This window comes from Netta rufina (assembly GCF_964035555.1).
Source record: "Netta rufina genome assembly, chromosome: 24".
NCBI classification, from domain to species: Eukaryota; Metazoa; Chordata; class Aves; order Anseriformes; family Anatidae; genus Netta; species Netta rufina.
Window position 1 is genome coordinate 319559 of NC_140148.1, and position 71309 is coordinate 390867.

A 71309-nucleotide genomic window follows, 5' to 3' on the forward strand; every position below is an offset into this window, starting at 1 on the left:
TTCCAGATTCAAGAGCAATGAGTATGGAACAGTGCAGGCAACAAAAGGGTATGTTTTCTAAATGCAACCTGTGCTGCCAAAGAAAGAGAGAGAGAGACCAACAAACAGGCCGAAGGAAGCACATTCTTGAATTCATGCCCCTGCTTAAATCTGCTTAAAATATTTGCCTCGAATTCCAAAGACACTGTGAGTCTCTGTGTAAACAGCAAATTGAGCCAACTGTGTCAGGACACTTTTACCTGGATAAAACATATCAACTATTGGCTATTTTCAGTTTTAGAACAAATATACCAGAGAGTGGCCTTACAATAAACTTAGCATACTGTTCTGACTCTAAAACATGCTGTTGTTTTTTATGTCCATGAACGGCTGATTTTAATAGGTCAGGGATAAGAAGGCATGAATCTCATTCCTCTCATGCTTGTAGCTAGCAATTATCTGTTCCATATTATTGTATTTATGTTAATGTGCACAACTGCACATGGATTTGCATGTGTACCCCCCCTCTGTGGGTATATGTGTGTATTCCTATGTGTACATATAGAGAGATGAGTGATAAATACAGATGTAAATAGACATATAAAGATGTAACCACATGTACTTACTGAGCATGTGCGTAGTTATACAACCTTGTTGTTATGCTCTGAGAAAAAAAGGGGCTAACAAACAACAACCAGGAAAACTATCCCCAAAAATCAGCTCAACATTTTTGCACTAAAACATCTGATGAGCTTTCTTAGGCTGCACACAGGACAAAATCTGCTCAAAGCATCTGTTCACCCTGTTCTGCAGGACCCTATTCATGTCATGTGCCTTTCAGGCCCCAAGATGGATTCATAGGCTGGGTACTATTATTGTGTGTTTTCTCCTAACCTTTCAGGTCAGCTTCCAATAGACAGCTGGAAACGGCCTGTCACGTGGCCTTGGGGTGCCAATGTTCTGCCATAGGGGTGTCAAGACCCTGGTAGCCAGAAAAATCATTTTGAGGAATCCCAGAGATGCAGAAGACAACATACTACGACAGCTCCACGCTCTTTGGGGGCTACTCCTATGGGAGCACCAACGGGTTCGGCTACGAGGGTCCACAACAGCCCTTCCAGCCAGGCTCTCATGTGGAGGGCGACTACCAGAGGTCTGCCTGTTCCCTCCAGTCCCTTGGCAACACAACCCCTCACGCAAAAAGTAAAGACCTGAATGGGAGCTGCATGCGTCCAAGTTTGCCCCAGGAGCACCATCCACCTCCAACTGTCTCGCCGCCCCCAAACCCTGCCACCAATAGCACCAGTAACAACAGCAATAACCAGTCAGGGAGCAGTAAAAGTGCCCCCAGCAAAGCCAACCTCAGTGCAAATGCCAGTCTCACCAAGCAGATTTTCCCCTGGATGAAAGAATCGAGGCAAAACTCCAAACAGAAAAACACTTCCCCTAGCACAGGTACACTGTTCTCCTCTTCTAACCATCCACTTTCCTAACTTGTGAGGTAACAGAGCCACTGTCCAGAGGGGTCTTTTTTGGAGGAAGGATGGGGGGGAAGGATCCAGCAAGGATCCAGGTGCTGGGCATGATCCCAAGGCCACTAGCCACACACACCGGCTGGGCCAAGCAGGCTTGGCCCATCCTGCAGTGCTGACCAAACCCTCGGTTTCTTCTGAACATAACCAGGGCACCCCGGGGAAGTGCAGCCAGGCGGCTGTACACAGCCAATGTCTGGCCATGCAGATGCAGACACCCAGTGATGTGCACCTCTGATCAATCTAGAGATGAGAAAGCCAAGTGCTTGTTTTCTTCCTTCCTCTCTGCCTCCAGACACAGCAGTAAACACGGTGCTCTCTGACTGTGTGTGCCTGTAGGGAGCGTATGCATAAATACAAGGATATTTCTGCATGCATACACACATGCATCTCTAATGCAATCGCAGATAAAAAATCAGTATGAAAATAGCACTGTTGTGACAAATGAAAAAGCTCTGCAGCATGCACTTCACTACAGTAGTATTGTTTATCTAGTACATACATGCTTATATTACAAAAACATAGGTACAAATGCAATTTGGTGTTAAACAATGTGCGCGTAAATATTTCTGTTACACAAATATGAGCCGCACACAAGATGTGTATGTGTGTGTATTAACACCTTAATAAACAAAGTACCTCCCAACACTGACCCATGTTAATATTAATTGGCTTTGCAGTGAGTGGCCCCCTGCCAAATATTATTTTCTCAAAATTATCTGTTGAAAATAATCGACTCCTAAATAAATGGCCCTGGAATCCTTTTCTACATGACATGATCAAATTTTCATAAACCAGGGGCAGCTTTGGAGAACAGAACTCTTAATAAATGACATGATTATGGAGTGCAGGCTAATGCAAGGGGGTGAGGGAAGGGGGGGGTCGAACTCTTGTGCCTGTTCCAGGATTTATTAAGAAACGATGCATTCAATTTCTGCATGTAAGTAATTATCTTTTATTTCATTTCGCGGCCAGCAGAAACCTGCAGTGGCGAGAAAAGCCCTCCAGGCTCCTCGGCCTCAAAGAGAGCCCGCACAGCTTACACCAGTGCTCAGCTGGTGGAGCTGGAGAAGGAATTCCACTTCAACCGCTACCTGTGCAGACCCCGCCGTGTGGAGATGGCCAACCTGTTGAACCTCAGTGAGAGGCAGATCAAGATCTGGTTCCAGAACAGAAGGATGAAGTATAAGAAAGATCAGAAGTCAAAAGGCATGGGGTCTTCTTCTGGAGGGCCTTCCCCCACCAGCAGCCCGCCCCAGCCAATGCAATCCTCTGCCGGATTTATGAATGCCTTGCACACCATGAGCAGTAACTACGATGCCCCTTCACCGCCTTCCTTCAATAAGCCCCACCAAAATGCCTATGCCATGCCAACTAACTACCAAAACCCCATCAAAGGCTGCCCTTCCCAACAGAAGTACACCAACACGGCCCCTGAGTACGACCCCCATGTGTTACAAGGGAATGGGGTGGCCTACGGGACTCCCAGTATGCAGGGAAGTCCCGTCTATGTTGGAGGTAACTATGTGGATTCTATGCCCACCTCTGGCCCGTCCCTCTACGGCCTCAATCACCTGCCACATCCCCAGGCAGCCAGCATGGACTACAGCGGGCCTCCGCAGATGCCTCCGAGCCAGCACCACGGACCATGCGAGACCCACCCCACCTACACAGACCTTTCCACGCACCACGCATCTTCTCAGGGCAGAATCCAAGAGGCGCCCAAGCTGACCCACCTGTGATAGGGAGCAGGGACAGGCTCGAGCCAACTGGATGGGACCCAGACACGGGACAGAGAGGAGGCGAAGAGGGCAGGACTGGCTTCAGAAGCATTTGTGTCGAGCTATTTATTTAATTTTTTTTATTTCGTTGGTTTTTTTTCTTTCATTCTTAGGTTTTTGTGCTTACCATTATTATTTCTGGGTTCCTTTAGGCACAATTTCCAATCATTTCAGTATTTACTGACAAAAGCAGCTTTCTCTCTGAAGAGATATACCTCCCGTGGGTCAACACAAATGCTTCTGAAGCTGTTTTCGGGTAGATTTGTGGGAATCTAGCAGATTTTTTAGCAGCAACATCCTTAATTTTCAAACTACCGATTACCAATGGTAATCCTTGGACAGTGGACAGCAGAATAGCCAGCCAGCCAAATCTTAAACAGTTGGTGTCTCTGCATCTACAGAAACCTACACACCTGTCCATATAGGCAATCAAAAGAGATTCCCAAGAAAACTACCCTCCTCTTCAACTTCTTCTCTAGAAAAATGTTGTGCTTTCCTTTCCAGCCTTCAGAGGAAGGGCATCCTTTTTTGATGAGTAACTTCCCACAAATCCCCACATAAACTGCAAATATACACACCTGCCAACATGTAGAATTCACACTCTTCCCCTCTTACCCCACCTCCCCTCTCAAAAATAATTAAAAAAAAAAAAATAGAATAAGGGAGGTCTAAGAATTGCAAAAGGTTCAGGAAACAAGTTTCTGAAATGCCTAAAAACCCACCCACACTAACAGCAGTCCAAAGAGAGGAAGAAAGAGTTGACAGGTCTGAATATTTTTCCACCTTTGCCACTGATGATGTGAAGTTTCCATTTTTCCATTTGATGACACCGTTGGTTGACTTTTTTTTTTTTTTTCGGGGGGGTGGGGAGGGAGTGGGGGGATGTTTCTTAGGGTTCATTGACAGAAAAGCAATCTTAAGACTTAGAAGTCCTATGCTTCTTTACTCCTCTTCTCCTGACCTTACGTGAAAACAGGGTATATTTGAACAAATGGAATGTCCTCCAATAGAAGCAGAAGTGAATGGATCTCTAGTATTTGCTAATGCTTTCTTGTCTGGACATCTTTGTTGCACTTAGAGTTTACATATAATGGGTATAAAAACAATTTTGAAGGGCGTCCGTCCAACTCAGTCGAGATGTCCTTCAATAGGTGTGTGTTCTGGTGAACATTCATATATATTTATTGGTTATAGCCAGTTTAAAATATTTTCCTTTTTGTATTATTTATCCCCAATATTATGTATTTATATGAGGAAAAAAAAAAGAATCAAATTGTACTTTTTTAGTATTTACTTGTTATAAAGGACATTGTGTTTCCTCGTCATTGTACAACAAGCTTATTTTAGTTATTGTAATTTAGAAAGACCAGTAGTTTTATGTTACCTTCGTACTTATGAATAATGTAATTAGTTCTACTGGAGGCATGAGAGCAGAACCAGCCTGTAATTGTATAGTCCCGGTTAGAAGAGCTAGAGCTGACCCCTCCCTCCCACCTCGCCCTCCTCTCCGGAGTTTTCTTTGTTCTTACAGTAGTTATTTTATTTCCTTGCTTAAGGGTCGTCTGTTGAGCAATTCTTGAATAAACTTTCTGTTATCAATTTTATCTCGTCCCATCAGTCGGATTTAAAAGCAGAGAAAGAAAAAACGAAAAAGAAAAAAAAAAATAGAAGGAGAAGAACGGGCAGAAGAGGGAGCGGGGGGGGGGAGAGGAGCGAGCGAGGTCCCGGAGGGGCCGGGGCCGGGGCCGGGGCCGGGGCCGCTCCCGCCCCGGGCCTGCTCCCGCCCGCGGCACAAAGGGGTCACGTGGCGCGGGGCCGCGCTGCCATTGGGCCGCCGCGAGCACAAAGGCGGGCGGCGCACAAAGGGCGCGGGCCGCGCGCGGGGAGTTCCGAGGCGCTGCGCGGGCACGGCCGCGGGCACGCGCCCTCCCCTTGGGGTTGGGGCAGGTGGAGGTGGAGGTGCTGCCGCTGCCGGGCGGGGTGGGCTTTGGGAGGTCCCGGGGAACACCGGCAGCACCACGCCACCGGGACCGGGCCTGCCGCGTGCCCGGCCGGCGGAGAAGCGGCGCCGGGTCCCAGGGTAACAACCACAACGACGGCACGGGGCGGCACGGAGCCCCGGGGCCGCTTTTCCTCCCGGCGCTGCCGCTGGGCTGTGCCGACCCGTGCAGGGAGCGACCCTCCCTTCGGGGAGGCTGTCACGTAAAAGCACAAAAGCGTGCGCGCTGCGCTGGGGATCGGGGCAAATAAAGGGAGCTTGGCCTGGGCTGCGGCTCGGGGGAGGCTTCTTTCCCCTGTCGCTGAATGCGGTGCTCTCAGTGCCACGTCCCGGTCGCCATTTGCTGGGTTTGTGGCAGGGATTCCCGGGAACTGGTTAAAAATCGGCACGGAGAAGCCAGTACCGAGCACGCAGCGCGGCACAGCTCGTGCTGCCGTCAGAGGGGTTCTCGCCTGCCCCCGGCCCTGTAACTCCTCGCAGCCTCCGGCCCGATCTGTGTCCCCCCGTTGCGGGCGCAGACACGGCTTTGTCTTAAACGGGTGCGTTTCCGAACCGCTCGCTACCCGTGCGGATTCCTTGCTGCTGGGCGATGCCTCTCCCCTTGAGTACGGGGATTTATTTTTGTTCCTGTTGCCTCCGCATGGTGCGTGGGAAAAAAAAATAAAAAAATTGCTCTTTCCCGGTTGTATTTTGTTTCGTTTTGTTTTGTTTCGGCACTTCAGTGTCAGTAAAAGCAGTGAATCCCGTTGGGGCAGCATCCCTTTTACACCCCAAACTCCTCTGCTGCACCCCAGCCCCCCGGTGAACCACACCGCGCGTCCCTCGGAGAGCAACGAGGAACCAGGAGCCTAAAGACAAAGCCTGAAACCGTCAAAACGCCACTTCAGTCCAAAAAAAGCAAGAAATGATCGGAAACCAAACTATGAATTAGGACATAAGTCTCTATCTGACAGGATTTATGTTTATTTCGATGACCACGTACACGGATAATAAATCTTTAGGGAAATTCTACCAAACTCTAAAGCCCTCAATCGAAGTGCGTTTTGTAATTTTAGTTTTAGTTTTTATTATTATTTTAATTTTTATTTGTCATTTTGCTAAACTGTGGTTGGGTGTCTAGTTCAGCTTTAGATTTATTATGTGTTTCTCTAAAACCCGTGCCACCCACACGGATGCTTTAACTGACAAAAGTTTCTAGGCTTCTCCCTGTGTGAATGCAGCCTGCCAATCCTCCTCTGCTGCAAAATGGGAGAAATGGAGCTTTACCAAACAAACGAAAACCCAGCCAGATTTCCATTTTGCAGCAGGCAACTTTTTTTTTTTTTTCCTAGAATTTTTTATTTTTTACACTTCCCAAATTCTGGGCCCTGGATTAAACTTTTCGACTCTTTCTTGCTTGAAGTAACTCCTTAGCAAAAGCCAAAGTTCTTTGCTGAGTGAGTTAGGCTGAGCTGTCAAATTCTTTTGAGAAAAAGATTGATCGTTTCTCTCTTTTTTTCGGTTTGTGTGGACCTGGCCACTTTAAAATAAAAAAAAAAAAAAAAAAAAAAAGGAAGAAGAAAAAAAAAGAAGAAGAAGAAAAAAGAAAATCATCCTGGGAAATTACTTTTCATTTTATTTATTTTGTAAACTCTGGAAGTGGATCTGTTCATTGGCAGGGAGAAACGGGGAGAAAAAGGATGGGAAGGCAGAAATGCGATTTCAAAGGTATCTGTGACCTTAAAAACACATTTGGCTTTTAAGGAAAGCGTAAAGGGTGCGTTGAGTGTCGCTTTGGAAGCAGGATTGCGCTGTTTCTTTAAAAGTAGTTTAACGAGGTAAATCTGGCCGATCTACCTGGACTTGACGTAAACGATTACTTGATTTCCTAAGCGCCTCATACCCAGGCTCAGCCACAAACCTGCGGACCGGACCGTCCCACAACGCATCCGCACGGCGGGCCCGTACCCGCGGCGGTGCCGAGGGCCCTGCTCGCCTGCGGTTCGGGGCCTTCTCCCCGGCTGCGGGAGGGCACCTCGGGTAGGCAAAGGCCCTTTTCCCACGCCCGCCTCCCCCGGGGGGAACCAAATGTCCCGAGCCCAGAGACGGTGTCCCCGCGGAGCCGCCCGGCACCGGCAGCACCGGGAAGTGCGGGTAGCACCGGGCAGTGCAGGCAGTGCGGGCAGTGCGGGCAGAGCGGGCAGTGCAGGCAGTGCGGGCAGTGCAGGCAGTGCGGGCAGAGCGGGCAGTGCAGGCAGAGCGGGCAGTGCAGGCAGTGCAGGCAGAGCGGGCAGTGCAGGCAGTGCGGGCAGTGCGGGCAGTGCGGGCAGTGCGGGCAGTGCAGGCAGAGCGGGCAGTGCAGGCAGTGCGGGCAGTGCGGGCAGTGCGGGCAGTGCGGGCAGAGCGGGCAGTGCAGGCAGTGCGGGCAGCAGCTCCTTGCCTGCTGGCCCCGCGGAGCCTCCCGCAGCCCACCGAGGAGGGATGGCGGGGATGCTTTTCTGGGGATCTTCTCTCGCCTTTTTTTTTAATCAATTAAAGAAAATAATGCGTTCTGTTTGCCACCAGACCCCGCCTGCCATTGGCCGCGGATGGCCACGTGACCACGAATTGGCTGCAATTTCGCCCCAGTCTCGAGTTTAATAGAGCAAGGTCCCCATACGCCTGTATTATCAGCAATATAACAATTATAAAAAGCCCGAGAACCATCATCATCACTGCCATAAAAACTGAGGCCCTCAGATTTCTTCCTCTCTTCCCCTCCTCCTTCCTCCCCCCCTCCCGCTTTTTAAAGCCTGGGCCCTGGAAAAGCCATGAATTTTGAATTTGAGAGGGAGATCGGGTTTATAAATAGCCAGCCTTCGCTCGCAGAGTGCCTGACGTCTCTTCCCGCTGTCCTGGAGACATTTCAAACTTCATCAATCAAGAACTCGACATTAATTCCTCCTCCTTTTGAGCAAACCGTCGTCAGCCTGAATCCTTGTTCCAGCAGCCAAGGAAGACCGAGGAGCCAAAAAAGAGCATCTCATGGCCTGCTCCAGCCCCAGCCTCCGGCACAGCCCGGCCCCTTGGCAGCGGAATTCCCCTGGATGAAGGAGAAGAAATCGTCCAAGAAAGCAACCCAGGCTCCATCCTCGTCTTCCTCCTCTTCCCCCCCATCATCTTCCTCGTTGCCGATCCCTGCCGCAGGATCTCCCGCAGGTTCGTATAATAAGGGGATGAGGGGGTGTTTGCTGAAATCGGAGAGGATTCGAATGATGAACAGTCCCCGCCGTCCCACCAGCAGCTTTGCCCTGGCTCCCCAGCAGACTTTGCCTCCCCGAAACTGTGTCACGCAATAAAATGCACCGCAGCAATGTACACCGCCGAGGGGACGGGTATTTATCCCCCCCGCAAATAAAAGAGAAATTGCTGCAACTTCTGCGAAAGCAAAGAGATTTCCGGGGGAGTCGGGCTTTTTATGAGCTACAGCGGGGAGACTTGGCAGCTGAGTCACAGCTCCATTTTCTTGACTTTCCCTCCCAGCCTTGATTTTCCTTACAACCTAGAGGGAAAAAAAAAAAAAAAAAAAAAAAAAAAGAACGGAGGGAGGAAAGAAAGACGGGTGGGTAACTCTGAGGCTGCTGCGAGCAAGATGAGGAGGCAGAAAGACGGAGAGCAGGGCTCCCCAACAACCAGCACAGTGGGGAGAGACAGCTCACCATCGCAAAACTGATACACCCCCAAATCCTCCAACCCCCAGGCAAACTAACATCTCTCCAAGGCGTCCCTTGGCCAGGGAGCTCAGTAACCCTGGCCAGGGACCCTCCTTCCCCCGGGACAAAATGTGTAAGTGTAATTAACTGTTTATGTATTTTCCTAGCACCGTTCAGGTAAAAAAAAATGTTCAGGCAGAAAGGCAGACACCACATTGGCCAGATAACACAGGAATCGAAGCCCACAGCATCAGTCCCTAACCTACTGGCGGGGAAAAAAAAAAAAAAAAAAAGGGTCGAAATTCCCCATGTTTGCGTGTCTGCGAAGGGGGCAGAGAAGAAAGGTCTCTAAAGGGAGAGGCCAGGGAGCAAAATCCTTTCTCCTCCTTGGGGGCAAGGGTACCGGAGAGCGATTTCCAACCTTCTTCCACAGTGGGAAGAGCTTAATTAAACATTTATCTTCTCTCGCAGCGGCTCCCCAACCCTCCCCCCACCCCCGCTCGGTAGTGCGGGGCACGGTCTGCCCTGCCCGCTGCAAGGAGGGGACGGATCCAGACCCTCCATCCGCGCACCGGCCCCCCTCCCTCTTTTGCAACGTGCGGTTTTGTGTGTTTAAGACACCCAGGGGCTCGCAGACACCAGCGGCTCCAGGAGGCTCCGGACGGCGTACACCAACACGCAGCTCCTGGAGCTGGAGAAGGAATTCCACTTCAACAAATACCTCTGCAGGCCCCGCCGGGTGGAGATCGCGGCTCTGCTCGACCTGACCGAGCGGCAAGTCAAGGTCTGGTTCCAGAACCGCCGCATGAAGCACAAGCGGCAGACGCGGCACAAAGAGCCCCCCGACGGGGACGCCCTCTGCCCCGGCCCGGACGAGGGCAGCGACCCCCTGGACGAGGCCGAGGACGGCCCCACGATGGGGCCCAGCCGCGGCCAGGCGCGCCCCGAGCCGCCCGGGGGCCCCCGGAGTCCGGCGCAGCCCCGCGCCGCCGCCTCCCGCCCGCAGCGCGCCCGCCCCGGCGGCCGGGACTCGCCTTCGCTGCCGGAGCTGGGCATCTTCTCGGCAGAGCCCTGCCTGCAGCTCTCCCCCGACCTGCAGGACTCCCTCGGGAGCCCCGTCCACTTCTCCGAGGAAGACCTGGACTTCTTTGCAAGCGCACTTTGCGCTGCAGAGCTGCAGCAGCTGAATTTCCAGTAGCGGGCCCGCTCCCCGCCTGCCGCTGCTGCCCCGCCAGGCCGAGGCGCCCCCGGCCCCGCCGCCAGCTGCCCCCGGCTGCGGGGAGGGGGGGGGCGCCCCCGAAAACGCCCCCGAGCCACCATTCGTTCAATCACCCCCCCCCGCGCCCCAAACTCTTTCTTCCGAGACTCGCGTTGCAGGACCCGAATCACAGTCGCAGTATTTATTTTACAAGGCTCACATAAAAGAGTAGGGGTTTTATTATTATTTTGTAATTAAAGCCAGGTTCTTAATTACAGGCTTATTTCTTATTTATTTTAAAGACGGCGCCCGATTGTTCTCACGCACATCAGACATGTCAGGCCTCGAGAGAAAACATTTGTAAATCCTTCAAGTGACTTTCTCAGGAATCAGAATGAGACTTTTAGATTTCCTAATAAAATGATAATGATAATAATAATAATAAAACAGAGGAATTTTCTTTCCTCTTTTTAAGTTTTAGATGTAGACTATTTATTAAAATCTTTTAATAGTAAATGACAAATTATTTATTGTACATTATTTTCATAGAGTAAATAAATGCCTTTACAAAACTAAGAAACGTGGGTTGCTACATATTTCATTCGAAATTGTTCTCTCTCTTTTTTTTTTTTTTTTTTTCCTAAACCAGTCTCCTTCCTCTTCCCTGATTTGCAGCAATCTGGTGTCTTTATAGTCTGTTCATGTGCACTGAGAGAGAGGACAAAAGAAATTGCTCCCAACTAATACTGCAAAAGGCTTCGTGAGTCAGAAATATTTGCCCTGTTCCGTTCTGTCTGCGTTTCCTTTGAGCTTGTTTTTTACTGTTATTATTATTATTATTTTTAATAAATCGAAGCCCGGTATTTGTTTCCCATGCTAACACTCGCTGGTGTGTTTTTGTGACTCCCTCCCGTAAACACGGCTCGGGCCGAGGGGAAGGCAGCACAAAGGCAGCGCCGCGGAGCCCCCGCACATTCCGCTCCCGTGCTGGGGGCGGGGGCGCAGCCCCCTGCAGCCGTTCGCGCAGCCAGGCCCGGAGCGGTCAGCGCTGCCCCTTGCCGTGAGCCCACTCCTCCGTCTCTCATCGCTTTCAGCAGGAAATAGAAACGTGCCACATCGCAGTTATAAGTATTTTAAATGTTCCCGACTACCAAAAAAAAAAGGCGGAAAAAAGGGGGATTTCGAGTAAGTGCAAAACATGGGTAGTGTGAGCCATCATTTTGGCCAACAAAAAAAAATACTACAGAGGGCAGAGGGGGAAGAGATTAGCCTGAAAGAGGCATTCTTTTTTTCATCCTCCGTCTTTTCAGCAGCAAAACCCAGAAAACCTCCGGCCTCGTAAATCTGCGGTCTCCTTCCGCAGCAGTTTGCGCAGCTCTGTCTCGGCTCGCGGATCTCTTCACGAACGCGGTCTAGCAACGTGCGATTTTAAACACAAACCTCACATATCAGGGAGGGAGGGCGCGAGGCGGAGGGGGTGGGGAGGCTTATGAATGGAAGGGGGTCAGCGCAGGAATCAATCGCGGTGACACCCAAAATAAATCACATTACGTCTTTGCTAAGTCACCGGTGGTTCCTCGGGCACGGCAGAACCCCGGCGGGGGGCGTCTGCGCGCGGGGCGAGCCCGGGGGCGCCGCGGGCAGGGGCCGAGGGGGGCGCGGGGAGCAGCCGAGCGGCCCCTACCCGCGGCGCTGCCCCGGCCCCGGCCCCAGGGCCAGAGGAGGGCCGGCGAAGGGCGGCCCGCGGCGGCCGGGGGCAGCGAGCCGCGCCCGGAGGGGCCCGGCCCCGTGGGGCTCCCCGGGGCCGTGGTCTCCGTCCCGCGGGGCCGTTCCGGCGCTCCGGCGGCTGGGCGGAGCCGCCCCCCCGCGGGCCAGGGCCTGGGAACGCGCTCGCTCGTTCTGTGCTTTCGTGTTGGGGGCGTCGGAGCCGGGCTCGCTTTCTGCTTCGGGCAGTAAAAGGAAATAAAACGAAAGAAAGCAAGCCCTCGACAGATGTTCTCGAAATTGCTGTGCGAAGATCTGGGTTATCGCTCCCCGCCGGAACAAAGGCAGGCTGGTTTTACGGCTACCTTTTCACTCGGAATGACACCGCTGGCCTCCCTCCCAATCAAGCGAGCAGACGTTTCAGACCTGCTAGCAGCTCGCTCCGGGAAGGAGTCAGTCTATACTGAAAATGGACGTGGATGGCAGTTACGGTTCGCAGGTGAACGTTACCAAAAGCACCCTCCCGTTGACGAAAGGAAGCGGCCGGTGCGCGGCCCGCGGGGGCTGCAGCCCCCGGCCGGGAGTCGCCCCCCGCTACGCTGCCCCCTCTCCCGACTCCTTCGCTCTGGAAGTCCTCGAGCCAGGCGGGGGAGGCTGGGGGGTGGGGGTGGGGGAGGGAAAGCCCAGGCCCAGCCCAAGTCCCACAGAAGGCTATTCATTATCTTTAAGTTTATTTAATATCTCCAGCTTCTGGAACATACTCAGCGGCAGCGTTGGCGCTGCCAGACGCTGTCTATCAAAGCGCCATTTGTTCCAGTGCTTTACAGATCCCCCCTCGCCCCCCCCCCCCGCCCCGCAGCACTCCGGAGAACGGGCTTGTTGCGGGGCGGCCGGAGCCGGCGTTCGGTGGCGGGGGGGCGCGCAGCCCCCGCGCTCGGCGCTGCCTCGGCCCGGGCCGGGGCCGCTCCCGTGCCCCGCCGGGCTCACGCGTGTGCTCGTCCCGTGCGCCTGGGGCGGGGGGGGGGGGGTTCTCGTTCACCCGAAGCCGCGTAGATCGGCCTCTCTTGGCGAATGGAACTCGCAGCGGATCTCCACGGCACAGCCGCCCTTTCCGCGTGGAAGGGAGGAGGGGAAGCGAGAGGCGGAGGGGGACGCACACTCCTTCCTCCTCGGTGTCCCCCATGCGGCGCGGCCCACGCAGGAGCAGACCCGGGGTGGGGCGGGAGCGGAGGGCTCCACCGACGTACACCCTGACACCTTATCAATACAAATCTCTAACAAGGGCCCTTCTGCAGGTCGTAATGACTTCTCAAAGTTGCTGCAGGTCTAGAAAGCATGCCAGTCACAGCCACAGATCAATTCTACACCCACGGAAAGTGACTTAATAAATGGAACCTCGCCAGTTATTATCCTTGCTAACAGCAGGCCCTTTCTTATTTGTCCTAATTAGCAAGACTGAAATGTCGGAGGAAAGAAGGGGAATATTCAATAAAATCTAAATTATTGAATGACTGTAAGATTTCGCCATCAGTTCAGCCATTCTTTACCTTCTTCAAAATGTCAAACAAATGGGGAATGCATATTTGCAACCCTGCCCTTCTGTTCTGTGCAACTGGAGGGCATACATTAAGCATATTAAGCGTATTCAGCTCTTGATCGTTGTCAAAACAGTGCAATTGCCTCACGATTATTAACCTAGAAATATGCAAATGAGATACACTCGCACGTGTTGTAGGGATGCTAAAGTAATATTTATCTTGTGCTGGTCTAGTCTGGGGATGTGTTTGCTAAAGAGCTACTCGAAGCCCTGAAGATGTTGAACTAACCCATTAGAGCCATGGGAAGGCCCAGGGCGGAAAACCTTCTGTGAAGGAAACGCGGGCGAGACCGAGTGGCAGGCCCCGAGCCTTTGATGTGAGAGGTGGGAAGCGTTTACTTCTCCCGGGGAATCACCCCGACCGCCCTCCGGAGCTGCCGGTGCCAGACTTCGGCTTTCCGGGAACTACTCTGTTTTCTCAGCTGAGTCGTAGCATTTGTCCCGCATTGAATGCATCCCTGTCCTGACTGGCAGGAGCTTGAGAAACTTTCCTAAGGCTCCATCACCGTCAAAGCAAGGAGCTGGGACAGGGCACCTTCCTCTGCTCACCCTCCTGGCACCTCCCGCCTCCAACTTTGCCGGTTACTCTTTCCCTTCTAAGGGGGAAATGAGTGTTGGATTCAGAGAAACTACCTTAGGAAACGCTGCTGTTAACCCAGGTGAACCTAGGTCTCAAAGCCAGGGGGATACTATTTAGAATCGTGCCGGCTGACATCACTAATGCTGACCTACCAATACCGGCAATACCGATGAAGATGTGAATAAAGCCAAGCACGTCGGGTCTAGGTGGAGCTAGCCCACTTCTGGTCCGCCGGGTGCTGATAACTGCAGGGACCGGAGTGAACCCGAAGAGCTTGGGGCTCCCCGGTTCAGTTCCGGCCCTGCACCCCTCAGTGGGGCTGCCGCCCCGGGCAGGGCGCCCCTGTGCGCAGGAGGGACACAGACATCTCCTCCCCGAGGCTTAAGCGAACCTCGGTGGCCAGACGAGTGGACTGGATCACAGGCACCTCTGCCCTGGGGATCACGGAGGCACAGCCGATGCGAATCACAGGCAATAAGGACAGGTTCCCCGAAGCCAGCGGGAGGAGTTTGATCTTTCGATGCACGAGGAGGTGGGATTTGAAGCGGTTGTGCCACGCTCAGAAAAAGAAATACAGAAACAGTTCTTTCTCACCCAAATATTCCACTCAAAATGTCACTCAAGAGGCCGAGAACAGAAACCAAGTCTCTCTGACCGGCTAAGAGGGTTTCTATCCGCCCCCGGGGGATGGTGACGGCCCGTCCAGAGATCTGCACGAACTGACTCCAAGCCAAGCCGCCAAATGCCCGGCGGCTCTTGGGGCGCAGCAGATTCCCGAGAAGGGACATCGCGCTCCAGCCGCCCCCGGGGCCTGGCCCGGCCTTCTGCCGGCCCCCGAGCGCGGCAGATAAGAAGCGTTGTATCTTATCTGAAGTGTCTCGTATTCATTCTGCAGCACGGAGATAGCCCCGTGCTTGTAACTCATGCAAGGGATTCCTTTCAGCATTTCTTTGGAATCCCAAACTTTGAAGCATTTTCCCATATTATTATTTTCTCTCTTCAGTTTTTAGACTCAAATATACTCAGGCTTAGTAGGCTATGATTTAACCATGCCACATGGTTACCGAGACTGTAAATTTCTGACAATTTCTAAGGACAAGTCCTTTTCGGTGATAACGAAGCCCGCAGCCAAACACGCATCCCGAGCGTCATCGCTGCTTCTTATAAATCACCCCACGAGGAGCCAGAACTGACATTTCTTACGCACAACACAAACTTTCTCCGCAGAGAGTTATCTTAAACTCCAAAATGAAGCATCTGTAGACTCTGTGTGCTCTGGAGCCTTTGGAAATGCTCCATTTCTTCTGTGTCGCCTGCACAGAAAACTCCCAAGTCTGCCCCGGGTAAAGATTTCTTACAAGAAAGAAACGCCTTCAGAAGGGCCTTATCCTTCGTGTCAGGCAAGTTGTCTCAGCAAGCAAAGCTGCTCTTCGGGTGAAATCTCCCTTTGGTCTCTCCCCAGGCTGCTGCAGTCCCGAGTGTCACGGGGCTTGCTTTACGCCGCTAAAAGAAAGACATTGCACTCAATAAAAGCTTTGTTTTAATAAGATGCCTTCATCGGTTTGGAACAAAAGGCGTGGTTTTCTCGAGGGGGCCCAAAGCCTCGTCCTCGTTAACAGTGCAAGCGCGCGGGTGTGCTTCCAAGAGGGGCAGCAAGCCCACGAGCTGCCCTACGTTTTGTTCACCACGGCCCTCTGCTTCGCGGGGGGCGGAGGGGCCAAGGGCACTCGGGGCGTTTGGGCACGAGAAGCCTCCTGCCACCGACAGCTTCGCGGGAAAAGTGATGTTATTCTCGGTTCTTATCTGCTTATCGGGCTGGGTGTGGGTGGCAATGGCTCCCGAGGCGTGCCAGGCCCCGGGCTGGAAGGAGGCCGAGGAGGGAGCTCCCCTTGTGCTCCCTCCTTTCCTCCTCCACTGACCGACCGCTCTCTTGGGCAACGCAGTTTCTTTTTCCAGGAATCAAAGACCTGAAACCTCCCCACTGGCCCTCTCCGCTCACTCATCTCGAGATATTTTGTTTTAATCCCGTCGGTTTGGGGGGTGGGGTGGGGCAGAAGAATTACTGTCTTCCTTAGCACGTGAGTGAAAATCAAGCAATAGATATGACTAAAGGCTAATTAACTATTTTCGTGGTGTGAGGGAGGAGGCAAAGCTCTGGTAATTTGAGAACCTCCACTTACACATTTTCTTCGGATGTTTTGACCACCTCCCTTCTCTCAGCTTTCCATAAGGGGTTTTAACGGAATAAATGTTTAAATAATAGCATTATGCTCGCCAGGCGACTGCTTGTTACCAATAGTCTGGTATTTCTTTCACCTGCAGTATCGAAACTGGTTCTCACACCTTCTCCGCAAAGAGAACGAAAACCAAGCATAACGACAGCAGTGACCTGATAGCGGTTCCAGCGCTAGGAGGGAAATTTGGAAAAGCGGTTCCCCGGCGATTCCCAGTGTGCTCGCGTGCTCATTGCTGCTGCGGCTTTCGAAAATGCCGCGCAGCAGCCACAGGCCGTGCATTCTGGGGAAGAGCACGTTGCTCCGGGGGAGGAAGGCGGCGCCGGGGCAGCGCGGGCCGAAGCGGAGCCCCCCGAGCCGGGCAACGCAGCGCAGCGCACCCCGCCCGCCGCCCGCTTCCCGGTTCCGCTGCAGCCGGCGGCTGCCGCTGCCCCGCCGAAGGCCGGGAGGCGGCTCGGCCCCCGGCCGGGGAGCCCGGCACCTGCCGCCCCGAAGTCTGCCCGGTCTTGCGCTACCCGGGCTCCGCGAGCAGATGGCGAATGCCCGAGCGGGAGGGCGACGTCCCCTTGCTGGGAGGAAATTGGCTCCAGCCCCCCATGCTCTGAGCGCGACAACTGCCTCCACGGAGGGGAAGAAAACCCTTAGCCGAAGTGGTTTCACCTCTATGCACCCCCGTCTCAGCTCTACCTTCGCCTTCACACGCCCACCTCCTCGGTAGCTTCTTTTCCCGAAGAAGCCATGGCTTGGAGTGGCTTCCAGGGGTCCAAGGACCACATTTTATTCCTGCTTGGGTCGGGATCTCTGCTCTGTTCCAGGGCCAAAATTTTGATCCCGTCCCATACGATTATTCCGTCCACCAAAGAAGCTGTGTTACCCCCCCAGAACTGCCTCAGGTCTGAGTGGAGCTTAATAGCAAAACTTTTTCTTCCATAACTCCGCAGAAGTGAGCTATCTCGGAGCTAATTTTGCAGTTCCAGAAGACAGCTGTATTTTAATGACATAAAGCACCCCCTTAATGTAACAGTGGAGTGAGATCATGGTGCAAAATTATCAGACAATACGAAACAAATAGTTCAAGGATGAAATAAACATCTATCCTTTTTTTTTTTTTTTTTTTTTTCATTTTACATCCATAAATCATCTATTGTAAGTACCGTTTAAATATAATACATTCAATTTAAGCGCGAACACAATACAATACAAAAAGCACTCCTGGAATCAAATTAGAAACCGATTTCTTTTGCAAGGGAAATTACGTGAGAGTTGCTTTGAATCTCTATAATCACTTTCTGTGTTTTCTGTTTTATGCAAAAAAAAAGAGGTATCCAGTTTCAGAGAACATTTGTATCGTAAAGTATTTTCTTCTTGAGTATCTCAGCATCAGCAAAGTCTGCAGAATACACGAATAAGTAGTAACACGGCACTGGAAATAGTTTCTCTTTATTATTTTTATTGAAGGACGAGAGACGTAGTTGACTAAATATCACGTCTTCTCTCGAGGGCATTTGAACATGGGAGGAGGGCTGATGCTATTGCCGTTTCTTAACAAATGTTACCCCAACGGGTTGCATCAGCCAAACCTCTGAACTAAAGAACGTGCTTACGCCTTTCAAAGTGAACTTTTGGCCTGATTAAAAAAAAAAAAAAAGTGCCCTCCTGGTTCTTCCTAGAGGCTGAATAAGTAGTAAATATCCTGACAAGTAACAAATGACTGTGGGCGTCATATTGTTGGGTGCTCTTGTCTCCCTTCTGCTAACAAGTAAATAAATGTTGCCTACCTATGTTTCCATTCTCTGAGCAGTGAGTGGCCGGACTGAAGTCAGTGTCTTTCCACCTACTCATCACAGGGACTCTGCTAGAGGAAAGCTCCGGTCTTACAGCAGACTCAGGAAAAGACCAAACCAGGTCTGCCGTAGAACAGCAGAGCCTGAAGTTCCAGAACTGGTTAAAGCCCTTAAAAACATATCATATTTTCAGAAGTAAATGTAGGGATAGGTAGGTACACGGACAAATGGATGGATAAAAAGATGGGCAGGATGGTTACACCGACACAGATAATTTTTGGTTCCATTCCTCCAATTGCTAAGCTGGGCATGGTTTCTCTCCAACAAAAGACATTCTGTCTTCGTAACTTTATTTCATCGTCTCATTAGAATACTGATTTAATTACATTGCTTTTACCCACACTGGCCCTAGACACAAAGCCCGCGTGGCAAAATTAAAGCACATGGAGCGTAGTTTTTGTAGGAGCTTTTAGCCCAGAAAACTCCAAACACGTTCAAGCCATTTTCTAGGTAAAGTTTCGCAACGAAGAAATGAGCATCCTTTTGTACTTGGGGCGGTGGAGGGGAGAAGTAGTCAGACCTCCCTACCTCTTTTTCCATCTTTCTTTCTCTCAGATGGAGTTAGGGTCGGGAAAAGCCTTTTTAAGTTGGGTAAGGGGAAGTGCTGTTGAAATTGGCTAATCGAATAACTCGGGGGCCTTTTTAGCACTTAAAACAGTCGCAGATAATGCTAATTCTTCCCCCAGCCCCCCTCCCCTTCTCCTCCAGCTCCCCGCACCCCACTTCCCTCCTCTCTTTTAAAGTCTTTGAGGAAAGATTTTGACGCATTCGTGTTGTTATCAGATTGATGGGCAGGGTTTGATTGAAACCCCTTTGTTATGCAAATGTCAGGCCCTTGATGGATGAGCTCAGATATGTGACAAACTTCAGGAGCCCCTCGCTCATTGGGCTGGGGGCGAGCCACGTGGCCGCCTCCCCCTGCCCCCACCCCGGCCCCGCCGAAGGCTCCGGGGTTCGAGGACCAGCGATGCATGGAAGGAAGTTTTACAGCTTTGACATACTATCTAAAGGTTGTAGGGCAGGCGGAATCCCCCCAAAACAGGCTGACCCTCCTCCATCAGTGGCAGATGGACAATACTAGGATGAACTCCTTCTTAGAGTATGCAATTTGTAACCGCGGGACGGGCGCCTACCACCACTTAGAGCAAAGCTCCCCGTCCTTCCCCTCGTGCTCAGGTAGCCCCGCCACTGACACTTTTCACGGAGACGGCCGCTTCGGCGCGGGGGGGAGCGCGGCCGCGGCCGCCCAGCTGCCGCAGCAGGGTCCCGGCTTCGCCCCCGCCCCGGCCGGCCGCGCCGTGCCCTTCGCGGGCGCTGCCCCGGCCGCCGGGTACCCGGCCGCGACCTGCGGCGCCGGCTACGGGCCGCCCCCGCTCTACCTCGGCGCGCAGGAGCCCGATGCCGGGTACCTGCCGGCGGCCGGGTACGCGGCCAGCGCCGGGCCGCACCTCGGCTCGATCGCGGAGGGCTACGGCGGGGCGGCGGCCGGGCACTACCCGCAGCACCTTTACGGGCAGGAGCAGCCCGGCTTCTTGGCCGGCCTCTACGGCAGCCTGTCGCCCGCTCCGAGCGAGGACAAAGACCCCGCGTGCCCCTCCGAGCCGTGTCCCAGCGCCGGCACCACGCAGACCTTCGACTGGATGAAAGTGAAGAGGAACCCGCCCAAGACAGGTGAGGCTGGGGCGCGCAGAGCGGGCGGGGAGGTGCCCCCGGGGCCGGGGCAGGCGGGGGGCAGCGCCGCGCCCCGGGGAGGGCTTCTCTGCCTTCCCGGGGTCTCTGCCTTCCCCGGGTCTCGTACTCAAGGCACCGGGGCTCACCCTTTGGAGGAACACGGGCCCGATTTTTTAAGCACCAGTCCAGCGCTGCAGAAAAGCCAGCCAGAGATCTTGCAGACACACCTGATGGAGGGACCCTGAGCGCACCTTCCCGCAGGCCCAATGCAGTTCAAGCCCAGCTCGGAATAGGAAACGCTCCGGGTTTCCTGCTTCTTCCACAGACGTGGCTCCCATGTCCCCCATTGTTCAACTTCCTTCTCTAAAATATCCCTTAAATCGCAATCTTCCCTTCACCCCCACCACGATCAAGCGGGCCCTCCTGTCTCCTTCCACTCCTTCCCATGCACGTTAAGTTTCAGGGCAGTTTGTGGGAAACTGGGGTGACGGGGTGCCAGCGAAGGGAGCAGCACTGCAGTCTCTCCCCTCAGGTTATAACCCCGCGCCGGGAAGCCAGGGGACAGCTCGGGCTCCGTGAGCAAGCACGACGCTCCGGGGGGCGGGGGCCAAACGCCCAGGAGAGGGGTAGCAGGGCAGAGCCCGCTCGATCGGGCTTCCGCAGGGCCTCCAGCCCCGGCCAGGGACTGCTTTGGCTGCTCCTGCCCTGTTGGCTTTTGCTCGTTACAGCCAAAGTGTCGGAGTACGGGCTGCTGGGCCAGCCCAACACCATCCGCACCAACTTCACCACCAAGCAGCTGACGGAGCTGGAGAAGGAGTTTCACTTTAACAAGTACCTCACCCGGGCCCGGAGGGTGGAGATCGCCGCTACCCTTGAGCTCAACGAAACCCAGGTCAAGATCTGGTTCCAGAACAGGCGGATGAAGCAGAAGAAGAGGGAAAAGGAGGGTCTCGCCCCAGCTGCTGCCTCCAGGTCAGCGAAGGAAGCGAGTGAAGCCTCGGATCAGTCCAACTGCACCTCACCTGAGGCCTCCCCCAGCTCGGTGTCCTCCTGAGCCGCCCCGCAGGGGCAGGGAAGCCTGCCCGGGGCGGCTGCTCCCGCAGCCCGAGTAGACACACGCACGAACACGCACGTCCCGGCCGCACACACGCGCGGAGGCAAGGCCGTGCTTCCTTCCGAGCAGCTCCCTTGGCTCCAGCCGTCTCCATGCGTGTGATACTAATTCTCCACCTTGCCTTTCTCTCTTAATTTATAGACCCTCCGTAAAACGTTGGACTCCAAAGGAGCAGCCGTGTCCTCGTTTGTCCTTAGCAATAGGCGTTTGTCTCAGGGACGTTTCTCCCTCTCCCTTCTCCCTCCCCAATAGGAACTGCACTTTCAACTACAGAAACTTTAAAACGAATTTAGTTCTCTCCCGTTTTAAAAGTGTGCACAAGGACTTTTGTCTGCAGGAATACTACTTTTAATGCATTTTTCCTCCCAGAGAGATTGTAAAAAAAGTTTGGGGTGTTTTGTTTTGTTTCCCTTTTATTTACTCTGTGTATCTTGGAAAGAGATCTGATGGGCCCAAGACGCTAGAGGCCTGTGGGAAGACCCAAACAAACACAAAGCAAAAATGCAACTCCTTTGGTACCATTTTGCACTAGTGCTGCTTTACGTGGTTTTCTACGCGCTCCTGGTTATAGCTGGTACTAATCCTGGGAGAGGGAGGGCTGTTACTAATCCTGGGGGAGCGCTGTGTTATCAGCGTAAACGAGATGAGGCGAAGGCAGACCTCGGGGTACTTTGGACAAGGGTCACCGTGCTGCAAAGCGTGAGCGCACGGGAACACGGCTGCGGGGGAGCGCGGAGCTTGGCATCCCCGGACGCTGATGCACTGCCTACTATTTATTCGTCTCGAAAGCCTGAAGTCCTGGAGCGAAGCTGCACGGCTCCTTGCACCCCCACCCTCTTAGGCTTATCGGAGTCCGATAAAAACATTTTTTAACCATGGCTGATTGATTCCCTTTCCCAGCAGAAACTTTACAGTAGGACGAACTGAAAACAGTGGCGACTTTTGTTAGAGTTTGTTTTAAAGAGAAAAAGGTCATCGTGAAAAACAAGTGGTTTCTTAATCGGAACCTTCTGTTTTGCCTCCACTCCCTTCCCCATGCTTTGTATGTCGAAATGAAACTACCTCAGTCCAATAAAGTTTACTTTTTCCACACTCACGTCCTCTCGGCCCTAAGCGAAATGGAAATTTCTCCCGTCCAGGGAAGTGCGCGACACGGGGAGGGGAGCCCGGGCTCAGAGGGAGGAGGAGGAAGGAAAAGGTCTCCGTCCGCTGCTAGAGTTCCCAGGCAAAGTACCCGATCCTGCTTCCTGCGGGGCCGTTCCAACACCCCCCCACCCCTGCCTTGGCACCGGCAGCTGCAGGGTCGGGACCGGCTTTCGCCTCTGCAACGGGGGAGTTCAAAGCAAGTCTCCCAGACGGGACCGGGTAGAAACGTGGAGTTACTTTACAACGCGAAGTGCAAGGGGGCCTGATGAGAACAGCAAATCCTCCTCCTCAGTGTAAGCAACCCGGCAAGGAAGCAGTTCTGCACTACCGAAGCAGTGACATTAACTGGAACCAAGTTGGGGTCTGGGGGTGGGGGAAAGGCGAGTTTCCCAATTATACGGAACGGTTCTGTAAGGTGGGCCCAACACAAAAACGGAACGAAGCGTCGATTTAGTTTTATCTCCTCAGCTTCCGAAGGCGGCCCCTGGAAGGAGAGCGGGTGTCTTCCAGAGTGTGAGCAGCGCACAAGGCCAGGGCGCGGAGAGACCGGGACCCGCGGCCACGGCGGGGGCAGAGCCCTTCCGCTGCCGGGGGGGCCGCGGGCCCGGATATAGCTCTGACCTTTTTACCTCGAAACGCCTCTGGGATTTCTAAACAAGTAAACAGAGAGGCTGCCAGGAGAAACTATTGTTCTAGCTTCGTCCCATTTGCAAACCTTTTTGGTGGGGGCGTTCGCGGGGCCAGGAACCGCGAAGTACCTGCCCGGCCCCGCGGCTCCGACGGCGGGGAGCACCGCTCCTGCCCGGCACGGCAGCCCTGCCCCGTGCAACGTCCGCCGGGCTCGGGGGACGTCTCGAGCGTCCAGTTAGCTCGGGGACAACAAAAAGGCGTGCGTGTGTGCGGGGGAAGGTGAAAAGAGGAGTTTGTTACACTAGCTGTTTGCAAAACATCAGGAGAGGGGAACGCGAATAACAAAGAGCAGGCAGCCAGGCTGCGCAGCGCGCCGGGCATCAGCCAGCTGGGTTTAACCTGTTCGCTGGCCCAAGGCGATCGAAGGTTCTGCTGAATCTGCATGATCTAAACTGTCTCACGGGAACGGGGGGCTGCGCTTCAGACAGCTCGTGGGTTTCCATCGGGGAGGTTTTCGTCCCCTGTTGTCTCTGGACCCGGGAAGGGGCCGCGGCTCCTCTCGCCCCCCGACGAGCAGCGCTGCGCCGGGCCGGGCCGGGCGGGGCCAGCGCTCGGGGAAGAGCCGGGCAAAGAAAAAGGCCGGGACAAGCCGGGGGTTACTGAAGCGCTGCTGTGTCGGGCACAACAAAGGCTCCCGGCTCCCATTTGAAACTCAAAGGGAGTCTCCGGAAGAGCCCGCAAAGACGGTGCCGATGCGCCCTTACATATGTAACCCCCCGGGCGCCCCCCTCACCCCGTCCCCTCGCTGCCAGCCGGGCTCCTCTCACCGCGCTCACCTCCCGCAGCCACGGACCTCTCCCCGCTCTCTCCCTCCAGGTTTCTCACGCTCCCTTTTGTCTCAGGAGCCCTAAACGCGCCTCTGTGAAGCAGGAGCCGGCTGAACGGCCCCGCAGGACAACTGCGGCAGGGGGTCCCGCGGCCGGTACCGGACGCTCCCGCAGGGCAGCGAGGGCCACGCGTGTCGGCCCCACGCCCCGGGAGACGGGGAAGGTGCGGCCCGCACCTTCCCCCGCAGCCGTCGGCCCGGGCTGCACGGGCAGAGCTGCCTGCAGAACTCTGCCGGGTTCAGCCCTAGCACCACCACTGGATTATATGGCAAACACGAGGCCTGCACGCACTCCTTTATTTTATATAAATGATACACAACGACGGGGCTATTCCCTTGTCTCCACGTGCGTCTGTCCGTGATTCCCTAGCATTGCATTTTTTTATGGGCAGGAAAATTAGCCAAGACCCCTCTACGCTCACAGGCAAAGCCGCCTCCTAATGGAGATAAATGCCTTTAATATCCCAGAGGAAGGGGAAAATCCCGGTTAAAGAGAAGCAACCCTGTACATTTTTAATGGCGGTCGCTGTGCTGGAGCTGTTGTCCCCCTGCAGGAGGAGGGGATGGGGAAGAGACGCCCTCGGCACTCCCGGTGATTTGGCCTTGCACGGCAGACACTTCAGGGCCATCTGTTCCTTACCCCTTGGTGTGAAATGTTTCTCCTAAGGCATTTGTTCTCACAACGTGAGGCCCTTTTGATCTCAGAAAAGGACATTCTATTAAATAATAATAATAATACCTGAAGACTTCCTTACTTTCAACTCCACTTTGCTGGCTTTACACTTAAGGTGTGAAGCTTTCCCGGGGGTCTCTGTCCGGGGAACAAAACCTTCCCTCTGTGATTGTACTCTGGCTATTGCTGACCCCTGAAAGTCTTTGATGCCTTGAAGTGATGGGCAACAGGGGTCGAAGCCTTCCGGGTTTCTCCAAATTTGTTTCACACAACAAAATCAATAAGGAGCTATCCCCCTCCCCGGATCTCAGAAAATGAGAGCAGGGTGAGGAAAAGATGTTTTTGTCACACTGTGGGTGAGTCAGAACCAAAACACTGCTTGATACGTCTTCTGAGAGCAGCACCAAAGCAGCAAGTTGTCCACACACCTGCCAGCATGGTAACATGGCCAAGGGAGCCGCTACACCCTAGATCACGGAAACTGAGAGGGATTTTCATGTCTGATACGTTTTCTCACCATTTTTGACGCAAGCACATTTTTAGGTGTCACTAAAACCCGCGGAGAACTGGGAAGGAGACACACAGCCCTGGGAAGTGCTGGGTGAATGCAGCTGCCCTTGCTCCCTGCTGGGCAAGGGGCTTGCCCCCGGGCATGTCCCCTGCCACACAGCCCCAGCAGCACCACTGGGTTCAATCGTGGGAGCTGGGCATACGTCAGTTTATCTGGATTGTGTATGTTTACAGACAGTGTATGTCATTTGCCTCCATATCAAATATACAGCATGTTTATTTTTGAGGGTTCAGTCTGCATAGGTCATCTGGGCTTAAATTGGGGGACCTCTGATCTGTTGCTTCATGTCGGACCCCAGCTGTAAACCCTCCCACACGCTCTGCTCATTACACTAAAAGGGCCACTCCACGGTGCAGCCCCCTTTCTTCTTTCTTTTCCCCTCTGCCCCCCAGCTATTATTTTCCACCAACACAGATATTTCAGTGCCAATCAGCTTCAGGGCTGCATTACCCTCTTAGGCAGGTGAAATGAGGTCTGGGGCAAAGGGCTGGGGTGGAAGAAACAATTGCAGAAGTAAGTGTACAGAATGTTTCCTTGCTCTTCAGAGGGCTCACCTATCCTTTCAGTTTACACTGGTCTGACAGCTCCATTTCAATCCCAGCCTTCACATGGATTTGTTCAATATTTACTCAGGCTGATGGGTTTGCTCAGAACTTGCCTCTGTCAGCCTTGCTCTGTCGGGTTCCCTTCCCCTCGGGCCCAGGTTCACACAAAGTTCAGCCTGAAATGAATTCACCCAAAGATGGGCCCAGCTTGGCCTGAGGACCAGAGATGGGGTCAAGCTTGGGTCTCTGTGTCCCAGCCAGCCCTTGCGAAGGCAGTGCTCAGCACTCCCAGCCAGGAGGCTGCTTTGAAAAATTGTTTGGGGTTAAAAAAGAAAAAGCTCCAGGCCAGGGAGGACACACCAAGAAAGGCAGGAGCTGCTTTTCAGTGCAGAGAGCACAGGTCAGCCCTTCCAGGAGGGTGGATAGTTCACGGACATTAACTCTAACCAGGGGGCCTGTGTGACAGGGAAGGTACAATCCTGCAAATGCAGTACAACCATGAAAACTGCCACAGGGAGAAAGTTGCCTATATATGTGCATGTATACATATATACAAGTGTGTATGCACTCCCTATTTTATAAACATATACATTGCTTTCATTTAAGTACAAACCACATATATATGATATAAATCTATTATATATATATATGTGAGTAAACCTGGTGTCAAGGGATTCAATCTTAAAATGAAGAGCAAATCAAACTGATGCAAAATAGAAAAGAGCGTATCTGGAGAACAGCAACTGCAAGGCCCCAGAGACACGATTTGGGAAAGGCATGAAGCTGTTTGTGAATTCTCAGAAGGGTGCTTTGGGACCAAGCCTGGGAGAGGCACCTGGCACTTATGGGGCCAGGTTTGGTGAGGGGACACTCACTGCTCTGGGGCAGGGTGAGAGCCGGCGCTTCGCAGCACTGAGCCTGCCCTGGGATGCACCAGGTCGGGCCACTTTCAGAGGCAGGGAAATTGACCTGGGTTGCAAAAAGGGCTTATAGCAAAACCTGCATGAGTTCCCATTAAGAAGATAGAACAGCAAGGTAAATCCAAAGCATCTCCAAATGAAATACCATCTGGGTTGATATCCAGGGCAGCACCATGGTGGACCCTGTGAGGTGATGGAAGGAACACGAAGTGTCCGGGGACAGTCCCAGAGACTCAAGACATCTCAGGGACACGGCAGGATCCGAACCTGCCCCTGTCTGGGGCACTGGGTGTCTCTGGGCACCTGCCAGCTGCCTGAAGGATTGGCAAAAAGCCCCATGCGAGTCTCCAGAGGGTCAGACTGTGGGGAAGGAGCCCCTTCCATGGAGCTGAGAGGTCCCAGCAAGGGCAGCACTTGTCCTCAGAGACTACCTGTACATTGGGGCATTCACAGATGTGACTTAGGGTAAGAGAGACAGAAACCTTTCTGCCTCATCTCTTTTCCTGCCCCACACTCTGAACAGATGCTAGAGGCAGGAACCAAATTCTCCAACAGCACCAGCTTAGGCTTTGCTCATTATGAATATAATGATTACTTATAAATTCACCTGTATGGATGCTCCATGAGTCGACTTCTTCCCACGTCAGTTCTTAGACGGAGGCATTAAAAACTGAAAACTGGAAAGAGAAAGCACATGATAAATTCCTATCCAGCAGACAAGGACTTATGTTTGAGGATCTAAAGCCTAAAGCTCTGTGGAATATTTGCACCTTTGTAATACCTGGCTGAGTGTCTCTGATAAAAAGGGAGAATTTGAGGTCTGTATTGTGAATTTACAGCCCTTTAACACACAACTGCCAAATTGTCGTGTGTGAGGTGTCTCTTAAAATCAGACACGAGAAGGAGCCACTTCCTTCTTGTGTCCTTAAAGATAATCCGATGAGATTTAACGGATTTGTTAATGGCTATAAAATTCTGGAGGTTATCACAGTCTCTGCTGATTAAACAACCCGGCAAAGTGTCACAATACAAGTGTTTTAAGCTGCAGAAAAAAAGAAGGGGGGGGGGGTTGAAATCTCACACACTTCTCCTGGTCTTTCCCCCGCGAGTAGGTTCAGTGGAAATATTGCCTGTTGGAAATCTTACCTCAGTCTATCTTTATTTAATTTCTTCCTTCACTCATCAACTCTGCCTGAATCATTTTCTTTGCATTTTCTTCTTCCAGCCCAGCAGCGGGTGCTGGGAGATCCCAGTGGTTTTTGTCCACGTCTTCAATCTTTTTTCTTGAGACAGCAATACATGGAGCTACACGTGGGAAGACAGCAAGAAAACAGCGTTACCAGAAAGAAAACAATGTACCACTTATTTGAAATAGAGAAGCTGGCACTAAAAAAAAAAAAAAAAAAGAAAAAAAAAATGACATTAAAACAAGTTGTTTCTCGTCTAAAAACAAAGTCTCTCTAACTTTTGCTAAGAGTTCAAAAAGTCCAAGTTCTTGCCAAGCTAAAAGATCAAACCCACCACCAAAAAGCCTTTCCTAAACAATTTCCGTAATTTAAGAGAGAAGATTTTCCCTCAAACAACAAAGTGGCTTTTAACCTCGTTTATAATTATTAATACGTCTCAGAGAGAGGAAGGAAATAATAGTTATTATTTTTTAGTTACTACTACAAAATATTTATTTGTGTGAGTTACTCTGACCATGACACATCTGAAAATACTGGCATTGCTGTCATGAAAGGGAACAGTACCCGAAATCCGGTTCCCGATTTCAATCCCTTTTGCCGTAATTAGCGTGTTAATAGTCACCGATTTGCCGCGTGTTTCGCCACACCACAGAGCTCGGAAACGCCGAGCCTAACCCGTTTATTACGGAAAAGGATACGAGAAAAATGTTTTCTTAATGGCACTTTAATTGCATTTCCTACGTAAGGATTCGAGATGGTTCATACTTAAACGCCGGTTGACAGAGAGAAGAAAATACAGCTCCTTCCAGCAGCCGGAGACCTACGGACCTCGTACTTCAGAGGTACCGCTGAGTCTGCGTGACGGAGCACCCAGTCCCGCAAACCCGAGGGGTTTTTGCGCCACGCCGGAGCCCGGAGCCCGTCGGAGAGCGCCGGGGCCGCAGGGGCCGGGCCGCGGCGGTGGAAGGAGCGGGCGGCGGCTGCCCCCGGCCCCGGCCCCGGCCCCGCCGGTGCCCGCTTTGGCACCGCTTCGAAGGACGGACCATTTCCGAGCCGGACAGCCCCCGGTGAAGATGATGGGTTTGCTGCCTTCCCGAGTTTTGGTTCCCAGCCACTCTTCCCGTTAATGTGTTATCCTGTGCGAGCCGGATGGCACAAAAATCCCTATTGCCATGCAATAAACGTCGCCCTAAATTATTCTCCTATAAAAGATCAAACGTCCTGGCACCATTTGTCTCCCACAATTATTTTTTTTGGGGGTATTTCTAACGAAGAAGCTTATTAGACTCACTCCCTGCTTTCCCTTTTTCTCTCCGTGAAGGCTCTCTTTATAATTAATGGACTTGGCAAAGCTTTCCTGCAGTTTGTAGGAATATGCTAGCAAACGAAAGCATCTTGCTGATAGATGAGGAGCTGGGCTTTAAATCAGTCCCTACTGATACAAATTATTTTAATATGCCCCCCTTATGATTTGTTTCGATTTTATGAAGTAGTGAGCTATGTTGTAAGACTTGATTATGGAGGCTGGTTGCCTACAAAGTTATAAAGTCTTCTAGGGGAGCGTTTCTGAAAGGCTTGTTACAAATTCAGTGCATTCATAACTGTGTTGCCAAGGTTGTGCATATCAAGGAAAAGTAAATCTTTTTTTCCTTGACCCACACCCTGCCTCTCCTCCATGCTGAAGAGGAAAATGATAGTGCCATGGAAATCAGCAGACGCTCTCTGTGCATTTAGTATTGTTTCTGCTGCTCTATCAACAAACTAAACCAAATAAAACCCCCACAAATAACAAAATCTAAACACAGAATATTTTCTTCCCCCTTCCTCCCTCTTCTCCCTCTCCCTTTCCCCTCCCCCCCCCCCCGATAACAAGGCAGAATAAGGTAGGGAAGACTGAAATAAGGTTTGGTACTGTGCACACTATTTCCCAGGAGGGTGAGGCTCTTGCTCTGCTGGGTGCTGGGTGGCAGAGAGGCTTTCTGCTTCATGCAGCTCATAGATGAAGATACCATGGGCTGTCTGAATTGGCTTCTGCTGCCCCTTGCTGCACTCCAGCAGCAGGGATGGCTGGGAGGGAACTGGTAGTCCTCAGGTATGCTGGACCAAGCCCGTTCACCTGTTCCTGAGAACTTGGCAGTCTGGAGCCCACCGATCCCCAGCTTCCTGTGAGCACGCTGGTACTGGAAGTGAACGTGCAGCGAGTTTTGTCGGCAGAATGGGTTGTGGGAGCACTCCCTAGGGACAGTTTGAGTGAACTTCGTTTGAACAGCTGATGAAGGTAGTCTGAGGTCAGCTGGCAGATGCTGGAGCAGACAGAGCCTGAGAGCAGGACTGTTCAGCTTTCAGGCAATGCCAGACTCATACAGGTCACAGACACCCTTCTGCAGCTTTTCTGTAAGATGCAGAAGAGGGTACTTGTTAAGGACCTGCATTTCTGCAATGTCTTTGACCCACCGTGTAAGTTTTGTCCAGTCATACATGAAATACACCAAGAATAACATTTTAACTGTCCTGTGCTTTTCTGTCATCGTCAGCACTGGACATAAATCAATCGTGCTGTCTCGGCTCTGAAAGGTATGACTGGAACGTCATCTGGCTTCCTCAGCTGCCTCAGTGCCAAGGCCTCGGTACCCTGCTGTGCTGGACTGTATTCCAGGCGAAGCACAGTATATCAACTGCCTTCAGTGGCCATTGTTTCTCAGTGAGGAGAAACATTCATGGAAGCCCAAGATGAGGATGCTTGTCACTGAATTAATGCTTTAGATGCATGCAATGTATCTGTTCAGTGCCTGAGTGCCTTTTGGTCTCTGTCTCTGCAAGATCAGAGTACTTCAGGTCGCTATCAGAATCACTTAAACAGCTTAACAGGTTTTTTTTATTATTATTATTATATATATATTTTTTTCCTGAAGACCTGTGTAAAAGTTTACAACTCAGTTCATACAACTGGGCTTGTACCAGCTACTTGAACATACTAAGTTAATGCAGTGGTCAGAGGTCAACAGCATCAAGCTGAAACTGGTGACATTTCTGCCAGTAAATTCAGAGCTGTGCATCACCCTGCAGTTTCTCCCTTCTTGTTCAATAAATTGAGAGCTTGTGAAAGGTGCTGTTGGTGGGCCTGGGAGAATGAGTCCTTGAGTCTAATCATAGTTTGGGAGTGGCAGGTGAAATTTCATCCCGCCAAGGTTCCTTCCCTTCCTGATCTTGAGGCATGGGAATCCAGTGTCAGTAATTCACTTCATCTCCAGTTTGTGGTAGAGAGTATCAGTTCCAATGCGATTTGCTTGCTTATTTTTTTTTTTACTGCAAAAACACAGTTCTGCTTGGCCTTAGATCTGCTGAACTCATTTCATACACCATCAGAGAAAGTTTCTTTTCAGTAGCTACCAGTTCAGGCCAAAGTCAAGCAGCACCATGAGCTTTCTCTGCTCTCCTGCTCCCAGACAGACCAACATTGGTAGATTTCTACTTTTTAGCTAAATCTTCTTCTACAGTGTGGCCACATTACTGCATAAAGGGGGGTGGGGGCATTCCAACAACATTTGCTCACAAGCTTATTTAAAACATCTTATATACAGAGTCTTTTTGTCTGTCCAGTTCCTACAGGAAAGAACAGACAGAGATGGTTGCAAAACTCCTAATATTACTGCAGAAGGAGTTTAATAAAACATAACAGCACACATGCAAAGGCTCCCACTAAGATAAAAATTCTCCTTGATCTGCTGATAGGAAGGAATCTATGAGAGTGGCAGATCAAAGGGACAACAAAGGCCAAACCTTTAAATAACAAAAGCCGTACATGTCTTCTCATCTCCCTCAAAGTTGTCTCCTTCCTATGCGCTTTGGGCCAAAAAGTTTCCTATGGTAATTAATTTCCAGAAACTCAATGTTTCAAGTAGCACAATAACCAAGGAACTCAGGGGAAAGGAGGAGGGTTGTTTTTCATAACGTTTCTTGGAGACTCCACATCTTTCAATTTCTTATCAGTTTTGAAATACAAGGCATGAAGTCTTTAGCACCATTGGGACCAAAAGGTTATCAGCATGTAAATACCTGAGCTGGAAAGACATGTTTGAGAAAGAACAGATAACATTTTAAACATACTTATAGCCCACATCCTTTCCAATTTTTAACCCAATTTCACCTGAACTTTCACAAGTAAAGGTGTGCTTCTAATAACCCAGCAGATAAAAAAAGGATTTATCTCAAATCAAGAGCTATAGAACCAGCACTGTGGCCACCTCTATTATTTACTTTTTGTTAGAAAGTGACAGCCAGCTCTTTCTTTTAATAAAGAGTTTTAAACATGCATCTGAGAACGTGAACTGCTGGGCCAGTGGTAACAGAGCAACCTGTGTAACATATCTGTGACAAACGAGGAAATTGAGATGGAAGGCATGACTGGGGCTTTCTCCTTCCCGCACAAGGGCAAAATCAGAAAGAAAATTCAGGATTTCTTATTCTTGGAAGTAACCACTATACAATGTTAGTTCTTAGCTTGAAGACCACAGTTCTTTCTATCTGGAAAGGAAACACATCTGCCTCAAAGCCATCACTTCCTGTCAAAATAGGTAAGTGAAAGCTAAAATAGCTAAAGGGTATATTCAAATGATGTAGAGAAAGAAACCAGCTCCAACAGTATTTCCTTCTGATGTGTGGGAAATGCCTTGATATTAAAAACTGGAAGGGGCAGGGCTTGTTTTGTAAGGCAAAAAGCAAGAGAAAGCTGCAGCTCTGACTTCAGTGCCGGGTAGGCCCCGTAGGGTCCCGGAGCAGGCTGCAGGCCCTGCTGCTCAGTGGGCTCAGAGCTCGCAGGACGAAAGCACCGCCAGGAACGCCTCTCGAGTCAAGAACTGAATGACCTAAAACACCAGCGAACCTCTTCTTTGCACTGCTGTCTCTAGCTGCCTCAGACAGCAGTGGCAGGACTCTGTTCATTGTGGATGCTTATAACAAAATCACCCCCTTCCTAATTACTGGAGCTGTACTGAGTCCAGAGACCGCCTGTCTCTTCCCAGAGGTCAGATGAATCACCCCCAAGATTTCCCTGACCAGATCTCTGCTGCCTGTAGAGAGCTTCTGTACAACCAGCTTAGATGAAGATTGCTACAAACGAGGTGGTGTTTTCCCCTTGGAAGCTGGGGTGCCCTGATCGTTGGTGTAAATTGGCACCACCCGATCAACTGCAGACTTAAACAAGGAAAGAGCATGGTCTCTAGTGGACGACCCAAAAAGCATGACTGTATCAAAACTGTTTTAACTTCCAGTGGGGTGGTGAAAGGGTATCGAACAGTCACAGATACAGGAGAAATGAGACTGACTTAAATTCACTTTTTCCTCCATGCACAAGTGCAGAAACTGATACCCAGACAAAGCAAATTAAACCCTGGTACTACTCCATGAGCCTTCTGACTGCGTTATGATTTGCACAAGTTTTTTACAAAGACAGAGCAGAGATGATCTGGGAGGTCACACGCTGCTGGTGTTATGTAGAGTGATGCAAAAGCAGTCCCCATAGCCAATTCCAGCCCCCACTTTTTTTTTTTTTTTTTTCCCCACTGTCAGCTTCATGGTATGCCTCATAAATCTCTGTTTAAAAAAAAAGATCACATATTAGTGTTTTATCTCTGGTATGTGCTACCCCATGTTTTCCCCACTCACAGCATATTAGCATCACACAGGTGGGGAGAAAGCAAAATAAACATTATCAAACAAGGGCATCAAATATTTAGTGTAGAGGTTTCTGAGTATTTCAGGATGACTAGGACTGTTTAGATATCAGATGTTCTCCTGCCAGGTCAAATGAACCATTGCTGAGTAATGGCTAAGTTCCCCTGGCCACCTTTGGCCAACAGTGCATTATCACCCCTGCCCTTTAACTTTCTGTCCAGGGCAAGAATCACTTTCTTAATCCAGAATCTCTGCCTAAAGCTGTTTCAGCTGAGACAGGGGATTGTTTACACAAGGTGTAGGCTCCCTCCTCTCCACCTGGTTTCTGTCTGGGCCACACTGTTAGGGATGAGGGCAATACATCATTTATCTTGGCCTCATTTCACAGGCAGGTCCTGCTGTCATTGTGCTGTCGGTGTCTGGACGTGCAGCATCCTGATAACCGTGCTCTGCTCTCCGGTGGGTGAGCAGCCGCCCAGCAGATGATCTGTGCTTTGCCTGATACCCCCCGGTGTACAGAGTGCTGCAGGACATGGGATCCAGCTGGCAGGGGCTAACAGGAGTTTATGCAAGAGGGTCAAGTGGTTCTTGTGTTTGAGGGACCAACAGATACTAAATAGGGGTATTTTTTTTCCACCCATCCTAGTATAGGAGAAAGGCTAGAGAGAACGATGTAAAATTGTCCACACCTTGAGGCTGATGGAAACCCTGCTGCAACCCCAATGCAAGGTGTCCTTTGCTTTTTTTTTCAGGGGTCTAGGGTTTAAAAAGCAGACGTCTGAGCATATGGGTCAACTTTTTAATGTGGACATTTAAAGTAATTGCTGTTAGAAGCAGCCCAAGTAAGAAATACCACACATATTTAATAATGCAGAAAAGGAGGGAAAGAGAAAGAAAATATTCAGATACAGAGTTTTGTGCTGTTGATAAACCTTCATGCTGAAGGGTATAAATTAACCTCTAACTAATGGGTGTCATGGAGAAAGCTTCCTTGTGTGTAGGTGACTTGGCAATTGCATTCATGGAGGTTTCTTGCACCTTCATCTACAGCAGCTGGTGGGAGTCTCAAACTGGAGGAAACAGTGGTCTAATCCAGTTCCACTTTTATGACACTGCAAATCCTGTATAGCACTTCAAGCAAAATGTTTGCTTGATGTTATGCTCTGTTGCAAGAAACCTAGAAAATGGTGGTGGAAAAGCTCAGTTTAAACCAGAGGGTTGTCTGTGGGGTACAGAAGGATTTTGCAGCCACCCAGCAGGGTGCAGGCCTCAGATGGATCTATTTCAAATTATTGGGAGTTTGTTTTATGTAGTGTGGGCAGTGGAATTAACATACAGGGGGTAATTATCCAAATATATGGATTTGGACATGGGTAGAAATGGGGTGGAAGGGATATCATCTTTTTACATTATTATTTTCAGTAATAAACAATCAGTTCACTTTAATACTCAATCCCTCTGCTGACTTTTCCTCTCTGAACAGCATTTTTGCCTGTGCAATGCTCATTCACTATTGTGAAAACAGAAACATAGAACACGCATTTCAAATGGAAAGGAGAAGGCAACAGAGAACTAAGCTCAACAACTTTAAAACAGGCTATTTTAAATCACATATGCCTGCTGCTCTCATCATATCGATCTCCCTTTCCTCAACAAGTGCTCTCGGCTGTTGAGAAGCCAGCTGAGGCTTTGAAATCTGGGAGTAACTAATACAGCGTGTCACTTCACAGCATTTCACAGAGAGAGAAATGACAAATCAGGAAAGCAAGCCCACACTGCTTAGTTTTGGAAAAAAAAAAAAGGGGGGGGGGGAAACAAAACTGTGTGAGAAGGATGACAAACATGTTCACCTTTCAATCCCAAAAATGCAGGCTCAGTTTGTTCATAAAGATGGATGTTACAGTTCCAACCAGCTGCTGTGTCACTTCACAAAGCATGGAAATGGTTGGGCACAGCCTGGCAGGCTTCAGCTGTATGGAGGGGCAGAACAGAATTTGGTAGGGTTAAGAGGGCTGGAAAGGGCAAGGGCTGCATCGGGGAAGAGCTACTGGTGTGAGGAAGGATTGCTGATAGCCATCAGACTTGGCTTTAGACACAGCTAGGGATAGAAGAGTTCAGAAGAAAATGCCATTTCCACTGGCAGATCTGGGGCTGTGAGATGCCTAGAGTGCCAAGGGCTGCTGCAGGTTCAGCTGCATCCACCCTGGCAGCTGCAGAAAAAACAAGAGAGCCATCGGAGCAGCAGTCATGACTGAAGGGCTGCATGGACTTCTCACATGGCTACAGGCAAAGGACCAAGTATTTTGACAGCTAGAAAGGTGGAGTTTAGTAGGGATTAAATCTTCTAATTTCTGCTTTTAGTGTGAGCTCATTTCTCCAAGTCAGAATCATAATTTAAAAGACAAAAACAAAGAAAAATCATTTAGCCACAGGGCTGTTTGGTGCACCTGCTACTGGATCTCTACTGTCTGCTTAGTCCTGCTGTGGTACAGTGAAAGAGGGAAACGCAAAAGGGTGATCATATATTGCTTTACAATTTTAAATTGCTGCCTTTCGTAATAATAACTGGTGATTTTTACACAGCAAGCAGAAATAGCAAATTGACCAGCAGATTTCACCAGAGGGACTTGTCTCTCCTAACTTTAGATGCTTACAATGCGGATGTTTTCTACCAGTCGTCTGGGCTCCATTTATAGCTGGTGGAGACAAAAAGGCATTTTGCATGCAGAGTTAAATTAAAATCTGTCTCGGAAGGAGACAAGCTGCACCTTAAAAGTGCTTGTTTCCCCTGAGTAATTATAAACAAAACAAAAAGAGGCATAAACCCAGACATCTGCCACACCCATGATGCCTCACCTATAGTAGTAGTCATATTCTTCCCTGTATGGAGTTAACAGTTGGCCTAAGGCAATATTTTACAAGTTGCTATGAAGTTTTAAATATTTTTTTATTTTTTTCCTGAAAGAAATCATGGGTGGAAAAGGAGATCTTCTTTTAGATTTGAGATGGTTCCCCTTGCAACGCCAAAGCTTTTGTAAGGAGAAGCAGCATCTCCCAGAAATGGCCAGCTTCAGAGTTTGGGTGAATGCCTCTGAAAATCTACCCCTTTCCACACTAAGACAACAGCATGCTGACAACACTGCCAATTTGTTTTCTGAGCACCCGATTTTGCAGACAAGATGCAGATAAACAGCAACAGCCTCTCTTAATGAACACAGCAGCATCTCCAGATAAACTGTCACCACATAGTTGTGTCCAGCTCCAGTATCACCAGAGGAGGAAATGCCTTAAAGGCTGTGAAAACACATTCCTCTCTTACCCTTCTCTTCCCAAAGTCAGAATCCAAGGAAGTCATTCCCTATGAGCTTTTTTTTTTTTTTTTTTTTTTTCCTGCAAAGAAGTAGAGATTGAGGAGATTGCTTCCACCAAATGTACCTGTGTGCTGTTAGGATACACAATGGCCTCAGTCATTCCAGTTTCTGGAAGTATAGGTTGGCTCTAATACTGTCCAAGTGGTTTACAGTTCCTGGTTTATCACTCTCTCCTGGACTGCAGATTGCATATGTAAGGGTGTTATGCTGCACCTAGATGCTGTCACGGTGCACATTAGCTATCAGGATAATCAGAAAGAATTTGACATTTGTAACAGACTTACAGAGATACGTTAAGATTAGGGGTTTTGGGCTACAGTCAAGAAAGCTGAGTTAACTACGTTTATAATCCTCATCTGGCTGGGGAGACTAGCAGTCTGATTTTCATTCCTGCTCAGGTCCCTTTACATAAATTGCTTTCACAAGCATTTCAGAAGCACTTTTTTTCCAAGCCAGAGAATTGTAAAGGGAGTTTCATGTAAATGAGAATCAGGCCATCAGGATGAACATTATCCATGTCTGCAAATGTTTGCAAAGCTTCAGTCCCCCTTTAACATCTGCTAAGGAGAAAAAATTCGTGAGTCTCAGCAGTTAAGGGTTTGGGGGGTTTTTAAAAGCCACATCAAGGTCCTGTTAAGCTTTGTGGTGACTGTTAAGCTTATTGCCAATGAGTGCATTTCTTTGGACAACATCACAAGGAAATGTGAAATGGAGCAGAGATTAAAGCATGGGTGGATTTTGAAAAATGTAGCGACTGGTTTAATGCAACCAGGTGGAGACTGTCCAGTGCTCAGAGCTTTCTAGGCCCCTTTGTTAAACACTTCAGTCTTTCCACTTCTTACTTGAAAATAAACTTTTCCCCATTATTCTTTGTGGTTTACAAGAGGTTGGTGGAGCAGGGCCAATTTTAACGAGCTCAGAATCCAGTTAATTCAAGTGCAGTTTTCTCAGCAATATTGGGGCACACACTGAAGATTCACACAGTTTTATAGCCTCTGAAGATGTGTTGAAAAGCTATCTGTACTTCTGTTATTCCTTTATCACCACTTTACGTGATTTCCTACTCATTTTGTTTCTTCCTTTTGTCTCTGTTGCATTTATGTTGGTCTGCAGCCAGAGTTCCTTGCTCCTCTATTCAGTGTTAAGTCCAGGAAAACACACTTGAAAGAGGACGAACAAGCCCCGCAGCCACAGGAGGTTTACCACCCATCTGGAATGAAATCTAGGGTCTACTCCAGCAGGATCTGCCACAGCAGATTGCTCACTCCCCCTCCCTGCCTCCACCCAAAAGGTTCCTTGGACTCATCCTGGCCCCTGCCCACAGATCTGTGATGCTCTTGACCGGCAAGTGGAGATAAGGGGGACAGGGTTACACCACTAACGCTGCAGCCAACAGTCCCATTACCTGATTGTGTAGCACATACCCATATGTAATCTTTCACCCCAACTCCCCAGGCCATCCTGGAGACCTTGCTTTCACTGGACAGCTGCCAAGTGTTGCCTGCTTCATCATTTGTGGCATTTAATGCCACCTGCCATGTGCTACCATGTGAACCCACGGTGGCGATGGGAAGGGGTCCATGGGAGGAGGTAAGAAGGCCCTTAAGGCAGGACTCTATTCAAGCTGTCTTTTGTGACTACTGTATGAAAAAAACACTCTTCCCTGTTCCAACAGCTAGGACTAGTGCCCTTACTGTTGTGTCCCGCTGACTGGGTATCAGTATCACCCGCTGGGGTGGAATCCATGTTTCAGTTAACCACACTCAGATGCACATGTCAAGCAGGGTTAGACTGACTACGTGATCATCGTCTGCTGTAAGAATAGTGCTTAGTCTGTAAATCAGTTCCAAAATGAGAGAACAACTCAATTTTTTCAGAGTGCACAGACCTACAATCTGGGATCCTAAAATTCAACTACCACAGATTTTGCCAATACTTTTCTGAGAATCCAAAGGCCTCGGTCACAGGGCACCCCACCCTTTTAGACAGACAAAATGTGATTTCAGGCTTGACAAGAGGTTGGAGGACAGTCCAGAGCCTTTCTAAGCGTGTGTGGTGTTTGAGTTCAAATGGTGTTCACTTCTACCCACAGAGACTGCATGGCTGTCAACAACCTCTTGGCAGGAATCCTGCCTTACCCTGGAGAAAGGAGATGCTGAGTCCTTGGCACAGACAGTCCTGTGAGCTGTGCAGGAATCAAAGCAACTCTGCCAGAGAAAAAGAACACCAGTAAATCTCCGGATGTGTTGAGTGAGACAGCGAAAAGTGGCATAAAATGTAACAAGAAAAATGTCGTGGCAGCTGAGGATGTGTCAGTCAGCCTGCCGAGCACCTCTGTCCTTTGCAAATTCTCAGCGAGAATGCCTTCTAAGAGCTTTGAATTCAGAAAATGCAATGAGCTAGGATTTCAAACACCTCGAGCCTTTCAAGGACGAAGTCATTTCCACTCCCCAAATGCACATATTCCTCATCAGAGTCATTTCTCTGGAAGATTTTTTCCTTCGGATATACCATCTTCCCGAAGTTGGGAGGAAAAAAAAAAAAAAAAAAAAAAAGAACAGCAAAGAAAAAAAGCAGGAGACATTTCAGAGGTGAAACTGGCCAGCTGGCAGTTGATTTATGAAGTGCTGAAAAGCATCTTCGGAGCTGTCATTTATCTTAAAGCTCTGAGCCTAAATAAACAAAGAGCCCCCCTTCCTAAATATAGTTACAGTAGAAATAACCCCAAAGCCTAATAGCTGGCATCTGAAACCGCACCCTTCAGACATCCGGCCCACAGATGCACCCTAGTGGATCAATGCTTCCAGCCCTTCCTGGATCCAGCTCACCTGGCCCTTATCTCCCTTACCTTCTGAAAGGGAACCAAATCAAAACTAACAGGGAAAACAAATCGAAAGCGACAGAGCCATCTCAGTTGTGCTGAGGGACTGCAGATCCACAGGCTGCTGCAAAGAAAACTTGCCCTGTTAGGAGCATTAGATTCTACCCAAACAGCAAAGGTGCTCCCCATGACTTTGTTTTTAATATTGATTGATCCTGCTTTTTTTTTTTTTTTTTTTTTCTTAGGTTTTGCTGCATTTGTTTTTACTTTACCAGCCAAAGGGATCTTCTACTCCTGTTCCAGCTAAGAAAAGAAATGCTTCTCTAGTGCTGATTATCCTATAGTTAGTTAGTTAGTTAGTTAGTTAGTTTTCAATCACACTGAAGTCTATACAGAGGGAGTAGAAATCCGCAGTAGAAGAAGCTCTACCTACTGTTTAGAAATGGATAGGGTATGGAAACATCATGGCAGCTGGCTCCTCAGAAGCATAAAGCTCCTGCTTTTGAACCTCAGCATCAGTCTACAGAGACACACAGAGCAGAAACCAGCATTTTAAAATTCCTCTGGGGGCCTGATTTTCCTCTTGCTCTTGTTGTAGCAAGAGCTCACTGCAGGAACTGGACTCTCAGCCATTGCAAATAGTCAGAACTTCACTGAAGGAAACAAAATTACCCCAGCTTGTACCAGCTGAAGACATGCCAGGATACAAATATGTCATTGTAAAAAAAGTGTGGGAAAAAACTCTAGCATGTCTACACTGTTCATCCCTCTATCTCCTCTACTGTCATTTTGCTTATATTCCCTGCCAGACTGTTAACATTGGAAAGTCTTTTTTCACATGGCACTGTTCACAAATTAATGTTTATTTAACTATTTTCATCAGTAAATACCACATTATACAGAGATAAAATGCATCAGAAGGCAAGCTAAAAACCAGTCCTGTTCTCCTCTGGTAGATTTCATGATATTTGAATTTTTGTGACTTTGTAATTTCAAATCTAGGGCCAGGTGAAGTTACTCCTGTCTGACAAGTTGAACTGGAAAAAAAACAAACACAAAAAACAGTTCTGCCGAGTCCCACCTCAGTGCTCTATCCACTAGGCTGCACCATCAGCACAGCTTCTTGCTAAAACATTAAGGTGAGAAATATTAAAAGCACTTAAAAAGACAAAATCAGACTTTTTTTTTTTAAGAGACCACCTCTCCCTGAGTGTCTCAAGCAAACCCTTTTGATTTGGATTGCTGAGTTGGCAGAGGACTCGAACACCGGTTGAATGCAGTTGACTGTGTTTGGAGAACCGACATGAAGGAAAGAGGCTGGAAACTACGTGTGATCAGAAAGGCTTTGCATCATTAGAACAAGTGTCCAGAAGAGCAAAAAGGGGAAGGCATGTGAACTGGTCATGAACTCTCCTTGTCAAGAGCAGTGTAAATCCAATCAACATCAGGCTATTTCTTATTCACACCCTTATGAACATCCCAATCCACCCGTCAGGAACGGTCCCCAGAGCATATTGTCAAAAGCCAACACTGGGGATACTTGCAGCAGTGAGGCCAAGAATTAAAGAGGACATAGCGATTATATTCTCTGTCTGGATAAGGAGAAACTGTTTCAGGAGTTCAGCCACAACCGCAAAGATGCTTACAGAGAGGTCCAGCTCCCAGGAGCAAGTGCTAGGAGAAAGGCATCCTCTCATTTCTTTTACTAGGGTCACTGTCAAGCAGCAGTTCTGGTGCTACCAGGAGTGACTCCAGGCTGACAGTTCTTGCAAGTGAAATACGTGCACTGTTAGATTAGACCTTTTTAAGATAGAAACATTGTTCTTACTGGTGGAGAGGCCGTAGCACCACTTTCATAGCATTGGATGATGGATAAAAGATCCAAGATCACTCGAATGCCATGGCTATAGTATACCACTGTCTGTATAATGCAAACAGACCCGGGATTCCCTCTGACACACTGGATAAATTGCAGTTACCTCCCATCTTCTTCAGGGGCAGAAAATAATGCATTAGCAAGCCTACATTCTGAGTAAAATATTTGACAGTATCACTTCAATCTCTTAAAGCAGCTGCATATTTCTGTGTTCCTGCTCAGTTTGAACACATTCTTACCCTTGTCTCTCAGATCTGCTTTCAGGGAGAGCAAGAGCAGTCTTTTCTCCCCAGCATCCCACCTTGTAATCTAAGTTTCTCCAAACTGCATGAGATTAAACACTTTGGTCTATCAGCATTGCTAAGACCCTCCGTACCTTTGATCAATTTATAGCTCTTCTTTGTACCTTCTCCAGAATTTGTAAATCAGATAACTCCTCATATCTAACAGATAAGTGAGTGAGTCCAGATGCACCAGACTCACTAAGAAAGCACAGGAGATAATGTTAGGGATTCCACATGCATGAAATCTGGATCCTTGTCTAGTGGAAGATATCAGTGTTTTGGGACTTGTTAATTGTTTTTTTTTTTTTTCTTTTTTCTTTTTTCTTTTTTAAAATACCATCCTATATCAGATTATTTTTGACCAGAAGCCACAAATGCATATCTAATGGAAAAATGAAGGGGAAGGGAGAAAAGAGACAGATATGAGAACAAGGAATGGAAGGCATTTCAGGGAGATAGGATAAATTGAAGCTGTCAGTCTTCTGAGAGGGATTTATTGCACAACTTGCTTCAGAATACATGGAGCTCTGTCAATATTGAATTGCACCTGCTCGCTATGGGTGTAAAAACAGGAAACAGAAGAGAGAAAGAAAGGAAAAAAGACAGAAAAATAAAATGAAAGAAAAAGAAGGAAAAGAATAAATAAAAAGAAAAGGATAAAAGGCAAAAAAGTTCTATTCTGCAAAGTCACTCTGGACTTTTTTGATAGCTTCAGTCTGTCACTGTTTTTGCACCAATTCAGCCTACCTATTACTGCAAACAAAAAGAGAAGGAACTGCATCTCTGCATCTCTTCACCCAGAAGAAACAGAAGGAGGGAATTATCCTGGGCTCAATTGAAACTGCAGCCAGCAGAAATTTGTGTCTGTTTTTTCCTCCAGCTGCGAGCCATCTGTAGTTATCCCTTTTTTTCTTTTCTTTTTTTTTTTTCTTTCCTTTTTTTCCCCCTGTAATAAATTGATAGCTCCAAAGGGTGAGAACACTGCAAGGCAGAGAAACAGATTGCCAGGTTGCCACCAAGAAGTGGTTCAAATGGATCAAATGAGGAAGGAGGAAGCTGGCTACTTCCCACAGCCCTCGCTACAAGCCACATGGCAGTGAGGCAGTGACATGCCTCACTGGGAGCAATACGAGCTGTGGGGAGGGGGACAGAAAAAGAGACACGTTTGAAAGTTTCTGCGAGTCCGGAGCCAACAGACTCCAGAAAACGTGTGTACGCACAGGGTAGGAAGATGGGGCTGCAGGATAAACATCTGCCTACTGGAAGGCTTTATGTGTTCCTCAAGGCATCTAGTTCTGGTTCCTGAAACAAACGGGACCAAATTCAGCCTAGCCACCTGAGTACTCCAGTGTTCCCACGAGGCCCTGCGGGCCTGTCTCTTGTCTCTTGACAGTAACAGGCAGAACTGGTGGAAATGAAGAATTTGCACTGGTGTGAACATAATCATTAATGAGTGAGCAATGGATTTCAAAGTAATTGGATGGAATGATCAAATCATAGCACAAGTGATAGAACGACAGAATATTCCGAGTTGGAAGGGACCCATCAGGACCATTAAGTCCAACTCCTGGACCCACACAGGACCACCCAAAAATCAGACTTTATGTCTGAGAGCAGTGTCCAAACACTTCTTGAACTCTGGCAGGCTCGGTGCTGTGCCCACTGCTCTGGGGAGCCCATCCCAGTGCCCGACCACCTCTGGGTGCAGAACCTTTCCCTAACCCCCAGCCTGACCCTCCCCTGTCCCAGCTCCATGCTGTCCCCTCGGGTCCTGTCGCTGTCCCCAGAGAGCAGAGCTCAGCGCCTGCCCCTCGTGAGGGAGCTGCAGGCCGCCTTGAGGCCTCCCCTCAGCCTCCTCTTCTACAGGCTGAACAAATCAAGGGACCTCAGCTGTTCCTTGCACATCTTCCTCTCTAGACCCTTCACCATCTCCGTAGCCCTCCTCTGGGCACTCTCTAGTAGTTTAATGCCCTTCTTATACTGTGGTGCCCAAACTTGCACACAACACTCAAAGTGAGGCTGCACCAGCGCAGAGCAGAGCAGGACGATCCCTTCCCTCGACCGGCTGTAGTGCCGCGCTTGATGCACCCCAGGGTATGGTTGGCCCTTTGGGCTGCCAGGGCATGCTGCTGGCTCATATTCAACTTGCCACTCCAGAGCAGATTCTGTGTTCCACAGGGTCTGTTGTACTGCCAGCTCAGCGCAGCTGTGGGCCCTCCTCAGGGCTGGCTATGCCTGCTAGCTGTAGCTTAAATCCTCAGGGTCGTGCTGGCAGGCTGCCGAAACCTGGGCTCTAAAGCTTATGCGAAGGGAAAACTTCAGCTTAGCATGCATCCACGTTCTTATTCTCGTAGTGCAAAGGAGTTGGATACAGATGAGGCCAACTGTCCCACAGCCCAATCCATCAGCAGATAGTCTAAGGTCAGCTATTTCTAAATACACCACAGATCTCTGAGTCTGAGTGAAAGCTGGCCTAACAGATGGCTGTGTGGACAGAAAATGTGCCACATCTGCTCTCAAGCCCACCCTTCGTTTCCCAGAAGAGATGAAGCCACTTCTGCTTCACCTGATCACCAGATACCTTGTAAAGATGCTGAGGCTGCAAGTCCTCCGTTGCATTCCACCTCACGTTGCCATAGTCCTTTGTGTAAGATGTCGGCAGCATTTTACATCTGCATCACATGGGTGCAAACTAGAACACTAGGCTACTAGAGATCAGGTCCTGCAGTTTTGTTTTGGTACCTGGAGGCTACAGAGTAGTGCAGAGGAGTGCAACACTGATCCAAGTGTGGCTACCCTCAGATACAGGCACTTCTTTCAAGGAAATGCAAAGCGTTTCTGAACCTGAAACTCCAGCAGCCTCCCTTTAGATCAAATGATTGCTGAGTATTTCCAGGAGGCTGACTCAGTAACTTTGTGAAATCACTAATGCCAAGTGCCCCTGTGTTGACAGGCAGAGGAATAGCAGCTTATGGTCTTCCTCGTTCACCAAAAGAAACGTTATCTCTGATCCTACAGTCACCCTGAGCAAATGCAAGGCCTTTCTGGGGGAGATGTGTGTGTTGTGTTAATTGCATATTTTGCTGAGATGAAAGGTCTCAGCATCTCTCAGTAACTTCCTCTCCTTCCTTTTGTTCTCTAGAAGCCTCATTTTTTCCCTCCTAATATTTATTCATGAGGATTTTTGCTTTCAGAAGCTTCAGAGCAGCTGCTCCTGGTCTGATGGAATTCACTCAGCAGCAGAGATGTCTTTTCATCTGTTCAGCGCAGCAAGCTTCACCATCGACAAGCATCTGCTTCTCTGGACAGGACTCCAGCTTCAGCACCATTAATATGCATTTTATGGAGTGCAGTGGAACACATGTGCAGTCTGCAGGCTAGAGATTCTGCATAGTTTTGCACATATGCACACCTGCATGCAAAGAGCATCTTCTTGAGCCGAGGTCCTGGTCTTCACAAGAGGGACATGGATTCATGAACTGCAGTGACATGTGGATACGGCATACATCTGATTACATCCGAATGTCTGTATTTGGATTCTTGACATCTTTGGTGTATGTATGAAGCAGGCAAGTTTATCTTTGGGATAGCTCCAAAGTTCAGATTTTCAAAGTCGGTAGCCTGGTTGTGAGTTGCATTCTGATGACTCCGTCCCAGAAAGTGTAAGCAGGCTTCAGTCTTATCTTGGCAAAGAAAAAAGCGCTTAACCTACAGTTTCCTGTCAGAAACATTTCCCACAAGAAGGGACTGGAAGTTCTGCTGCCATTACGTTGTTAGTAATGCAGTAACATAGCAGAAGTTTTCACTTTCTATACTGTCACGCTCATTTCAGCACACACCACTGTACGTTGTGAAGTGCAGCTATTTTGTGCACACAGAGCATCTTGTTTCCCAGGCACATCTGGCAGCTGGAAAATGAACCACCTGCTGTGCAAAGGTGCCAGCTACATGGAGGGAAAGGGGTCGTGCACGCCAAAGAGCAGTGAGTGCATGTGTAAACCAGAGGAGGGATTCAGGTTCACTATGAGCCATCTACTAGCTCACCATTTTCTGGAGATTTTACACACACCTCCTTAGCTCAGGTAGGCAGCACTGCTGCCATTTCCTCACACGTTTGACCACCTAATTGGAAGCATCAAAAGATAGGAAATTCAGAGTTAGCAAACAAAAAAAAATCTGAATCCCCTCTACCCTCCCCTTGTCATCTTTGCTCACACACAGCAGGTAACAGTATTTCCATTAGAAAAGTGAATTTTCCAGGCACAAAAGAGGGTGGTGGATGAGGCTGAAATTCCATTAATACTGGTAGCCAGGAATGCTCAATCCAGTGTAATATATGACCTATGTGAAACAAATGTTTCTTTCAACAGGTGTCCAAATATTCTGAGAGGTCTTTTACTTCATTTTAAGAATCTCAGCTCAAAACATATCACGGAAGGCAAGGGAAGGGAAGGGAAGGGAAGGGAAGGGAAGGGAAGGGAAGGGAAGGGAAGGGAAGGGAAGGGAAGGGAAGGGAAGGGAAGGGAAGGGAAGGGAAGGGAAGGGAAGGGAAGGGAAGGGAAGGGAAGGGAAGGGAAGGGAAGGGAAGGGAAGGGAAGGGAAGGGAAGGGAAATGTATGGAGCAGGTTCTCCTCTAGGGCAGAGCTAATCTCACAGAGATTAGTAAAACTAGTGCAATTGCTTCATTTTCCTTTTATTTTCACCAATAGCTTCAGGAGTGGAACCTCTAGTGAATATCTAGAGTAGGATGACTAAAATCAGCTACATCTTTCAGAAATGTAGCCCCCTATTGCATTTAGGATTCAGTTTCCTCACTGATACTAAGAGGAAATAAAACTTGTCCCTCCTCAGGGAAGTTTTGGAGCTTCTCAGGTGAGTCACACTGTGGAAGTCTCAATCACTGCTACTTAATTACTTCATTAGAGGTTTTCAGTGGAGTCAGGAGGATCAGCATGAGGGATCCCCAGATCCCTGCCAGTGTGGAGATGTCCCCTAGGGAATCCAGCGCTCTGCATCAACTACTTCCAGAAGGAAATCTGTGGAGCTGCAGAGCTTGCGCTGGGGTAATGGCCAGAGCCTCTGCCTCGCCTGCCAGGCCTTCCATCTGGATGTGTCAGAGAGCACCGGGGAGCCACGGAGCCAGAGACAGATGCAGTGAGGAGGGAGCAATGTTTCACCCGTCTGTCAACATGTCATTAGGCTCTCATGAGGGAACATAGAGCAGAGGGGTGTGGGGAGGAGGGGGGAGATGGCGAAGGGGGAGAGACAGAAAGAGAAAGAGAAAGAGGGGCAGAGAAAATGACAGAGTATTGGAGAGATGGAGAGGTTGGTGCCAATGCCATGTAAATCACTGCCAAGGGGAGAGCTCCATCAAACACAAGGCCAGTACTATAAATCAGTCCGTAATTAGGTGCAAAGAGAAAGCTTTAACATCCTCATCAAATTGATTAATACATCTCGTGGCTCAGGACAGATGTAGATGGTGTTTATGAACAACTGCAAAGCAGCCAAGGCTGTGTCTGGGGCAGGAGGAAAAGGGGTTGGGGGGACCAGTAACGGATCTGCAAACAGGAGCTCTCCAGCTCCCCTCCAGGGCATGGGCTGAGGGTCTCTCCTGCCCCTCTGCTCATCGTCCTGCAGGTTTGCAGAAATTAAGTAGTTAATGTTAGTACAGCATGACAACAGTGGAATGCCTTTATTTTAGGGGCTGATCCCAAACAGTCAGTGCTAATGAGCATCTTACCGCTGATTCTGGTGCAATTTGGTTAAAATGGATAATAAGAACAGTTACAGGTAGTCTTGGGCGAAGGCAATAACAAGCCAGCTATGAGAAAGCAGAGAGATGGAGGAACAGAAGTTGTGAGGGCCAAAGCCCACTGGCACTCAACTCAGCAAATCTGCCACTGATTTCAGTGGGTCAGAGGCTCAGCTGAGGCTGCACGTCCCAGACAGGATCAGCAACAGAAAGAGCAGACAAGGGTGGGAAGGGTGTTCCCAGCACCATGATCCTGATGGCAGTGGTGGCCGTGAGGCAAAGCAAAGCTAGAAATGAAGAGTTCTAAGCCTCCCTTGCAGCTGTTCATCCAACGCGCTCCACACACTACCAGAGATTTTCTAGTTTCTCCGAAGTGATCTGGTTTTGGTACTTGCAAATGTACCAAAAATGTTTCAAGCAAAATGAGCTTGAAAGTCCTCAAAAATCTGGGACGGTGAATGTAACATGAATTCTATACCGTTATTCTCACTGTTGATGTATTTTGAATCCCAGTCTGTGGGTAGTTATGGCTTGTTAATGCTCATATTAATTCCGTATTATTTTATGTAGCATGTATGTGACCTTATCCTATCTGACATTTCACAGACACATGGTCCCTGCCTCAAAGTGCTTACAATCAAAGGATAATAAAGATAGCAGCTGGATATAGATAGATGGCAGAACCTAAGAAAATTGTGTGGCAATGCTGGGCAGCAGGGTAAGGCCACACTGCCACTGCACTTGCTGCTTTGATGTTGTCAAATGAACATGCAGAGTGCACAGGTAAGGTGATCAAATGTGCATGGCGCAAACCATTTATCACACAGCTCTGCAGCTTAGCTGTTACTCGTCATTTCTAGGTGTGTGTGCAGCATGCATCCATGGCGAAGCCAGCATGGGGCAGGATACAACTCTGTGGAGGGAATGCTGCAACAGAATCTGAAATCTGAAGCTTTTCACTCCGTTTTGCTGCAATAAGTGCAGTAATGTCTACCTCTTACACAGTGGTTTTGGTCTCTTTGGCCACAAGGGCCTTCATAAAGGAGGTCAGCATCACTCCCATCTTTTCAACAAATGGAGAAACTGAGGCAATAAAGAGAGAAAGTGATTTAACAGCCCAGTATCATCCAGTAAGTCAGGGACAGAAGCTGGAGTAGATCCCAGCTTACTGGACCCCATGCTCAGTGTTTTCCCATTCCCCTTTCTCCACAGACTACTCTGGCCGGCATTCAGAGACTGTTCCGGGGTGCTTAGAGAGCCCTCAGTTTTTACTTTGACTTGACTGCAGGGATCCCTTTCTCGTGCTGGGGAAGTCTGGCAAAAAGTCTGGGATTTGCAAGTGAGGTGTCTATGCTGGAGTGACAAGATACTTAACCCCTCAGCCCTTTGGAATTACAGATGTGATGTGGTGTGCATGTGTCAGCAAATAATTCAGAGGTGAAGGGGTTATAAGAACTACAGCTCCTCCAGATCCCTCCCTTTGAGAAGATGCAGGTTGGCTTGATTCCTGTTACCAAACACTGCTTGCCTTAAGCCCCACATAGGGACTGTTTTCTACAATATACTCAAAAACTAGGAAAGACAGAAAGGAAGGAAGGAAGGAAGGAAGGAAGGAAGGAAGGAAGGAAGGAAGGAAGGAAGGAAGGAAGGAAGGAAGGAAGGAAGGAAGGAAGGAAGGAAGGAAGGAAGGAAGGAAGGAAGGAAGGAAGGAAGGAAGAGGGAAAGAAAGAGAGAAAGAAAGAAGAAAAAGAGCTCGTTCTATAGAAACAGCACAAGCCTTATTTACTGGCAAGAAACACACAAGAAAAGAACTCTTTATTAAGAAATTTTAAACACCGCTGGTTCTGATGACCTTTAACCTTCCTGTATTAATCCTGGCAGACAAAGCCCTGGCCCATGTGTCATTATGGCAGAAGCGCAGGGCCCCAGTAGAGATACTCTTAAAGCCACTCCCTGTGTGTGTCAGTGAACAGACCACAGGCTCTGGGGATCCCAGCTACAGCCACCCAGCCCCAAGGAACAGGGCACCAAGGTGATTTTGTCATGCTCTGTTTGCCATGGAGGAGAATTTAAGAGGAAAATAACAGTCTTGTCAATTATTCCCCCTCGCATCACAACATACAAAATACTAAAAGCATGCCTATGAAGAGAGGTAGTAAAAGCATTTGGCTCTTGCAAGTATAATCCTTGGATTAAGAGGATGGTGCTCCATTCCAAGATCACTTGCTTGTACTATGCTTTTCTGCTGTAATGATAAGTTCTCAAAACACAAGAAAGACTAAACAAGAGGATATCTTTTTAAACTGCAGAATCTCTCCCATTCACTGATGATCCCTGTCCAGGCCAAAGGAAAAACATGTAATACTTAGCTAGAGCAGTCACTCTTGCTGTGGAAAATAAATGCTTTGAATGAAAAAAAAAATCAATGGAAATTAGCAAAGCTGAGGGTAAAAAAATCCATTCCCTGCCAGTGCAATATTTGAAGTAAATTTTTTTTCTTCACAATTTAATGTCATATAATTACAGATACCAGTTTCCATTTTCGAACTGATTCTTTCATTCCACTTATTGAAGCTTCTTAAAGCTGAATCTGCTCTTTTTGTAGTCAGTGGTAGAAGGCTTTTAATTTTGCAAGGACAGAATCTGGCCACACTGTAAACTCCATGGCTAGAGATGTTTGTTCCTCCTGTATCGTACAGTACTTGTCATAACAGAGCTCAACTTCTAAATGGAGTTCTTAGGTACTATGGCGACACATCCAAATGGCTGTACTTCTTTTTTTTCTTTTACCATTTAACAGATGTTTTAACAGATTTGCTAAAAAGAAGAAAGGGAGGGACTTTCCATCTCTCATCTATGCATCCTACAGAGCACCAGGTCAGGACACCTGGTGGCCAGCTCTTCAGCTGGTGTAAAACAGCATTGCTTCACTGCCTTTACCAGAGCTTCAGTACATCATCTGAACTGAGGATCTCAAGGCCGTACCTGCTCTGAGTGCACTGTGTAAGGGAGCCTGCCAATGATCCAGCAGCACAAATCAGCCTGATAAGACCCAAAATGTGAATAGCAAAGTCCTGTTTCATGCAGACACAACCCCTGAGGAATATAAGAGTTTAAACATTCAAAAGCCGAGTGAAAGGATTTCTTTGGAGAGCGAAGTCCAGTGAGCAAGGGCCCCACTGTGGATTGTGCCTCAGCTGGAGTGACAGCACAACAGACACGCAACTTTGTGTATCCTTCGGCCCTGTCAGGGGGAAGTTATTGATGAGTAAGAGCCATTCTTTAAGGTCTCCACTCCAGCCCCTTCCTCTGGCTCAGGCCCCATTGTGGGTCCAGCCCAGGGAGCAGTTTACAAACCTTAAGTGGAAAAAAAGCCTGTTTGTACTGCAGGGAGAAGCCATTCCCTGTGGCTCTGCTGGAGGAAGGCAAATGTACACCACACACAAGCCAGAGACATGACCTCCAAGAACAAAGTATGTATGTTCAGTGATGCAACAGTTGTGGTATCTGTACATATTTACGTGATCAAAACAGAAGGCTTCATTCTACAAAGTGCTCCTTGTCTTCAGTGTTAGTCTGCCACCCCAGCTCACCCCCCACTCCTGAATTCAACTGCTAGATATTTTTATTAATAATTCAGGCAGTGTAACAGAGCATTATGTGCAGATGATTTCAAGATGGAGAAGGGGGACAGAGCTGCAAGCCATTCAGAAAGCAGGGTTTGAATTCAGAAAGAGCAATAATCTGAAAGGATTTACATGTAGGACAATAAATGCTAATTTCCACATTTTAGAAGGAATAATCAGCCACACAAATGTGAATTATGGAACAAGTGCCAAAGAAGCAGCTAATTCCATGGCAAGTAAGGATGGTGAAACACAAGCATGTTTCACTGCTTGAGAGGGCTATAGGATCCCCATCACTGGACTTTTAAAAACACAATAAAAGTTAAATGTCTGACTGAAATAATGGTTCTCACTTTTGAAGGGGAGTTTGGCTCATACAGCTTTATCTTCTATATTTCTATAAACGAAGCTTCCAAGTGCTCTTGAAATATATAATTGAAAATGTACATAAACCAGACTCAGCAACATAAACTCTACCTGTTGCAAAAGCAGACAATATCAAGGCTCTGAATTTGTTAGTGAAACTTTCAGTACTCATTTCCTTAATGTTTCTCTCACACCCAGGTAATAAAAGCAGAGCCATTCCTTCAGCAGCTCAGAGCTAAGCACCCTCACCCATGTGTTGCTCTCTTTATTTTTTCCCCTACTACCAAATCGTGACTTAAACGATAATAAATCAAAGGAAAATGGCTGCAGCTCATACAACACAGGCAAAATCACAAGCCTCTAACCTTCACCTTCAAGATTTCCCTACAAGGATTTCAACATCTGGAGCCCATTCAGCTTGAAGTGATGACAATTTCCAATAAGCGTTAATGGGGGATCCTGCCCAGTCTATACTCTACAACTATAATTCAGTCTGTCTGTCCATCTGTCAGGGTTTATGACAGCCAGAGCTCACCCACACAGGAACAAACTACAGCTACAGATTTCTTAATGAGCACATAATGAAGTCAACCTGCTTCATTTTTTTCAGCTTGGCTGATCATTTCCAACAAGCAGACTTCTCTTTGCTCTACCAGCTCTCAGTGCCAGGAGCATGTCGGGCTGCAGATGAGCTGACAGGGATGAAAAGCCATACACAGGAATCTTGGGAACACAAGGCTCTAACACTTTTACATAGGCAAGTAAACCATGAGGATGACTTTTTCTGCTTTTGGATTAGACCCATAAGAACCCTTGGGCTGATTAAACACCCCAGAAAGTGCAGGTGGAGCTGCGATATCCTTTACCAAGCAGCTCTCGTCCCTGTTTGGGCATCTTGTGCTGCTTTAACTGCAAAGCCCCTCCTTGCCTCCTTCATGCAAGCACTCAAAGTGAAATCTCAGCATGGTAACGCTCTCAGCGAGCTGACCATGGCTCCCCTCTCCTCGGGCTGGGGCCAACGTCATCCCTATGCCACAGAGAGCCTCACAAAGCCTAAGAGGGCTGGCCCAGGGTTGGTGCCCCAGGACAGTGGCCTGGGCCTTGTTCTCTACAGTCAGCATTGTGTCACAGCCAAAGTCTGAGGCAGCCTGGGTTACTTCACAAAAAAGCTTCATCACACTGCTAGCATTGCCCAGTCTCCTCAGAGCTCATTACCTCAGAGCCCAGTAATCTCAGGGCCTGTATTGCCTCAGAGCCCAGATCTACTCACAGCCCAGTCGCCTCAGAGCCTGTGACGCCTCTGATCCCAGATCTCCTCAGAGCCTGTGTTGCCTCAGAATCCATGTAGCCTCAGAGTCTGAGTCGTCTCTCTGCGTGAGTAACCTCAGAGCCCCAGGTGTCTCACGGTTGATGTCTCCTCACAGCTGGTGCCACCTCAGGCGACACTGCCTCACAGTCCTGCCACCACGCAACCTTGTCACCTCCCAGGATGCCTCTTCCAGCTCCCGCTCAGCTCCGGCCCAGCGCTGCTGCCCTCTGCAGTGGCAGCCTTCATTGTGCTCCTCTGACCTCGAGCCTGAGCACCACAGCACCAGAAACTTGACAGCGTGCTTTATGCCTGGTAATTAAACTTGGAAATAGCCTCCCAGGGCATGTTAATAAGCAGTCTCCTGATTGGGGATGGTGTTTTCAGTCAGGCTGTAGGAGTAATCTTACCCTGTCCTCCAGCAGCCTCCATTTTGGGATCCCAGGGACCTTAAAGGAGGAGGGGACCTCCTGTGCACCTCGGCCTCTGAGGCAGGTGTGAGGGTTACCTCCTGACTGGGAGCCTTCACCCATCTTCATTTTGTAAGCTTTCACCCCAGTTTGTCTTGGAGTTTGAATTTGATACCTCATGCTCAAATGGCACCACACCTGCTCAGACAGCCTGATCTGCGCCTGTTGGAGCCAATGGAGAAGTTTACTCCAATCTTGGTAGTGTAGGATTAAAATAACAGGGACTAAATCTGTTCTCTGTGGACTTAAAACTATTTTAAAATGCCTTATGCCTTGGTAGATTGAGAAGTTGTCAAATTATTTCCTTCAGATATTTGCAAATCCATTTTGCAAAGATTGGCCTGTTAAAGAGCCATTTAGAAAGACTGATGCCTCCTTGACAAAAATGGGGTCATAATTCTACTAATTTTTATAATGATGAACACCCACTGGAGATCTACTTACATGAATGCTAAAGTAAGCAGGATCTGAATTAGATGGTGTCCTTTTTTTTTTTTTTTTTTTTTTTTCCTCATCTCTGTTTGAAAATGCTGTTGCTGTTCCTAAGTTTTCACTTACTCTAGGATCTCAACAGATCTCAGAAAGTATCTATATAGGGCTTCTCTCATTCCAGTTAAATAAACTGTTTTTATTCTGATTGTAGAGAGAAGAGGTCTAGAACATCCCACTGGAATCCCTCTACCCACCTAAGCAGATAGTGAAAGCTGTTCATCAGCTCCAAGCCTGTCTGGCAGATGTAACAGAGCAAGGCTTTCTGCTTCTGAATTTAACTTACAGCACCTGAGGTAAGGAGTTCAACGGGAGTTTCTTTCCTGCCCAGTTAAAATGACAAATTGGTACATGAGTGTTTAATGAAAGATGCTGGAAATGTCCATGAAGATCAGAAAAATCACCTCTTGGAATTGACAGGCAGGCCATCTGCATTCTTGCGTTCCTATTAATTCCCTAACAATAAACGACAGGAGAGCCTAGAGGGTTAAAAGCTTAATTCAATCTCCCAGATTCCTTCCAGGGGCCTGTCTGCATATAGAATGAGAAAGGCATTTATAAAACGTTATTTGCACACTAGATTTTTCATATAGCTCCATGCACCAAATATCAATCACGCCCCTCTCAGTCATGGTGTCACCATGCATCACACAGCCCTGCAGAGACTAATGATGCGCCCGCCTCTGACATCTGCCACACAGATTGATGACATCACACCCACTGCACACCACCTGACTGTTGCCATAGCTCTGAATCAATGTTTAATAATATACGTCCCAATCTCCAGTACCAAATTTGGGTAACTTAATTTGCTAAAATATAAACAGTCTCACACGTTTTGGGGGAGGTCAGGGCCAGGTTAGGTTTTTATTTCACTACTTTACTCACAGTAATCATTGTTTTAGGGCAATTCCCATCAGTAAAATAGCAATTACATGTTCTGTAATATGCGTATGGTTCGAGCTTTGATGGTAGCTTAATTAAAACAACAGTCAACTTTGTTCTTTTATAAGCTAAACCTTAGATTTTCTTTGCGCTTCAGTGAAGAATGACAGTCTCTCTGTTCTCTCTGCTGTGTCTTTAGCTGTTCTACTGAAATTGTAAATCTGCAGGAAGCTGAAATGCCCAAAACTGCCTTATTTTGCTCTCTGTTCAGCTTTCCTACCCTTGATGTTTTATGTAAAGACAAATCTACCTGTTGGAACAGTTACATCAGGTATTATTTACACTCTGAAGTACACAACATAGATTGAGGTCTAATTTTACTATGAGAAATGACTTTTCCACTTCCTTCTGTCTTTCCTCATCAATTTTACTTTCACATAGCCAAGACCAATGACCATTAAAGTTGGTGTAATCCTTCTGTAGACTCCAGTGGGCATTAGAACATGGTCAGAAAATACCCATCAGCTTTTAAGGCCTAGATAATTGTTCCCCTAATGATATGATGCTCTTATGAAGGGAGCTTTTGTCTACAGGTGACACTTATTCTGCAGTAAAGTAAGGTTTAAAGATTTAAAACAGAGTTCCTCACTGGGATAACTCATGTGTAGACAAGCCCTTACACAGTGGCATTAATTTCTGTGAAGGATTGTTAGAAACATTGATCCTGCAGGCTCTCCCTGGATAGAGAAGATTCATATCAAAGCAGCTTGCCTCCCAGGGCTGGCATTTAAAAAAGCACTCTCTGGTAGCATTAAGGATAAATACTTAAACCATGTAAAAACCTTTTATCCATTGCTGAATTAGTCAAACTGTCCCTCATGAGCAGGGAGCTTCACTAGAAGCCAGAGGACTTGGTTTCTTGAGGACAGATGGAAGTAGTCTGCATATTTAAAATATTCAGCCAGCTGCAGTGTAGTAGAGCTGCTGCTCAGAAGGCTGATCTGTGCTCTGACTCAGTTTACTGACCGCAGTTTTGTTACTGCTGCAATACGAGAAACAGGGATGCAGCTATTCCTTTGAATGGGGGGGTTCCCAGGTGCGTCTGCCTTTATGGAACTACCCATTATATTTTGCTCTGCATGTGTATTTGCATGTGAATGTGTGTGTGTGTGTGTGTTCAGACAACTTTCCCTTTAGGAATCAGGAAAAGTACTGGAAGCCCAGAGGAGCAAGCTCTTATCTCTAATGAAGGTGGCACGAGGGCAAGGATGGTCAGCCTGTAGCTCTTAACCTACACTCAGTTTTTCAGCACTTTAAGTGCTGGTTTTGATTAAGATGACTTGCACTGTGACCCAGGAATTGCTGGCTAGTGTTCTTGTAGTTCATAGGTAACTGTTAAGCCCTGGTATGCTGGGTTGCTTTGTGTCCAGTGAGCACTGGAACATTCTTTGTATCAACCATTCCACTTTAGACCTGTATAAAGGACAGGTTTACATGTATGGTCAGATCCTGCAACAAGAGAAAACCTTTTGCTAAAGTCACATTGCTGTGTAAAAGTTCTTTCTTAAGTCTTAGATTTTGAGTACTGGTGGAAAGATTTTCTTCCTTTGCTAATATAAACAGAGTTCTGTCTCCTGCTAGAAGGAGGGATTGCTGAGGAAGTTTCCCTTTCTAGTAACACAAGACTTGCACGACTAGATAATGCTGTCAGGTAGTACACTAAAGTGCACCAGCTTCTGCAGCCAATGTTCCCCTGAGGGAGCATCATGACTACTTTCCTAATGAACAAACCAGCTCCTCAGACCAAATGATCAGCTACACGTGCTCAGCTGCAGTAGCTTTTTCTGTAAGTCTCCTGCAAAGCTCAGACTCAACATAACAAATTTTCTTAGCTGCTCTGCCACTGTAGCTCATCCACTGAAGATTTAGGGAATATTGTTCTGCTGTTTCTCAAGCTAGTGAGGTAATGCATGGCTATGTATTTTAAAGAAAGCCTGAGAGGTAGCCATTAGCCTGAGGGTCGCCTCCACAGATTCACAGTCCCTTTTCCTAAAATGCAAACTCAGACAATTTCTAAGCTGTGACTGGCATATGGGAATATAGAAATCAGTTTCATAAAAGCCCATGATAGCTAATGCTTCCCACCAGTGAGGAAGACGGATGATATCCTATAGTGTTAACATGTGGAAAGTGCTAATATTTCATCCAGTTGTTCGGTCTGTAGGAAGGTGAGACACAGGCCCAGAGTTTCCCACTCATGGACATCTTGAATAAAGCTTTTCTTAAATTATTTCCACTGGAGCTAATTCTCCTGCCCTTTCTGTCAGTGGCCCATCCATCTCTCATGGCTGCTCTGCACACTTACCAAAATGTCTGGGGCACCAATTACAAAGTGCTCAGAGGAAAAATAGTGAGTGTTTGCAGAGGTGGTATGAGGCTGAGAACAGCATAGGAAGCCTCTGATGAAATAATGCATTTGAGCTGTTACTGTAGATAGGACATGGCAGTGGATAAGGCTTGGCAAAACTGATTTTTCTCCAGATACTAACAGAATTAAACCAGAGGTTAATTTAATCATAAGTGTATTGTACCTGACTACTATCTGGGCTTTTCAGTGTGGAGTGATCCTCATTTACACCAGCAAAAGACCTACACTACTGAATGGTATATTCATCCACTTTTCATGAAAACACAAAGGAGGAGAGTAATTCTTGTCCCTGAAAATACTGCCCTGAGAGGGCTGATTCCTCAGGGTTTCCTCCATCCTAAACCAAGCTTCATTTTTATACTAACAATTCTGGGCCTCCAGACATTACTCTGAATTCATATACAATGTGAGACAACTGGATATCATCAAAAATACGTAGACACACAATTGATGAGGACCAACCTTTGAGGTCAAATAGAAAAAATAGAATACAAGGGGGAGGATGAAGACAGAGGCACTATTGGCTCACAGGTTCTGTAGGGCAAAAATGTTAGCTTGGAAACAGATGCATGATTATAGAGGAAGGAAAGAAAATGATCTGAAGGGGGAGAAGTGATATAAGAAAATAAGGATGATGTGAAAGCAAAGGGCGAGTTTATGTAAATTCCTGACGAATAGAAAAAAAAGCCAAGCAAGTAAAACTGATTCTTGAGGGAATGAAGAGACAAAGAATGCAATGCCAGAGACAGCTAACTGGTGTCAGCAGGACTGGAATGAACATCACAGGCTGGTAAGAGGCTGAGAATAGTGCTTGGATCAAACAAACAGGACATACGCACCTCTGTCTGCATAGCTCTGTAAAGGCAGCTTTGTCTCACAGCATCTTTGTTATTTTAGCACTGTTGGTCTCATGCAGCTCTGTGAGGGTTCTGTTTCTGAGCCTGAACATCCACTGTCTTTCCATTACCAGTATTCTCACACAGCCATTCTGATTCATCTCAATGTTGATTTCCAACACAGCTCTCATTGTAGGACTTGGGTTCCCCCTGACTCCTCTGAATTGTGCTGAACTGTGCAGCAAGTTCTGCTTTGCTTTTTTTTCTGAAGTGGACAAATGTCTTCCAGAGACTGGAGACCGGAACAGCTGCCTTTTAGAGCCAGTACAGTTTAAGAACAGCACCTCTCTTAATCCTTCTCTAGGTCATACGGATCTTATCTGATGCTTTGTGAGATTTATTCACTGACCTTTCCAGATACAAAACTAGGAAGGCAGTAGTAGGAGAGGAAGAAAAGGGGAAATCAGCTCTGAAGCGGTTAATTTTACTTGCTCCAAAATTGATAAGCAGTGGTACGTCAGCCTGAAATGAACTTGCCTTGTTCAGCGGGGTTCTAAGACAGCGGAACTCAATCAGCAACGGGCCACATGGTTCAAAGCCGCAATTCATCCCACCGCGCCTCTGAAAAATGGGAGGTGACAGTTCATTTTGCCAGTGACAGTCTGTCGGTCTCGCTCACTGCTTCTCCCGTCGATTGCACTGCTGAGGTGAAGTGTGAGCTCTGAGACACCCTTGCTTTGTATTCCACTCAGCTGAACAGGACAATCTGAGGATCAAAGGTGGAAAAAATCTCCCCTAGCCCAACCCTATCTAGTTCTATTTCTCCCTCCTTGCTTTCAGAAGGCTTTTGCAAGCCAGATACAAATAGCCAAGGAAAGCCCTATTCCTCCCATTGTTTTTTTTCTCACTCTTTTGGGTTAACATTCATCCCAAGCATGCATATATGCCTCTTACCATCAACACCTATGTGTGCACAGAGCAATCCACATGACAGACTGGCAACTCGGCCCTGCTGCTCTGAAATGCTAAATCTGCTATACACAGCTAGACAGGATAATATTTCAGGTGACAGGATTCTCTGAGATGCACAGGATCTTGGCAGAGTTTCCATTCTTCGACCATACACAGCATGGAAGCAGATGAAGCAAAAAAGATAATAGAGATGACAGGCAGAGAGATTTCTACTCCTGAGCTTTGTCTTTAGTAATCGATTAGTTCCTTTCAAAAAGTACTTGCATGAATGTACTCAGTAAATTCCCCTCAGCACAGTGATGGCACTGTGAAAGGACTGGCACAGCATGGCGTAGTGAAAGCGAAGGAATGAAGAATCAGCTGGTACCTGCTGCCGGTGGAAGGGAAGCACAAATCAGTGGTTAGGACACTTGCTCATGCGGTGAAAGTCTTGAATGTTAGCTTTCAAAGCGTTCTCTCAGTCAAAGGTTCAAAGTCATAGTTTCAAGGAATCCATGCAATGCCACATTAGCTGCCCAGTCAAATGCAAGTCTGATTACATGTGAAAGCATATCTGAAATTAAAGGCCATAAAACTAAAGTGGAATGGCAATTCTGGATGAACTTGGAATGAACACGTCCTTAGTTCTGTTTTCCAGTCTCTATCTGTCAAACTTGCTACCATTGTGCTGCCCTGTGGATCCGACAGAATTCAGTGACTGATCCGAAAGTCACACAGCTCCTACTAGAGAGAGAAGCTTGTAGCTTCTCTTCACTGCAAATGCACAGATACACAAGAGGGAAAACAATAATTGCTATTTGACATCCGAAGTAATCTGTGCAAACGTTTGACACAGAAAATGGAGATCTTCAGTATTGTTACAAGCTGGGCTTAAAATATTCTTGGTTTAACTTAAGAAGAGAAGAGAAGAGAAGCCAGTTATTAAACCTTATTAAATATTGTGCATCACTACAAAGTTTGGCACATGCAGTTGCTTTTATCTTTGAAGGTGGGAACTATTCAGATCCTATGCGTAAAGGAACCTTAGAAGCAGATACTATGGAGGACAGATACATAGGTGGGGAAAAAAAAAGGGTAAAGAAAAACATAAAGTTGCTAACTATTGGAAATGCTCAACATATGGTAGGGTCAGTAAATACTCAGTTTCTGTATATATTTTAAATACCCCTCAATTCTGCGTCCCATAGAGTGTAGCCTCAGCCCAGACCCTATAAATACACAGCACATGCCCTTCTTGTAAATCTTTGGTATACTCAGTAAAAGCTCCCACATTTCCATGAACCTCTGCAGCATGTTTCATAAGAAATGCTCCTGCCCTGCTGAAGAGTTGTCTGACTCTCAGACAGCACCAAAGCACCCTGTTCTGCTATATTGTACTTGGCATGTAGGCACGGTGGAGATAGGCACATTACAATGCAATACCTGTGTATCCAGACGGAGGAGGAATGAGAGACCTGATAGACGTGGAGTGAAAGGACAAAGCTGTACCTACAGCCTTGCTCCTGTGCGGACAGCCGGTGTGGGATAGCAAGCAAGAACCAGAAAGTGTAGTGGGCATCTAAAATGATGTGAACAGGCTTTTGCAAAGCCCAGAACATCAATGATTGGGCCATGCTGGTCCCAGGTGGGATTGCTCTGTTGGTGCTTAAATATTAGGGTGAGTTGGCAGGCGTGTGAGAGGACTGGCAGTAGGCAGAGCCATCCTGAAGATAACAGGTTGTCTGTCAATGTGAGGAGCTTATGTACATGTTGGACCACAGAGCTCCCACTAACGGAGAAATTATTAAACCTGTCTCCACACACCAGTCCAGTGCTCTGATTGCATTTACAGAGGTTGTGACCTGCATTCTGTCACCATGGAAACCTCTCGTGCTGTGATGTACAGTCAGGTTGTTTCTGTGGGTGGCTGATATTTAAAGGTAGAGGCTATGGTGCTGTAATATCGAAAGCCAGGGCACCAAGTTTACGAGCAGCCGAGTGGCAAAATTCATTTCATTCCCTTTGACATCTTGTAATCTTGACTGGCATTTCTAAGACACAGCAAAAAGGTGGGTAGAGAAAGGAAAGAAGAAAAGAAGGGAAGAAGAAATGAGAAGAGCAGATGAAAGAAAAGAGAAAAAGAAAAGAAGAGGAGAAGACAAGGAAAGGAAAGAAGGAAAAGAGGAGGAAAGGGAAGGAAAGGAAAGGAAAGGAAAGGAAAGGAAAAGGAAAGGAAAGGAAAGGAAAGGAAAGGAAAGAAGGAAAGGAAAGGAAAGAAAGGAAAGGAAAGGAAAGGAAAGGAAAGGAAAGGAAAGGAAAGGAAAGGAAAGGAAAGGAAAGGAAAGGAAAGGAAAGGAAAGGAAAGGAAAGGAAAGGAAAGGAAGGAAGGAAGGGGAGGGGAGGGGAGGGGAGGGGAGGGGAGGGGAGGGGAGGGGAGGGGAGGGGAGGGGAGGGGAGGGGAGAATAGAAAGAGAATTTCCAGATCCTTTTCAAGCAATTCTCCTGCATAGGGAAGGGAATTTGTGTATTAAATTCATTATGAAGCAGAACACCTTTCTGGATCCATCAAAATAGCCTACCCCTTCCATTACCCCTTTGTGAAACAGGATTTGCATCCAGTCCACATCTCTTCCCTGACAAACATGCACTTACTCCTCATCTACCTTAATGTGATCTTTTAATTTTCTTCTATAGCTCTCTCTTCTATATATTTGGAGCTGGATGTACTGTTCTTATAATTCCTTCACGCTCCCCAAAATCAGTGGTGTTGCTCTGGAGATGGATGGGGTCTTGGTCGCTGACTGTCTGAAACCAGACCTCCTCCAGTGCTGGGCCCTGTATCTCAGCAGTTTCATCTCCTCCTTGTCAGCTAACTTGCCATGTGTGCAGTGCACATGGATGTAAGGGGAAACTGCAGCATGCTTCTGTACAAGGGGAGTCCCCAGTGGCACTGTTGCAAATACCAGCATAGAGAAAGAGCTCAAGCAGGCAGACTCCAGGGCCAGGACCGGTGCTCAGCACAGAGATGGCCAGCAGAGTGACTGACTACGATGTCAGCTTCTCACACAGGTGACAGACACTACCTGACAGGCAACTACTTAGCTTCCAATTTTCTCTGGTATAAAACTATTCTGTTAAGCAATGGAAGGCAGTGCAGTGAAGGTAAATATAATTGACATGGGACCCAGGCACTGCTCTCTCTCTGCTTCTCTAGCAGATGTGATTCTCTGATCATTTGGTGGAAGACAGAGGAGAGCTGGGAGCTGGGGACTAGCTGATGAAGGCAGGATGAAAGGGGGTAGGCTACAAGAGATAGGCACTTGTTGTGATGAGGGCAGGTGGCTGGGAACCAGGGTGCTGCCCCACAGAACAGGAAGTTTGCAGCTAGAGCATTTGTTGGGAGCTGAGACAATCTTGGTTCAGTTCCAGATTCTTGTAGGATTCTCTGTGTTATCTCAGGTGGGTCAAAGTGATCTTCCTCTCCCTGAGGACCAGTTTCTGTGAGTTTAGTTTGCAGATAGTTACCCAGATTCCCTGCACAGAGAGCAGGGAGTGAGAGCTGAAGACATACATTTTAATGTATACGGTGCAAAGAAAAGCACTGCCATGACTATGATGGCATAAGCATGAGATAGTGTCATGTATTTATCTAGCCAGAAGCATGTGACAAAATACGAACTGTGGTAAGGAGAGTTTAAATAAGGGGAATAGACTCAAGGGCTAGAAGCAAGAAATAGTGTTAGATTAAGGATGCTTTGTGGTGTGAGAAGCCAGGGATGCTTCCAGGGATCTGGACAAGTTGGAGACCAGTGAATCTAGCTGACTTTTCCACTAGACTCTCATCCCTGCATCCCTGAAGGTCCTACCTCTTTGTTCCCTCTCTTGTCTCTTGCCTTATGCACTGACTGTAAACTATTTGGGGCATCTCTTAGCCCTGCTTGCCTATCCCAGCAGAAATCTGCGCTATGAAAGGATTCGACAATGCTATAATGGTACAAAGAGTAAAAGTTTGCATACCAGCTCAGGAACCCCTGGAGCCCAGCTCAGTGTAAGAGATCCATTGTTTAGATGCCACAAGAGTGATTGCTGTGAGCGCACATGGACAGAGGACACAGAGCCATGACTAAGAGATCAGTTGGTTTAGAAGGAGGTGAGAAAGAAAATGCATCAGCTGGAATCCCAGATCAGCTTGCTCTGGGTTGGATATCTGACCTTTGTAATGCTTTGATTTGAAATTGTAAACCCTTGTAATCCTGGTGGATTACAGCTCCATACCCTTTAATGTGTGCATCCCCCAAAGCCATGCAAATGCAGAGTGCGAGAGAATGGGGCAGCACAGCAGCACCACAGACATCCCTACTGGATAAAGAGTACTTCTCCCCTGCCCTCTCTTTCAACTTGAATAATCTCCATTTGCCCTGGGGTAGTAGTGGAGAAACAGAGTGGAGGTTAAAAGTAGGAGGTTTCAGGAGTTTATAGAAGTGCAATACTAAATGGCAGATAATTACATCAGAGGAGATAAGAGAAAAGTAGAGAAGGACAACAGTTTTTTTTTTTTTTAAACTTAGTGGTATAATCAGGCACTTAGCTGGCTAAAGATCTGTAGTGTGAATTACCACTCCAAAGGCACACAGCATTGTTTACACTGAGCAGTGACTCAAAGACCTAACTTTGCACACAAGTTACCACCATCCCTTTTCAAGTTCAAACACAGGCAGCATAGATAGAGTCAGTGCAGACAACAGTGCCTCTGTTTGGAGGTGCTGTGGGTAGGAAAGAGAAGTCTTGCTGTAGGAGTGATGCATTAAAGCTGTATTTAGGACACCTGGGTTGGATTCCAAGCTCTCTCTAACCAAGCCGTTGGAGTAGGCTGGATCCAGACAATGATATTTAAATATAAATAAATAATATTTATTTTTATAATATAATATAAATACTTTGTGATATTTATCTAGGCAGTCCTACTGCAGTGGAGCCTGATAGTTCTTCTGCTTGGCTGCTATACTTTGCCATGGGGAACTCGGTTAACCTTACTGAGATCTGCTGTGTAGTTTCACCCATGACCATTCAACAGATAGCAGGAACCAGGTCAGATCTGCAGGACTGCCGGGTGCTTCTTCATAGATGGAAAAATGGCTTGGTCTGGCTGTTTATCAGAGTAGAAAATGGTCAGAACTGTGGGTAAGAATGTCAGAAGTGTGTTTCTTACCTAGTAACACAGGAGACCATCCACATTTGAGATGGTACCAAGCACTGAGCGTGGTTTGTTGATGATCCAGTTCTAGATCTGGGCCATATTTCACTGTATGAGAAGCCCGCTTCAATATTCATCTGCATCGTGCTTGCACTGTGCCTGCATAGCATCTGAGGGGCTGTGCTTGCCGTTCCATGCGCAGTCAGGCATGGATGGCAGCTGTCAGGGTCCCCTCTTACTGCCAGTGGAAGAAATGAGCAGCTTCAGAGGATAAGGCAGAGCACAGGCAGAGCGAGGCTGTGGAAGTGCCACCCTCTGCTTCTCCACTGCCTGTGGACAGAGCCCAGTGTGACAAGGCTCCCAGTGCAGATGCTTTTGTTGTCAGCCTTTTCCTGAGGTGGGAAGTGTTAATTAGGGAAACTGAGCTCTTTTCTTTTTAAAGCACCATTTCCGCTGTTTTCAATTAGACAATTCATAAGCTTGGAGTTAACCACATACTTAAGTGCTTCATTGGAAGAAGGCCAGAGTGCCCAGCACTTTGCAGAACTGAGCTCGTGGAGGATACACATTGCAGCAGGAGTCTCTGGGAGAAGTCTCTGATTTTTAACTTTAAATTGAATTGAGCTAGTGGGAAGGTGACTAGGTAGTAACTCAGAGGGCTTGGGCTGTGCTCCCTGTTTTTTCACTAGCTTGAGGGGTTGTTTAGGCAAAACATTTACTTTCCTTCAGCCTCAGTTTCCTCTTTCTTGAACTGAGGACAGCATTTTAATGCTCTCTCTTAATGTTCTGAAACCTGCATATGAAGGGTGTAAGAGTTAGGCATTAATGCAGTTAGTTCAAACACGTCGCTACAGTTTCACCTTGAGAGCAGCTCTGCAATATTTGAATATATCCCTTAATTCAAAGTGTTTAAGGTACCTAGCAGAAGAGGGTAACATAATAATAGATGCACAAACGTTTGGGGTATTTTTCAAGCCAAACTCTTTTGCATCTGCAAGTTTTACTCCTTACTTTCCTAATAAATGAACTATACTAGCACTTTCCATTTATAAATTGTACCATCTTTCACTGGAAGAACTCAAAGCAGTTTACAAACATTCATTGATTGCTTGACAAGCATGAAACGGAAGAGTAAGTGTTATACAAAATTACAGGAATGAAACAATAAGCACTTGAATTTAGGGAATACTTCTGCCTTCCAGATCTTTTAGCAGATAAGATCGCCAACTAACGGTAGTCATTTTTGTGTTTAATTAATAATGCAACACATCCAGTATCCAGGCTCTCAGATAATGGCTTGTAATACGGCCTAACATGCCTCCCATATCATTAAGTTTTACTGTCACACTAAATACCAGATTGTCATTGCAGCCTTGTCTTCCTTCCTTCCTTCCTTCCTTCCTTCCTTCCTTCCTTCCTTCCTTCCTTCCTTCCTTCCTTCCTTCCTTCCTTCCTTCCTTCCTTCCTTCCTTCCTTCCTTCCTTCCTTCCTTCCTTCCTTCCTTCCTTCCTTCCTTCCTTCCTTCCTTCCTTCCTCATAAGTAAGGAACAAGAGTATCTGTGGGGAAAGAGAAGCTGAAGAGCTGAGATGATGCAGTGTGGCAGTAAACACCCTTGAGAGACAAAATCATGGCTTATTCACCATCCCAGCTTTGAAGGCAGTGAATACTTGCAGCCAGCCCCTGGTGTTGTGTCTGTCACATTGCAGGGCTGCTGCCAAGACTGCCTGGGCTTTTTTACCACAATGGTTTTAATTCCAGAAAGAATTTTTGTTGTTTGTTAGTTAGTTAGTTTTTTTTTTTTCAAGATAAATTTATTTCCTCCCCCTAAAGATTTTTTTTTCCTGCTTCTTCAGCACTGAAATACCCTAAATTCTGCGGAAGGGAACGTGTTTCAACTTGCAAATACTGTTACGTAACATATTATATCTGATATAATCCCAGCACTTCATGTAAGCATTTACATGGGCTCTGCACTCCCCTCTCCACCTCTCAGCTCTTTCTCCCAGGACATGCCATGGCCCCTAAGGACATACTGTCTTTACAAAGACAGGTCAAGCACCACAGGGAAGGCAGCCTGACTGTGGATCCTTTTCCATAGGGCCTGATACACAGAAATTACTGCTTCCATGAAGCAGAGCAATCATAGTCCCCAGGCAAAATATTTCAGATGAATATTTTGGTCTTAACTCAAACTAGTTTGATTTTTAAACTTCTACCAAAACAATCAGCTTCTTCGGGAAATTATTTTTGACCAGATCTATTGCTGTGCTGCTTGCAGTATGAGCTTCCATTCCCCAGGCCTCTGGCTCTCATTTTTCTTCACAAAGATTTATAGTAATTTCTCCCATACCACTGATTTCTTCATAAGAGAAAAGATCACTTCAGAGACCTACCTCTGTCTCCAGCTACCCTGTTTAACACCTCTAAATATTCCTATTTATGAACTAACATCTGGGTCAGTCTACATAGCATAGTTTGAAAGCCATTAAGACAGATGCCTGCATTTCATTAAGCAAGATTTGATAAGGTGGGTAGGGTTACAGGGCAAGATTACTATGGGAATTCAGTGAGTTTAAACCTTCACTCCAGTTAATAAAATCAAACAATACATCATAAAAGTGTCTGGAAATTGGCTCAATAATTGAAATAGAACTGTGTGATGGATGAAGATTTATGGATGCTAATGCAAAAAGCAAGACTACATTAGAACATCATATCTAAGTGTATTTTCGGTTCAGACCCTTGAATCCAAATCTGTCCTGTGTGCTGGTTTAAGGTGGAAGATTCTTTTCCAAAATGAAGAAAACCTCACAGAATGGCGTGTTTAGTTTTAATCTGAAATTTCACTGAGTTGTCCATGATATCTCAGGACCATCAAGTGTAATGATGTGATTGATGTTTACACAGATCTCTCTGAACTAGCTGTACACAGCTGTGGCAGCCTGGAACGCAGTGCAGGTGAGCCAACCACGTAATGCTAGTTTGGCAGACTCAAAGCCAGAGCTTGATTACTGTCTGTATTCCTGCTCACCAGTGTTTAACACACATTGCCGTCACCACCTTGACAGCAGTGTAGACATACTGTGCTATCACTATACGGAGTAATAAAATCAAGGCGGAGTTTAGCCACCCAACATTTTTTCATATCTTACCTTTACCCTGAATGAAAATATTCAAAAGAGCTCTTATGTTATGTCCTCTGTGTTCAGCAGGACCCGTCTCCAAGACTGATCTCTCCTTCCTCAAACCATTGCTTCTCAGATAATGCAGGCTTTTGTCCTAAATCTTTGTTTTCTCTCAGGAGCAAATGGAGAGCTCTCCCTCCTCTAGAAAATTTTGTATCCTGCCTTAACTACGTTCTTCTCCCTCAGCCTTGATGGCTGCCCGTGGTCCTAGCTGTTTATAGGAAGTGTCCCCTCTGCAGCCTTAATGAAGTGTGTGGCAGTCCTCCTCATTAAGACTCAGTGTTGTCAATAAAAGAGTCATTAAAGTAGTTTGATGAGGATTGTGAGAAAGGGAAGAGGTGCTACAACACATCTACAGGGCAGAGGGCAGCTCCATCACACATTGTAACCAAACAGCAAGGGATCAATATCACCTTTGCATTAAACTGAAACCCATCCGTCAGCCTGAGGAACAGCAGCCTCTACAAGAGCCCAGCTCACTGCTCTTTTCTGGCTTTCTATCTTTCTAATCCTTCTCTTCACAGAGTGTCCTTTCCCTCCTGATACTGACAAACTTTTTCAGAAGGACACGAAAATGCTGTCTTGGAGCTGTGTCCTGCTTAGGATTCAAGTGGTGTAATCCATTCCCCACATCCAGCTTCAGCATTACATGTTTTCTGAGAACATGCTGCTAGGAGATGCCTCCTCCATGCTGTCATCTCTTACAGAGACCATCTCCACTATTGTGAGTAATCCCGGAGAAGGACCAGCTTGTCTCATGCCATCTCCACAACAGAGATTAAGGAAGAACATTTCAGTAGGGTTCTCCTGCAACTAATGTGTTGGTGTGATGAGAAACAGTTACAGTCTACATATTCGCATATCCTCTAATACATCTTAACACACCTGCTTGCTTCCAAGAAGCCTTCACACCAGGGAAAATGCAGCATGTCTGGAAGGTAAATTAATCTGGAGTCTGGTGCTCCAAACCAGGAGCAAGGTCCAGTCATTTAGTTTTGCTCTGGGGCCAGATCTGCTTACTGTAACTCAGAGCTGCTGGAATATTTTTGTTTCTCATTGGCTTCAGAAACTGATGAACAGTAACCTGCAAGCCTTTGTGAAGCCGGGGTGCAGAATCAAATCATGAGGACAAGGAAAGGCCGCTTAGCTTTAAAAAATGAAAGAGGCTTTATGAAGACTGTAACCAACCTTCAACTGAATGACTGAGTCACACTAGAAGATACATGAGCTGTTGAGTAATGAAAATGACATAAGCATGTAAACTCTGGGATCACAGCAGAGCATTAGCATGGCATAGCATAGCTGATGAGTACACCAGGAGAAATTATTCAGGCAGTCAGGTGCATTACCAGATTGGAAAGTTGCCTTTTTTTCTTAGTTGTTGGTCACTGTCAAAGGCAGCAAATGACACCCAGTGGCCCAACAATTTGACCTGGAATGGCAGGAGCTGTGATACAGAAATGGGAGAACTGGCATCTGTTCTGACAAAAGCATGCATTAGTCTGCTCTGAATTGGCAGGAGCTACAGTACCAGAAAGGGAGGACAAAAGGGCGAGTCAGCACACTATCCAAGGATATCGAACAAGATGAATAAAGGAGCTGGAAATGCACTCTCAGTGCTGCAGCACCAGACTAGATGAACAAATAACCTGATCCAGTTTGATGAAGCCTGTGGTCCTCCACCTCCTCTGTAGAATGTGTGTCCCAGGGTCAGTGTGTGCCTGCACGAGCATGCACACATCCTTATCTTATCTAATTACTGAAAGTTTCAGATTAATTTCAGCGCAGCTGCTTGAAAGGGCTGTTATCAGGCAGGGCTTTGTGGTTTAACCTTATTACCCTATTGTTGTTAACCTTTCTGAATGGCAGAGAAGGGAAGGCTGAGATCCTAATGTGCTGGAGGAGCAGGAAGAGGGCAGATGGGAACTGAAGAGTCTGCACCCCCTGGTTTTGTGCATTCAGCTCCATTTCAGCCTGTGTGACAGGACAGCTGGCTGTTTACCTCCACTGACAGGCGCTGGTACCCAGCCACACAGAACAGCCCATAACAGGGACACGTCTCCTGCCAACCTCTCCAGATCCTTTGATATTTCTGACAGTGCAGTGAAGGAGTCTGACTTTCACGTTTTACCTTGCATCGCTCAGCTCCTCTAAGTCTGCCCTGCTTTGTTTCCATAGCTACACCCAACCACATCTGGCTTCCTGTGAAATTGGATTTCAAAGCAAGACAAGCCTTCAAAGGAATTTGTCCATTTAACAGAATATCATTAGGAGAGAGCCTGTCTGCTGAACTTCAGACCTAAAATGATTAAGGTGGGGCTTTTATCATGTAGTGAGGCAGCTTTACATCTACAGCCCATAAAGCCTGATGCTGCAGAAGAATGATGCAGTGGAAGTTGCCAGTCAGTGCCAGACTCCCTCACCTCCTTCCCAGCTGACCACTATACCAAATTTGTAACCTATTCACACATTCAAAAATGAAAGTGGCAAGAAAACAAAACAAAAAGGTCATTTGTCTGGGAATCAGTCTGCCTGGCTCTATCTGCTGCTGACTAAGGCTGGGTAGAAGGCTTGGCTGGGCAATTGCACGGTGCTAAGACTGTGAGTAACAGCACGTTACAGAACCCCACCACCTTCAAAACAAGTCACTGCTAGTTTGATGTGGGGAATAATTTCCTCCAGACCCTAAATATGATAAATTGGTTTAACTCTTGGGCAAGACTCACTGACCATCTTCTAGTTTATGCTTTCAGACTATTATGTGAGCTACAGAAATGCAGAGAACCTGTGAGATGATCCTTTTCTTCGCAGTTGCATGAACATTTCTTCCTCTGAGATTTGCATTGATTAGGTTTTATCGATCTTTCTGGCATATCTGAAGGCAGTTTCTTCCATCTAAGGGACCTCGTTCATTCTGTTACAAACTCATTTTTAAGTTAGTCAGTCTCAGCAATCAGCTGATTTTTATTTGTAGTCTGTAATGAACCAATGAGGATTTCTACACAGAAGCATTTAAATATGCTTCTAGGTGAGAACGTGTATACAGATCCATCTAACATACACATCCACCTGCACGTGCTACCATTTCTTGCATACAATCAGAACCATTCAAATCTGTCAGGAGCCTTAGGCAGCTAACAGAGATTCACGTTTCACTCCCCTAGGAGAGTCTCAGTTTTCTAAACCCTGACTCATGAAACACTACCTGACTAGGAGATGTAATGGGGAAGACTACTGTGATGTATATGCATTCTAGCAAGGCAATCTCCTTTGTGAAGCCCTCTGAACTGCAGCAATGTTTCCTGTGCTGCATTTGGTGCCGCTGCGGAACAATTTCTTGTACATGGCAAAATCAAGATTATGCTGCAGCATTGCTGTCAGTGTGTGCAAACTCACACAGCAGTATAGAAGGTAAAGGGGAAAGGACAGAAACTGAGTGAATTTCACACTCAGAGTAGGAAACTTGTAAGGTCTTGAGTGGTACTGCCAACGTCCAGTCTGTCTGCAGGTTGTTCTGAAATTACATGCATGTGCAGAACACAGCCATGTGACAAATCAGAAGTGGTGGTGTGTTTTGTTTCCCAGATCCAGACAGTAATCAAACCTTCCTGAGCAGGATGGAAAACACAGTGTCTTGTCTTCTTTGTGACTAAACCCAAAATGGCAGCTGTCACTTCAGCGTTACTACTGTAAGAGACTCAATACACAGAAAACAGCGCAACATCACTTTTCCAGTAAATCAGCTGCATACACTAAACATGCCTCTTGTCACGGTGCCTTCACTCCTCCTTTAAAGCCATCCCTTCTGACAACTGTTATTTATATGTGAGTTACTGAGGTGCTGCCCCACAGGCATAAAATTACATATTTCAACCAAAAAGACACAAAAGAACTTTGCAGTTACTTTAGGGGTTTTCTTCTTTCACTCCACTGTCTGCAGTGCAGAAAACAATAGAATCGCAGGCACACATGCCCCAAACCAAAACCACAAAGCACTTTGCTTCATCTTATGCCTGCTCATTATCTGATTTGTACCAATCAACTGAAAGTGTAACAGTCTTCTCCCCAGTTTCACCTGTGAGTCTCAGAAAGTGGGTCACAAAGCATGTTGTCGTATGGAGGAGCACCTCAGTTATATGCTTCGACCATTCCAATAGCTGTACCTTTGCCAACATAGCTCTTATATCGCATCTGTGCCATAAACCTGAAACACACAGGTTGTCTTGACTGAACCAAGCAAGAAGCTTGGGGCAAAGCTGGAATCTGCTCCAGGTTCCCTTTATGAAGAGCCTGCCAACCAACAACTAAGCCTTTGTTCCTTGCAGGTAGC

General features: G+C 47.6%; 3 protein-coding genes across 4 annotated transcripts; all 3 read left to right on the forward strand.

Annotated features, from left to right (window-relative positions):
* Positions 1–998: 998 nt before the first annotated feature.
* On the forward strand, positions 999–3253 carry HOXB3 (homeobox B3; the record flags this gene model as incomplete). Of its 2 annotated transcripts, none has more annotated exons than XM_084300951.1 (2): positions 999–1434; positions 2487–3253. In XM_084300951.1, 2 exons carry the CDS (start codon positions 999–1001, stop codon positions 3251–3253), a joined length of 1203 nt encoding a protein of 400 aa, XP_084157077.1. The 2 variants fall into 2 exon arrangements, with proteins under 2 accessions (XP_084157077.1, XP_084157078.1); XM_084300952.1 differs by having other exon boundaries at positions 2490–3253.
* A 4827-nt stretch (positions 3254–8080) lies between these two features.
* Positions 8081–10519, forward strand: HOXB2 (homeobox B2; the record flags this gene model as incomplete). Its single annotated transcript, XM_084301338.1, has 2 exons — positions 8081–8468; positions 9580–10519. 2 exons carry the CDS (start codon positions 8081–8083, stop codon positions 10158–10160), a joined length of 969 nt encoding a protein of 322 aa, XP_084157464.1. The 3' UTR covers positions 10161–10519.
* An 8667-nt stretch (positions 10520–19186) lies between these two features.
* Positions 19187–20844, forward strand: HOXB1 (homeobox B1; the record flags this gene model as incomplete). Its single annotated transcript, XM_084300905.1, has 2 exons — positions 19187–19790; positions 20519–20844. 2 exons carry the CDS (start codon positions 19187–19189, stop codon positions 20842–20844), a joined length of 930 nt encoding a protein of 309 aa, XP_084157031.1.
* Positions 20845–71309: the final 50465 nt, after the last annotated feature.